At 34.7% G+C, this 72,089-nt stretch overlaps 1 protein-coding gene and 1 pseudogene across 1 annotated transcript; both read left to right on the forward strand.

Moving 5' to 3' along the window:
* The first annotated feature begins 10,347 nt into the window (after window positions 1-10,347).
* Window positions 10,348-44,238, forward strand: LOC112397411 (UDP-glucuronosyltransferase 2C1-like). Its single transcript, XM_024741605.1, has 6 exons — window positions 10,348-11,134; window positions 17,489-17,637; window positions 23,378-23,509; window positions 35,712-35,799; window positions 37,142-37,361; window positions 43,705-44,238. The coding sequence occupies exons 1-6, from the start codon at window positions 10,414-10,416 to the stop codon at window positions 43,982-43,984; spliced, it is 1,590 nt and encodes a 529-aa protein (XP_024597373.1). The 5' UTR covers window positions 10,348-10,413; the 3' UTR covers window positions 43,985-44,238.
* Window positions 44,239-61,767: 17,529 nt separating this feature from the next.
* The window catches only part of LOC112397414 (UDP-glucuronosyltransferase 2C1-like), a 36,641-nt pseudogene continuing 26,319 nt past the window's right edge, over window positions 61,768-72,089 (forward strand).

The following is a 72,089-nucleotide window of genomic DNA, read 5'->3' on the forward strand; positions in this document are numbered from 1 at the left end:
AAGCTCTATAGATAGTGTTCTGTTGTGTGACTACATCATGACATTCTGTGGATGGACAACTATCTATTTACAATTTTTTTTATATAATGCTGCTATTATGAACATTTTTGTATATGTCCTCTGTTGTAATAACAGAGCAATAGTATCAATAGGATGTAAATTGTATATATATATATAATATATTTCCCCTACTAGGTAATTTCAGACTTTTCTCAAAAAATTATACTCCAACCAAGACTATACAAAATTTTACCTTAACCAACACAGCATTTTAGTCCTCACAGTACCACATCCTTACTTAGCATATGATTGAATGACTTTTATTAACAGTCATCAGCAACTGTCTCCATGTTCTAATTTTATAATTCCTCAAAATAATGATTTTCTTTTAAGTTTGGTCAATACGGTAGGTCTGAAATTGCATCTTAGGTTTTATTTAGATTGCTATTACTAAGATTAAGTAACTTTTCATATTTTATAGGCCATTTTTATTTCTTTTTCAGTGAATATCTTTCTCATGTCTTTTGCCCATTTTTTCTAATGGGTTTGCTTGTGCTTTCATTATGGATTCAATAAATTCCTTGTATACTCTATATAAGCCTTTGTTAGTTTCATGTATTGCAAACATCTTCTTGGCAGTTTATAATGTGCTTCTCATTGTCCTAAATATCATATGAAGACCTTCAGGTTTTAAACTTAATGGAGTCAAATTAATTAACCATTTTCTTTATGCACTTGAGGAAATCCTTTCTTACTCTGAAAGCATAAAGATTGCCTTCTGTATTGTCTCAAAGAAGCTATGGTCTTGCTTTTCTTTTGAAGATTTTAATCTACTTACTAATTTATTTTTGTGTATTTTGTAGGTTGGACTCAATTTCTTTTCTTTTCACCTTCCTTCCTTTGCTGTTCCTCCTTCTTCCTTCTTTCATGCCTCCTTCCCTCTCTTCTCTCCTCTCCTTTCTTTCTTCTTTCCCTTGCCCAGGGATAAGGAGTTGTACCATTACTATTTATTCAAGGCTTCTTCTTTTCCCTAGTTAACTACAATATTTGCTTTATCATTCAGAAATTTCACTACTTAAGTGGTTTTTCTTCTATTCATTATCTTTCTTTCTTGTACTTGTTCTTTTTTCTAGCTTTATTAAGACATAATTGACGTATAATATTGTGTAAGTTTAAAGCGCACAACATGATGACTTGATACACACAAAAGTATAGCGAAATGTTTACTACAGTAATGTTAGTTAGCACATCCATCACCCCACCTATTTACTATTTTTGTGGTGAGAACATTTAACGTCTACTCTCTTAGCAGCTTTCAAGTGTATATTACAATATTACAATATTGTTAACCATAGTCATCATACTGAATATTAGATCCCCAGAACTTATGCATCTTATAACTGAAAGTTCGTACCCTTTGACCAACATCTCCCTAAGCCTCCCCCGCCCATCCCTGACAATCACCAATCCACTCCCCATTTCTTTGAATTTGGCCTTTTTTTTTTTAAGATTCCACATTTCAGTGAGATCATATAGTATTTGTTTTTCTCTGTCTGACTTATTTCACTTAGAATGTTTCATTCATTTTGTCACAAGTGTCAAGATTTTCTTCTTTTTCATGGCTGAATAATATTCCATTGTGTGTGTGTGTGTGTGTGTGTGTGTGTGTGTGTGTGTGTGTGTGTATGTGTATACCACATCCTCTACCCACCCATCAAAAATTAGACTTATGGACTGTGGCTGGGAGGAGCTGGAACTAAGTGTATGGCCTTTTCAGTATCTCTGAGAGCACAGACAGGAGTGTCTCCTACTGGGTCCCTGTGTGGCAGATCTGCTAATGGACTGTAGCTGTGATGGAGTTGCAGCTTAGTAGGGAAGTCTTTGGAATCTCTGGGGACACAGCCTTGAGTGTATTTTGCTGGGTCTGTAAGTTAGCAGGATTTTTCACAGACTGTGGCTAGAAGGGGCTAGAGCCAAGTTAGGGCCCTTTCAGAATCTCCAGGTTGTAGGTCAAAGTGTCTCCTTCTGGGACCCTGAACCCTCAGGACAGCAGGCAGACTGTGGCTGTGAGCAGGCTGGAGTTAAGTATAGGAGCCTTTCAGGATCTCCTGGGGTGCAGACAGGAGTGCCTCCTGCCTAGTTGCTGTGCCAGCAAGGCTACTTGAGGACTGTGACTGGGAGGGGCTGCAGCCCAGTTACAGGGTCTTTTCAGAATCTACAGTCTGACCAAGTTTAGCAAACTTGTTTCCAGGGATCCCATAGGTGCTCGAGCCAGTTCATGGGCCACTTCAGGGCCCACAGCTGAGACTGAGGTTTGTGTGTTTATTACTCGACATGCAGGTGGGCATGACTCTTCTTGGGTTCCTTGGCATATGGTGTTAGTGACAGAACCAAAGAGAAACAGGCTGTAGCTGAGTTCTCAGGGGTACAGAGCTTTTTTCCACGTCTGCAACCAGGATCACACTCTATGGGTCAGTCATCTGATTGCAAACTTGCCTTCTCAAAAGGTCTTTTTCTGTCTTGTACTGCACCCGGATTTCACAATCTCCTATCTGTATCCTGAATCTCCAACAAAGGCACATTTGTCTGTGGATAAATGCCAAATCATTGCTGTTGAGGGGTAGGGGGATACATGAGAGACATCTTATTTGGTCGTCCTGCTCAAAATACCTAGAAGGGTAATACCCTCTCCCCTTGTATCTCTTCTAGAGCACCTTGGTTATCCTTAGCTCTTTGCTCTTCTATTGTAGATTTTTAAAATTAAATGTAAAATTCTACAAAAATTATCAAGTTTCATGAACCTTGGGATTTTGAGATTTTAATAAGAATTACAAGGAATCTGTAGATTGTTTTGGAGAGAATGGACATCTTTATGAATTTTGATTTTCCTATCAATGCACATGATAGCTCTATTTATTTTTCTACAATTTTTTTATTGGAGTATAATTGCTTTACAATGGTGTGTTAGTTTCTGCTTTATAACAAAATGAATCAGTTATACATATACATATGTCCCCATATCTCTTCCCTCTTGCGTCTCCCTCCCTCCCACCCTCCCTATCCCACCTCTCCAGGAGGTCACAAAGCACCGAGCTGATCTCCCTGTGCTATGAGGCTGCTTCCCACTAGCTATCTACCTTACGTTTGGTAGTGTATATATGTCCATGCCTCTCTCTCGCTTTGTCACAGCTTACCCTTCCCCCTCCCCATATCCTCAAGTCCATTCTTTAGCAGATCTGTGTCTTTATTCCTGTCTTACCCCTAGGTTCTTCATGACATACAATGGGTTTTAATAAGACTTTACAATTCTAATCAGACATAGTTTACACAACTCTTATACAATTATTCAACAATTAGAAGTTGAAGTATATATTTTACTTATATTTTCTTTTATTCATACACACAAATTTCAGTTGCCATTTCACAATATTTTGTATCCACTGAAATTATCAAACTCTATTCTAATAATGTATCTGTATATTCTTTTGGAATATACAGAGAGTTTCAGCTTATCTGAACACTCAAGAGCAGAGACTCAGGATTGGAAATCACCACAGGAACCAGTCCCTGGGTAGGAACACCTAAACTATAATTGGTGAATTGCTGGAGGTTCAGTGTGGACAAATCTGAGGGTTAAAAAATCCAGTGGGACTCAGTCATAAGGGAGTCCCCACAATATTGTGAGATTTACTTCCAGGAGCTCAACCAATTTTCCATAGTAAATATCAAAGAAATATCCCTTACTTCCAGTTAGGGGAGGGGAAAAGGAATCATTTTGAAAGAAGCTAGAGCACTCTGTTCTTCCTAAAAAGGTCTGTCCTCAGGGTAGACTAGTAAACCAGTACACAATGTGTTGGGGTATTATCAGAGCCTAACTGACCTGCAGAAGAAAAATACCCAACTCCAGGTCCCTCTAGACTACCTCATGGAAAAGGGATATACCCAACTCTAGACCATCCTGCCCCAAGTAAAGTGGGAGAAAAAATTGAGAAAGAGTTGTGACAAGTCCAGAGGCATAGACTCGGTAAAATACTGAGAACAATCTTAGGGCTGTAGACTGCCTCTCTCCCCACAATTCATGACCACATTTAAAAGGCCTATTTACAATAGTTTCTTTTACCCAGTACATTATGACTGGCTATGAAGAAAAAATTACAAGGCATACCAAAAGGCAAAAACACATTTCGAGTAGTCAGAACAATCATCACCAGAGACAAGAATGTTGTAATTTTCAAAACAAGGACCTGAAACAATTCTGATTAATATGCTAAAGGCTCTAAATGGATAAAGTGGACAACATGTAAAAACAGATGAACTGTGTAAGCAGTGAGATGCAAATCCTAAGAAAAACCAAAAAAGGCGAGATAAAAAATTGTAACAAAAATGAATTCAAAGATGAAATTATACTAATTCTTTATAGTCATTTTTAGAGGATAAAAGCTGAGGGAATAAGTTCTAACTCATTTTATGAGGATAGCATTACCTAAATGTCAAAACCAGACAAAGACATTACAAGGGAAGAAAGCCACAGATCAATATTTTTCATAGAGTCAGAAGTCCTCAACAAAATGTTAGAAAATTCTGCTCTGTGAAATACAATGTCAAGAGAATGAAAAGACAAGGCACAGACTGGGAGACAATATTTGCAAAAGACAGGTCTGATAAAGAACTGTTATCCAAAATGTTTTTTAAAAACACTTAAAACTCCACAAGAAGAAATCATGAAACCTGATTAAAAAGTAGACCAAAGACCATAACAGATACTGCACAAAGGAGATATATAGTTGGCAAATAAGCATATAAAAAGATGCTCCATGTCATTTGTTTTGAGGGAAATGCAAATTAAAATAATAATGAGATACCACTTCACATCTATTAAAATGGCCAAAATGCAAAACACTGACAACACCAAAAGCTGGAAAGTTGTGGAACAGGAACTCTCCTTATTGCTAGTGGGAATGTAAAGTGGTACAGCCACTTGGGAAACAGGTGGTTTCTTATAAAAGTAAACATACTCTTACCATGCTACCACACTCCTTGGTATTTAACTAAAGGAGTTAAAAACATGTTTACACGAAAATGTGCACATGGATATTTATAGAAGTTTTATTCATATTTGGCAAAACTTGGAAGCAATCACATTGCCCTTCAGTTGATGAATGGATAAACTTGGAAGCAACCAAGTTGCAGATCCAAACAAAGGAATATTATTCAGCTCTAAAAAATGAATTATTGAGCCACAAAGAGACATGGAACAATGGAAGAACCTTAAGTCCCTATTATTAAGGAAAAAATCCAATATGAAAAGTTTACCTACTGTACGATTCAAACTCTGACATTCTGGGAAAGATAAAACTGTGGAGAGCATAAAAAAAAAAATCAATGGTTGCTAGGGGGTTAGATGGGGATGGGGAATTTATAGGCAGAGCACGAAAGAATTTTGGGGTAGTGAAAATACTCTGTATGATACCATAATGATTGATTATGTCTTTATTATTTGTCCAAAACCACAGAATTTATAATATTAGGAGTTAATTATAATGTAAACAACAGACTTTGGATGATTATAATGTTTCAGTGTGGGTTCATCAATTGCAACAAACGTACGGTTCTCTTGGGGGATGTTGATACTGAAGGAGTCTATGCATGTGTGAAGACAAGGATACATGGGAGATATCTCCACTTTCCCCTCAGTTTTGCTGTGATCCAAAAATTGCTCTAAAAAAGTAAAGTATTAATTTTTTAAAAGTGATACAGAAATTATACATATTAGTTTTCTCACATGCCTTTGAAAGGAATGAACAAGCTAAAGAGCCTAGAAAAGTTATTTCTAGGTTGATATCTGTGGCTTGCCTGACTTACCACCGAGAGATTGGTAACTGTCCTCTGCTCAATTCCCTCCATCCAACTCACCTACATTAAGGCTTTTGCCATACATTCAGGCTACCTCTAAGAAGTCTTTGAAACTGAAAGGCATCTCAGTAAACTCACCATGTAGGATTACAGTAATAGATTCAAACAATAACAATATTTACATGGTAATTCAAATTTAATGGCCATTTATCAATTATTTATATAATTTTCCACTGTGTTCATAACTCATTTTATGGAATATAGTTGATTTACAATGTTGTGTTAGTTGCTGTACAGCAAAGCAAATTGGGAGATTGGGTTTGACATATGAATTCTTTTTATATTTTGGATATTAATATCTTATCAGATATATGATTTGCTAATATCTTCTCCCATTCTGTCTGTTACCTTCTCTTTTGTTGATATTTCCTTTTTCTGTGCAGAACTTATTAGTTTGATAAGGTCCCACTTGTTTATTTCTGCTCTTGTTGCTGTGTTTTTGGTGTCAATCCAAAAAATCATTGCCAAGACCAATGTCAAGGGGCATTTCTCCTGTCTGTTTCTCTAGGAATGTTTTCCGTTTTTGTTATCATATTTAATTCTTTATCCATTTCATGCTAATTTTGTGAGTGGTGTTGTATAAGGGTTCAGTTTCATTCTTCTACCTGTGGTGATCTGGTTTTCCTACCCCATTTACTGAAGAGATTATCCATTCCCCATTTAGAGTTATTGGATTTTGTGTCAAATATTAGTTGACCTTACTTATGACAGCTTTTTTTTGAACTCTCAATTCTGTTCCATTGGTCAATGTGCATATTTTATACCAGTGCCATACCGTTTTGATTATTATTCGTTTGTAATATAATTTGAATCAGGAAGTGTAATGCCTCCAGCTCTGTCCTTCTTTCTTGAGATTGCTTTGGCAATTCAGGGTGTTTTGTGGCTCCATACAAATATTAGGATTGTTTTTTCCTATTTTTGTGAAGATGCGTTGGAATTTTTATATGAACTGCATTAAATAGAGAATGCTTTGGTTATTATGGACATTTTAACAATATTCTACTCATCCATGACTTTGTATATCATTATAACTTTTTGTGTCTTCTTCTATTAATTTCAAAAATGTCATAGTTTCCTGTGTACAGAACTTTCCTTTCACCTCCTAGGTAAATTTATTCCTAAGCATTTTATTATTTGTTATGCCATTTTGAATGGGATTATTATCTTTGTCCCTTTTTTAGGTGTTTTGTTAATAGTGTATAGAAACACAACTTATTTCTTTTATGTTTATTTTTATCCTGAAAATATACTGAATCCACTGATTGTTTCTAACAATTTTTTGGTGGAGTCTTTAGAATTTCCTATATATAAGATCATGTCATCTGCAAAGAAACACAATTTTACTTTTTCCTTTCAAATTTGGATGTCGTTTATTTTATTTATCTATTTATTTATTTATTTTTGGCTGATTGCTCTGGCCATGACTTCTCATACTCTGTTGAATAGAACATATTTGTTATTCCTGGTGGAACTTCAGAGGGAAAGTTTTCAATGTTTTATTATTTGCTATTATGTTATCTGTGGGTTTGTCATGGATTGCCTTTATTATGTTGTCATGTTCTTTTTATACCCCGTTTAAGTGTTTTTATCATGAAAAGATGTTGTTTTTCCAAACTTTTTGCATCTATTGAGATGATCACATAATTTTTATTTTTCATTCTCTTAATGTTGTGTATCACATTATTGATTTACTTATGTTGACTCATCCTTGAAGCCCAGGGATAAATCCCATTTGATCATGGTGTAAGGTCCCTTTTTTTGCACTGTTTAATTTGGTTTGTTAATGTCCTATTGAAAAATTTTACATCTATATTCATCAAAGATATTGGTCTGTAATTTTTTACTCAGATTTTGTTTTTCTGGGAAATTATTTATCTCTATTTTTGAAGGACATCATTTTCAGGTAAAATATTTTGGGTCACATTTTGTCTTTCAGAACTTTGAATATACGAACCAACTCTGTCCTGGACTGTGAAGTTTCTACTGAGAAATCCAATAATATTCCAATGGGGATTTCTTTGTCTGATATGAGGTGTTTTTTAGACTTTCTCAGAACATTTCTATGGATACGTCTGTTCCACATTGCTTCTTCCCTCTTGAGGGGGATTTCTTTCAATTGTATGTCTCCTTTTGATCCCACAGTGCAAGCCACATGTTGAGAATCTTCCATTTATTTTCCCTAGTACTGAGTCCTGAAATGTTAGTTTGTGAGTATTCTTCCAATCCAACAGACATGGGTCTGATTTCTGCACTTGCTAATTCCTGCTGTCCATGGCAGTGCACAGAAGGATACATTTCTGTGGGTCATGGAGGAGGAGCAGAGTGGTGTGGGTGAGGTACACGAAGCACTGGAGAAACCTGTGGTCACTCAGAGGGGTCTGCAGATAAGGTGCCCAAGGAGATGGTGGGAATCCTGATGGAGTCCACAAATGGTTTAGCAGGAAGAATCACAAAGTGGTTAGTAGCAGTGCTTTGATGAGTTTAAGGCCTGGCAATGATCCCAGCCTCTCGTAGCCCCTACGCTTTTCAGATCACCTCAGTAATCTCGGTAAGGTGAGGAAAAAGCGTACATTCCTTATTGCTGGGGAAACCAGGCACTCACTCATACAATTTCACTTTCCCCTGTGGGAGACATTACATTTCACATGTATCTTTCCTGGCACTAAGCCACAATAATGGGGAAAGGAATGACACAGAAAAATGAAACTATTCTTCTTACCTTCTTCAATGCACACATTTTTGGAATTATTTGCTTCAGTGGTGGAACAAAACTTCTTCACTAGACTTTCTGATTCCCAGAAAGTTATGCTCACCCCTGGGGGAATGCCAAAATCACTGTTCTGTGGGGATGACAGTAGAGATATCCTATTCTGCAGTCTTGCTGATGTCACTACAGAAAAGAAATTCTTACCATGAAAACCTCAAAGGAAGCTGATATCAATGGAGGTGGAACAACATAAGATTAGAAAACAAGTCAGGATCTTGTGGATCATTTCAGAGAATATAGATTTTAATGTATAGATGAGAGAAAGTTATTAAAGCATTTTACTCAAGTATGATAATTTCTGAAACAGATTTTTTTTGAAAATCCGAAAAGTTTCTCTATGGAGAGTGAGTATGCAGAAGTTGAAGCAGTGATATCAGAAGGGTACTGCAGTAAGTCAAATTTAGATATAAAAATGACTAGAGTCAGATAGATGCAGTGAAGACTACAAATGAAAATAGGTTGATTTATAATTTGTTTGTGAGTAGAATGTATAGAAATAGTAAGCAATTGAATAATTACACAATTATATTTTTATTAAGGACCAGTTATTCTCATGATAATGTTATTATCATTATATATTCTTATTGATTAATTGCTTGAGGAAAATCAACTTTTTAAGCAAAAGGATTATAGATGAAGTTATTGTCCTAAATATCATTGAATCCATTTCTACATGGTATAGTGTCTTCCAGTTGTGAAGATCCAAGCAAAAAATGGAATTTTACATTATAAAAAGTATCTTAGAACAGGAAGGCAAGGAAAATAGAATTGGATGTGCTGGAAGGAAGGATAAGATTATCAAGTTATGTTCTTCATGACTTCTGCATTCTAAAGATATCTCTTCTCGATATAACATTAATCTGATGAGAACCAGAACTTGAACTCCTATCTTCAATAACAGTAAAAAGATATCTTTTTCTTCTTCTCTTAAAGATAGATGTGATTTAGCAGGAAAGGCACTGAATTTAGCTTCAGAACATTTGGATCTAAATCTCCCTGCCTTAACATCTCAAAGTGTGCATTCTCTCCTTCTGGCAGTAAGTGATGGCCTCATTCTTTTTTTTTTTTTTTTTTTTTTTTTTTTTTTTTTTTTTTGCTTTCCTTGGGTTTTTAGCGGAGCACAGGCTCCAGACGCACAGGCTCAGTAGTTGTGGCTCACGGGCCCAGCTGCTCCGCGGCATGTGGGATCTTCCCAGACCAGGGCTTGAACCCGTGTCCCCTGCATTGGCAGGCAGATTCTCAACCACTGCGCCACCAGGGAAGCCCGATGGCCTCATTCTTATCTGCAATATTTGGCAGAATTTTCAGTATGAGAAACACTACAGAGACCATTCTGTTCAAAAGAACATTCAAATAAAACCAGAGAAAAAGATCCAAACAATCTAGTCTTATTTGAATATGCATCAGATGATGATGGATTTTCTTAATATTATTTAGTAATTATTATGGATTTGTGTTTAACTTCACACACCCTTTTTTTGATATCCTCTAAAAGAAGTTTGGTAACTCTCATTCTGAGGTTTGTTTTTTCCTAACTTATTTTATTGACTTTATTGACATTTTTTTTCCATCAAGGCACTTGCATTTCATTTTACTCCTCAATACAAAGTACACAACTCAAAGTTCAGCCCAACCTACTATAAATTGATTGGGAGGGTCAAGTACAAATCTCTGGATTGTGAGTTTCATGCACTTGGTTTAAGCCCAGATTTAGTCTGAGCAAACTTAATATCATGAAGACTGTGAAAGGCTTCTGTGTCCTTTTCATGCTGCATCTATGGTTCTTTGACTCTGGAAGGACTGGGAAGGTACTTGTATGGCCCATGGATTTTAGTCATTGGATTAATCTAAAAGTTATTCTGGAAGAACTCCACCTTCATGGACATGAGATAACCATCCTGGTACCTTCAACAAGTTCTCTGCTTGATCATACCAAGATTCCCTTTAATGTGGAGATACTTCAACTTTCAATAAGTAAAAAAAGTTTCATGGAAGAGTTCAGTGCTGATCTCTATACACTTTCTTTTGAACTGCCGAAACTTTCATGGTGGGACAGGCAAGTGAAAATGACAAAAGTTATAAAAAATTTTTTAGCATCAGCTAAAAGAGTATGTGACAGTGCTGTCACAAACAAGGATTTACTCAGCAGGCTACAGGCAGCTAAATTTGATATCTGTATTGCTGACCCTTTAAGCTTTTGTGGGGAATTGGTGGCTGAACTCCTCAATATTCCATTTATATACTCTTTTCGGTTTTCCTATGGGAATGTGATTGAGAGATTGTGTGCCAGGCTTCCTATGCTTTCTTCATATGTTCCTGGCATCACATCAAGACTGACAGACAACATGACTTTTATACAGAGGCTGGAGAACTGGTTATTGTATACAATGAGTGATATGATGTCTTCATACTATGCATTTGCAGAATGGGATGAGTATTACAGCAAGATTTTAGGTGAGAGAAATTTGCATGTAATAATGATTCATATGTCATATGTAAAATGTGAATATTTATCCGACTGTAGGAAAACTTACAAAAGACTTTTTTTTTTAAGTGAGGACCCAAGCTCCTGTTGCTTAACTGTTTTGAGTGAAAACAATAAAAACAGCTCTTTTTCTTTCTTTTTTTAAACTTTTTCTTTTTCTTTTTTTTTTTTTTAGATCATTGAGTACTGCAAACATATCAGAGAAGGAATATTCTCTATATTTCTCCATAAATTCTGTTTGATGCTACTAATTTTTTTTCCAGAGTATCTGGAAAACCCAAATCTGACGTGTGCTTAAGTTCCATAACCTTAGACTACTTCTCCCTTGTTTACTTCTCCTTTTATACACTTGTTTCCTTTCTGATTAACCTGCTGTCTCTCAGGCTTTCTGTTTGCATCCTATCAAGGCTTGATTGACTGATTCCTGGGCTTGGAAAGTGGTAAGCATGAAACTGGAAAATAAATAAATATATCTTGATTTCATTTGCTCTTGTCTTCAAAAGGAGAAACAAGGAATATTTTTCTCTAAAGGACCATGTTTCTAGACTTTTAAACTTATCCCATTGTTATCTTGTTATTGTTCTATTCATAATTGCATTAGAGGTCAACTAGAGAGCTTTGACCCTGAGCACAAAGCTTTTCTCAATTTAAGCAAGTCTGTAACCACTTTAATTTTCCTTTTGCATAATTGATTTTTTTATTAAAGAAACTTTTATTTAATTGTGTTAAGGATGATTTTGCATAGTATATTAGTTATCTTAGAGGAAGCAGTATCCTATTTATATTATTTAGATTTTTTGAGATATAATTAATATATAACATTGTATTAGTTTCAGGTGTGGATGAAAAAGTTAATCAATAGTCAATCTAAGAAATGGACAACTTTATTTGAGCCAATGTGGGGATTATAACCCAGGAGACAGTCTTTCAGAAAGCTCTGAGGAATATTTCACCCATTAGAAGTCAAAGCACAGTTATATGTTTTTGAGACAAAGGGTTTTACATCAAAGGGTTATACATCAGAGTAATGTATTGACAGTTTACATAGGCCAACAAAGCGAGTAATGAGTTACTGTGACCCTTTAGGGGATTAAGGAAGGAATGTTATATCCTAAGGAGTTACCTTGTTGGCACCAGGAGGAAACTGGCTTTTTTGTTTGTTTCATTTTTGTTTTGTTTGTGAGCAGGCATTCCTGTGTCTTCTAAGGAGATCTTGTTAATGTACAATGCAGATGCAAAATGGACACTAAAGGGGAGCAGGGTAGTAGCTCAAATGGCAGAGAAAATTTTACATTAAATTTTTCTTGTCCTGCCTTAAAATCATTTTGTTTCATCACAGGTGGACAACATAATGATTTTATATTTGTATATATAGTGAAATGATCACCACTATAACTCTAGTTAACATTCATCACCACACATAGTTAAAAGTCTTTTTTATCTTGAGATGAAAACTTTAGATCTATTCTCTTAGCACATTTTAAATATTCAATACAGTATTATTAGCTATAGTCACCATACTGTACATTACATCCCCAGAACTGAAAGTTTATAACTTTTGTCCACCTTTACCTATCTATTGTGCCCACCCTCCAACCGTAGGATCTTGCAACAACCAATCTATTCTCTGAAACGTTTTTTTCTTTTTTTTTTTTTGAAGTTCCACATCTGAGCGGTATCAAACAGTATTTGTCTTTCTCAGTCTGACTTACTTCATTTACCACAATTTCCTCAAGTTCCATTCTTGTTTATGCAAATGGAAGGTTGTCCCTTTTTCTCATGACTTAATATTACTCCATTGTTTATATAACCATGCTTTCTTTATCCATCACCCATTGGAAAACAGATTGTTTCCATATTATGGCTATTGTAAATAATGATGCAATGGACATGAGAGTATAGTAGGAATTTTATTTTGAGTTTTTTGAGGAACATCCATACTATTTTCCAAAGTACCTGCACCAATTTACATTCCCACCAACAGTGCACAAGTGCTCCCTTTCCTCCACATCCTCACCAGTATTTGTTAACTCTTGTCTTTTCGATGATAGCTATCCTAATAGGTGTGAGGTGATTCCTCATTGTGATTTTGATTTGCCTTTCTCTGATGATTAGTGATGCTGAGCACCTTTTTATGTATTTGTTGGCTATTTGAATATCTTCTTTGGAAAGATGTCTACTCAGGTCCTTTGCTCATTTTTTTAAATGAATTATTTGCATTTTTGTTTGTTTTTTTGCTGTCGAATTCTACGAGTTCCCTAGACATTTTGGGTGGTAATGACAAATCAGATACATGGTTTCCAAATATTTTCTCTCATTTCATAGGTTGCTTTTTCATTTTGTTGATCATTCCTTTTGCTCTTCAGAAGCTTTTTAATTTGAAGTAGTCTTCACTTTTTTATTTTTAATTTTATTGCTTATGCTTTTGGTGTCATATTTTAAATTTATTTATTTATTTTTGGCTGTGCTGGGTCGTCGTTTCTGTGCGAGGGCTTTCTCTAGTTGCGGCGAGCGGGGTCCACTCTTCATCGCGGTGCGCGGTGCGCGGGCCTTTCACTGTCTCGGCCTCTCTTGTTGCGGAGCACAGGCTCCAGACGCGCAGGCTCAGTAGTTGTGGCTCACGGGCCCAGTTGCTCCGCGGCATGTGGGATCCTCCCAGACCAGGGCTCGAACCTGTGTTCCCTGCATTGGCAGGCAGGTTCTCAACCACGAGCGCCACCAGGGAAGCCCCTTGGTGTCATATTTTAAAAATTATTGCTAAGACCCATGTCAAGAAGCTTTTCTCCCATGTTTCCTTCTAGGAATTTTATGGGTTTTCAGGTCTTATATTTATGTTTTTAATCCTTTGCAAGTTAATTTTTGTAGCAGAGTAAAATGTGGGTCTAGTTTCATTCTTTTGCATGTGAATATCCAATTTTTTCAGCGAAAATTATTTAAAAGACTGTCTTCCTCCACTATTTCTGGCTGCCTTGTGAAATATTAGTTGACCTTATATGCATGGGCTTATTTCTGGGCTGATCAATGGGTTTGTTTTCATGCCAGTACCACATTGTTTTGATTAATACAGCTTTAAAATATTGCTTGAAATCAGAAAGTGTGATGCCTCCAGATTTGCTCTTCTTTATCACAAATGCTTTGGCTATTTGGAGTCTTTTGCACTTCCATATGAATTTTAAAAGTGTTTTCTTTGTTACATATTTTAACAGAAGTATCTCTAATACCCTATCATTACTAAAAATTAATTTTATTCCTAAAGAATTAAAATTTACCATTTTGGTTGTGATCTATTATTTTATGTAGCCACTTCCTTTTTTCTTTTTTGGATATCTGTTCAAAATTTCCTCTGAGAAATTATTTCTTCAACAACTCACAAACAATATGAGTGCTTCTAATGAAGTATGCTGCCCAGGAATATGCCATATATTCAAAAAAGGCATATAACTTAATCAAGGTCGACATGTTGCACTGAGGATTTTTCTGGGCACTCTGTGACAGAAACAGGTGCTTATATCTCTAGACTTGACCCTAAAACAAAAAAAAATGTGGACAGAAACTGCTGCACCCATCACTTACCCAAAGTCACAGTCCAAGCTGCAAAAGGCAAAACCGAAAAAAGATAACTTAAAATCTCATCCTAGTGACATTTTCTGAACCATGGATCAAGCAGTGACTGATCTACAGGTGTATTGAAGTTATTTGTTTACCTCTGGTTCCAGCAATTTTGTACTCAGTTTTGGAAGCTCTTTTATAGTGAGACATAAGTTATAGGACACAACTCTGTCTCTGATTCCTTGCTAGCTCTTGGCACCTTAGAACATTCTTTTGGGGAATATATCAATAATCTGAGAAAGAATAATAAAGTCTTGGTAAATAGAAGAAAAAAATTTCTTTTACTCTCATAAATTTTAAAATGCTATTAGACATAGATTATCATTCAGTATCAATTTAGTATCTCCATTATAAAATGTATTCCAAGTATATTTTTCAAATTTTAAAACTGTAACTCATAACTTATACAATTATAAATTGAATCATGTCATAGATATGTTCAAATAATTGAGGAGAAAACAAGTAAGAAGGTATCTGGTTCAAACAATATTTTGAGGAAATATTAATATAACATTTTGGGAGACAAAGGAATGTTAGGATAATACTATTGGGTGAGACACAAAAATGGTCAATGTCTAATAGAGCAATAAAATCATAATTTAGGGGATGATATTTTCTACCAGACAGAAATATGCACACCAACTTTTTAACTTCACAGTGTCTGAACAAAAAAGTCCAAAATAAATCAATAATAAATAACAAAATAAAATGTAGGCACACTTTCCTGAAGATGTAAATAATCCTTTAATCATTCAACAAATGCCCCAGCATTATATCAAATGTGGCATTGCTTTTGGAAATTTGGAAAAGTTTTTCCAAATTTGACATATTTTCTCACAATCTCCTTATTCAGATCAATTATTTTTTTATTTCTCCTACAATATTATCTTCATTTCAATAAGATGCATTAATCACACCAGATTACTAAATCAGTAGTGGAGAATTAACAGGAAAAAGATATCATCTTGATATGAAAGAAAGTGAACCAAACATATGACCCTGCAATTCTACTCCTAGGTTTATAACCAAGAAAAATGAACACATATGTCCACAGAAAACATATACACGAATGCTCAGAGCAGCATTATTCATAGTAGATAAATGTGAAAACAACCCAAAAGTTCACCAACTAATGAATGAATAAACAAAATGGCGTATATCCTTACAAAAATATCATTCAACAGCAAAAAGTAATGAAATACTGATACATACTACCACGTGGATGACCCATGAAAAACATTATGCTAAATGAAAGAAGGCAGCAAAAAAGACCACATAGTGTATGATTTCATTTATATTAAGTTAAATAAGGTTTTTCTGGAATAGGCAAATGAAGCAAAAAGTAGATTAGTGGTTGTCATGGGCTGGGAAGAGGGAGAAATGAAGAATGACTGCCAATGGATACAGGATTTCTTTTGCAAGTAATAAAATTTTTTTTTAATTTAATAATGGTGATGGTTTCACAATGTTATAAATGTACTAAAAACTACTCAATAGTTTATTTAAAAAGAAGAATTTTATGGTATATAAATTATACCTCAATAAAACTGTCATTAAGAAAAGCATGGGAGTAAAGCATCACACAAAGAGAATAAAATTATACCCATGGCTGATACAAATAAGGCTCCAATATGGGGTCTGTACTGGGTCTGAAACTGGATTTTGAATACTTTTGTCATTACCAGAATAAAACACCTAAATTACTGAGATTTGCTTGTGATCTCTTACATAGATAGATTGTCCTGGTAAGATCAAAAGCCTTATATTTTCTGATCAAAACTTTAGCACACTTAGAACATCAAGGAGAATATTCAAAAAGCCATGCAGTGAGAAACCAGATAGCTATGGTTTCCTCCTATCAGTGATATGGAGTACATATTTCAAAAGGACACCAAAACTCTGGGTAAGGTTCCTTATACCACAGTAATTGAATAGAATTCAAAAATGAAGCTCTGGTTCCCAACTAAGTAAAATGATTTAATTCAGAGTCACTAATCTGAGTTCTTATTCTGTTAATGTTCACTTGGTTTCCACTTCAGTTCAAAGGTAACACTTTTGTACTGTTTACCAGCTAAATATGTCAAAATAGCAAATATTTCATCACGAAATTATTATGCAGTGCTCTCTCTTCACCAAAGAGGACAAAGTCTTGTAAAACAGGAGCTATAATTATGTACAGCAAAGGAATAATCACTTTTAAATGTTTATGAAAAGATTTCCATTCCTGATAGGATATAATAAGTATGGAAGCATAGTCCCAAACACCAGAAGAAAAGATGGATACATTTCAAAAGTTGTTTTTAACAGATATCAGAGGTTTTGGAGCAATGAGGATGAGATAAATTGGAAATCCAGAAGAGGAGGAGACTCTACCATAGTAGGCTGGGATCACTGGCTGAATTTCTTGTTCATTGCTAGGAGCACATGCTGATTCTGAGCTTGGAGTGGGACTCAGGCTTAGCTCAAGCAGAAAGAGTCTGTTGGCAGAGAGAAAGTAGCAGGCTTTTGCCTTGTTCCATACTTAAATCTGTGTTTGGTTATTCATAATCTCAGTATTGTGTGCTCTTGGAGGGCAAAGGCCTATTGATTTCTCATGGGTTGCATAGAACTAATATTGCTTCTTTAAAGATTTTTCTTAGCAAATTCTATAGTAAAACATGTCCCACTTAACATATCAGATTGTTTTCCCTCTATCGTCTTTTATTTTTGTTCAGGAAAATGTACCACATTATGTGAAATTATGGGGAAAGCTGAAATGTGGTTGATTCGAACATACTGGGATTTTGAATTTCCATTCCCTTACTTACCTAACATTGAATTTGTTGGAGGACTGCACTGCAAGCCTGCAAAGCCCCTACCTAAGGTAATTAAATGTGCTTCTTTTTGCTTCTCTGAGTATTTACCTCCTGGAATCATTTCTAGTTTATTATTTTTTAGTATTTGACCCTCAGACTGAAAACCTGGACACAGGAATTATCCACCTTAGACTATTACATTACCATTAAGTATTTACTACATTATTGTGGTAATCATTAGTGATGCTTATCAAATATGCCACATATTTGACAACAGTAATGTCCCTAGCCCCTGAGTTTAGTGGAATTGTCCAATACTCTCAGGGCAATGAGAATAAACTGAAGTGACAGGTATCACTTCCAGGTCCAACACAATTATCAGGTGCACTTACTCCAGAGTTCTCTTTTCCTTTGTGATGTCTTTGGGCTGTGTTCCAGAGTAGCTACTCTGCTAATCTGAGTCCTGGTTAAAGAATATATATAACAGTTGCAGCTCAATGATGGACATATGGCATGAGAAAGAAATAATGTAACAGGGAAGAGCCAAATCTTGACTACATGTTGTATCTGTTTCTTTTACTTTAACCTTTGCTTTATGCTGCTTTTGTTCACTAAAAGGATACTGTCTATACATAATGGCTTGCCTTGGGGAACCCTACCCCTCTGCCTGAATGTTAAACCAAAGTGCCTTTGTTCAGGCAAACATCCAGACCCTGTCCACCTGTGGATGGCTACAAGAAAGAAGAAATTAACACATCCCCTCCCCGAGGCTGGCCGTTCCAGGTGATATTTGCAAAACTTATGGCCTTTTTACTTTACTTCCTCATCTCCCCCACACACACTTTGTGCTATAAAAGAAACTGGCATCCAAACCCCGATAAGATGGTTATTTTGAGACTTTAGTCTGCCATCTTCTCAGTTTGCTGACTTTCTGAATAAAGTCATATTCCTTGCCTCAGCACCTCGTCTTCAGTTCATTGGGCAGTCCTGCAGTGAGCATAGCGAGCTTGGACTTGGTAACAATAAGGTGTTGTTTTAGGCAACTGAGATTTTGGAGCTGAAAGTTATTTTGCATAACCTAGTCTAAAAGCTGGACATAGTAGGGAAATTATAATAGTTTGAGAAAAGATCAAATAGAGATGGATGGCCCACCCAAAATCCTGACATAAGTTCAGTAATGGTGACCTGTTTGGTTTGAATAGAGGAGAGAAATTAGCCTGGAGAGATGATCGGAGGATAGGTTATAAATAAACAAATGGGCAATACTAAGTATTCTTTACTTCAAATTTAAGGTCAATGAATGATCAATGTATACTTTTTAAGCAGTAACGTGATACAACTTACCCTTTCATAAATATTATCTATTGAATTGTTTGGAATGGAGCAAGATTTAAAGGAGGGAAATGAGCTGAGATAGAAGTGCAATAGTTCCTGCAAGCCATTGTAGAGATCCAAACTACAATATGATAACAATTTTGAGTATAAATGGAGAGGTTTAGGAAGTATTTACAAAGAAAGTCAATAGGATTTTCTGATAGGCTAGAGATTAAGGGAGAGAGTTCCAGAATTAATCCTTGGCTTTTTGTTTCTTTGTACATGTCATTTCTTTACATTTCTTTATTTATTTTTTGTACTGGCAATTTAGTAGAGAATATTATCATTTATGAGGAGAAGAAGGAAAGGGGAACAGTTGTGAGGGAAAATGATTTGTTCATATTTGCATATGTTGAATGTGGTACAATGCAGTGTATAGCAAGCATCTACCAAATACATTGGTTTAATCTCAGGGAACAGATTTATTTAGTATTTATGGTTTTTTAAATTAATAGACTATTTTTAGAGACACATTCACAGCAAAATGGAGCACAAAGTACAGAGTTCCACCTATCTCTTGCCCCCTCCCATGCACAGCTTCCCCAACCATCAATATCCCACACTCCTGCAGCACATTTGTTACATTTTATGAACCAACATTCACGTTAATTTCAACCAATGTCCACTGCATACAAAAATGTTAACTCTTTGTGTTGTACATTCTATATTTTGATAAATACATAATGACATGTATCTACCCTTATACTGTCATACAGACTCTCCACTGTCCTAAAAATTCCCTGTGCTCCACTTCTTCATCCTTCCCTGCCCCTAAATCTCTGGAAATCACCATTTTTTAAAACTTTCTCCATAGAGTTGCCTTTTCCATAAGCAGTAGTCTCACATTAGTAGTCAAGGAATAAGAACTCATGACTTTTTACTGGCTGCTTTTTGTGAGCATTACATCACCCAGAGTGAAAAACAGAACTTGGGGTGGATCAAAATACTATAAACTAGATGCCTAAGGCTTCTGTGAAGAGGGGTTATTTCTGAAAACCTGACCATTGACATTAGAGAAATAGATGAAAGTATAGAATAAAGACATAAAGACAAGTATACTTTTTTTAAAAATTGAACTTAAAAAAAATATTTTATTATTTTTATTTTTTTTTACTAGGGTATACTTGCTTTACAATGTTGTGTTAGTTTCTACTGTACAGTGAAGTGGAGTTCCCTGTGCTATACAGCAAGTTCTCACTAGTTATCTATTTTTTACATATTAGTGTATATATGTCAATCCCAATCTCCCGATTTATCCCACCCCCCTTTCCTCCCTGGTTGTCCATACATTTGTTCTCTACATCTGTGTTCTATTTCTACCATGCAAACAAGTTCATCTGTACCATTTTTCTAGATTCCACATACATCTGTTAATGTGTGATATTTTTCTCTTTCTGATTTAACTTCACTCTGTATGACAGTCTCTAGGTCCATCCACATTTCTACAAATGACCCAGTTTTGTTCCTTTTTATGGCTGAGTAATATTCCATTGTCTATATGTACCACATCTTCTTTATCTATTCATCTGTTGATGGGCATTTAGGTTGCTTCCATTACCTGGCTATTGTAAATGGTGCCACAAAGAACATTGGGATACATGTGTCTTTTTGAATATTGGTTTTCTCTGGGTTTATGCCCAGTAGTGGGATTGCTGGGTCATATGGTAATTCTATTTTTAGCTTTTTAAGGAACCTCCATAGTGTTCTCCATAGTGGTTGTATCAATTTACATTCTCACCAACAGTGCAATAGGGTTCCCTTTTCTCCACATCCTCTCCAGCATTTATTGTTTGTAGATTTTTTGATGATGGCCATTCTGACTGGTCTGAGGTGATACATCATTGAAATTTTGATTTGTGTTTCTCTAATAATTAGTGATGTTGAGTAGCTTTTCATGTGTTTTTTGGCTATCTGTATATCTTCTTTGGATAAATGTCTATTTAGGTCTTATTTCAATTTAAACAGATAACTGTGTATCCTTAAACTATATGTAGAAATGATTTGAGTTGTTTAATTATATAAATGATGTTATGCTATAATTCACATTTTCTCATTCTTATTAGTATATATAATTTTTTTCATATGTATCCAAGTTTCTATTTGTAAATTCATTTCATTCATTCTGACTGTAGCAGAGAATTTTGGTATCAGGAATGCTTAGGGGGTTACATCTTCCACATTTTATCTAGACCTTGATTATTATTCTATTTTCTAATACGGGTCAGTTTCACAGAGGTAAAGGGGTATCACACTGATGAATTTTATTTGTAATCTCCATTTATAGCAAAGTTGAACATTGTTTCAGAAACATCAATTATCCTTATTTTCCCTTTGTGAAACTCATATATTTAGTATATTTTTGGATAATCTTTTTTTTTTCAAGTAATATCAATTCTTTCCATCATTTAGAATATCTAAGTATAAATCCTTGATCTAGCCATTGCAAACATCTTCTCCCATGACTCCATATATTTGTTAATATTTTCTCTAATTACCTTTTTTAAACATAAAGTACCAAATTTGATGTAATCAAATCCATCTTTTTATACATTATGATTTGTACTTTTAAAAATCTCATTTAAAATATTTTTCTCTTTACTAAGTTTAAAAAGACATTCTCCTATTTTTTATTTTTAAATGTATAATATTATATTTTAACATGATACATTTAATCCATTCAGATTTTTAAAATTAATACATGATAGGAGGTAAATATTCACCTCCATTTTTTGTCTGAATAATGAACATATTATTGTACCACCAGTTAATAAACCATCCACTCAGTGTGATATTTTCTCACTGATTATCCCAATGAATTATATCATCTTATCATACAGGAGGCTTTCACATACTCATGGCTCTCTTTCTGGCCTCACTACTTTATTCTATTGTTGACTTTGTTAGCAGGTCAGTAGATTTCATTTTGTATTGTTTATTATTATCGGATTGAAATAGTCTCCAGTACTCCTTTTTCTTTTTCAAAGTTTATTCATTATTTATGAAAATGTGTTTTTATATACTTTTTAAAATATTTCCTAGTATCTGAAGAATATGACGATATAATTGAAAATAAATTTGAAGTGATTGATAGCTTTACATATTATATCAATCCATCTATAAATACAGTGTAACAGTTAATTTTATACATCAATTTACCTGGGCCAGGTACCCAGATATTTAGCCAAACATCATTCTGGAAGTTTCTGTGAGGATATTTTTGGATGACATAAACATTTAAATATGTGGACCTTGAGTAAACAAATTGCCCTCCATTATGTGGCTGAGGCTCATCCAATTAGTTGAAGACCTGAATAGAACAAAAACTGAACACTCCCAAGCAAAATAAGAATTCTGCCAGTAGACAGCCTTCAGACTTGAACTAGAGCAATGGCTCTTATCTGAGTCTCCAGCCTTATGGCCTATTCTGCAGATTAAACTTTCCAAACTCCATAATCATGTGAGTTAATTCCTTAATATAAATTTCTTCCTTGTCTTTCCACTTTAAGTCTTACACATTTTTATCTTCTCTTATTTGGTTGAATTAGTTTTGTTACTAGTTCAACATAGGATGAAAAGATTTCTTTTTACTTCATTATAATTAGATATGATATTTTTATTTTTAATGGAAAGCCATATATTTCTACTATATTACTGTTAACCTCAGAGTATAGGATGAAAAGATTTCTTTTTACTCCATTATAATTAGATATGATATTTTTATTTTTAATGGAAAACGATATATTTCTACTATATTACTGTTAACCTCAGAGTATTCATTATAGTTCTTTCTGCATGTCTTATACGGTCAGGAATTTATACGTCTACCTCATTTCTAAATGTGTTTGTGGAAGTTTATACGAAGAGAAAATATAACCAAAATAAAAGAAAATTGAAATTTAGAAAACAGAAAAAAGTAAATATACTAAAAGTATGTCATTATACTGACTGCGATTCAGCAGAAAAATGAATGATAATCTTATTAGCATCCAAAACTAAATATAAAGTGAAGCACCAGAACTATTTAACTTAAACTAGAAATTTGGCTCTGCCAGCTACTGCTGCATAGACTTGGACAAATTACTTAACCTTACTGAGATAGCTTTCTCATCTGTAAATGTATACATATCTCTTAAGATTCCCACATATCTAAGTTAAATCATACATGTAAAGAGCTCTGTAATTGGTAGAAGATAACATGTAGTCAATAATTTGTAAACACACACACACACACCTCTCTATCATGCTGAAGGGAACCTCCATTTAAATCATTTTTAATTTGCTTAATAACCAGTGATTTCAGGTTATATTTTGTACACTGAAATGGTTAACATACGAAAAAACAGAAGTGTTCTAAGAATTCAGACATATTGAGAAAAGTGTGTGACATTCTTGTAAATATCAACTTTCATATAACAAAGACTATTTCCCTCACAGGAGTTAGAAGAGTTTGTTCAAAGCTCTGGAAAACATGGAGTTGTGGTGTTTACTCTGGGGTCAATGATCAAAAACCTCACAGAAGAAAAGTCTAATGTGATTGCATCAGCCCTTGCCCAGATTCCTCAGAAGGTCAGATAATCTTACTTTTTCAGTGACAGCTTCTTTAAATTCCATGAAGATATCCTTAAAAGTGTGCTTAAAAACGTAGGAAAAGTTATTGGTATTGTTAGTGTCAATTTAACTGAACTGTAAAGAAAAAATATTAAATGGTAAAACAGGATATTTGATTCTTATCTTGCTTTAAACCTGACATTACTAACAGGAAAACATATTGCACAATTTTCTTTAAATAATGACCTAAAACTTAATCATTCACTACTGTCAAACAATCAGTCAGCTTTGTGTCTAGGTTTTAAGGCTTCCATGTAATCTAACATTGTTTTTTGGTGTTTATTGAGTTTTTTGGTTTGTTTCTTTATTTTTTAATCTGAGACATATACACAAGTTACAACTACCTTGATGGAGAATAAAGGAATAGATATTCAAAAATACAGCCTTAATTCACTGGATGCCTTAGGACTATATTTCCTTATAATTAATGGATTTGTGCCAGGCCATGGTTGAGCCTGGAATTGACAACTTAGATTCCTGGAATACTCCTAAATAGATACTCTTCATTTTAAACAGTTAAAATCTTTAATAATACAGTACAAGATTTATGCAGTTCACTCCTTGAAGTTCCCCAAAATTATAACTTTTTATTTATACCATTCTAGGTTATAACTGAGTGGCATTGTTTTTAACCACCATGAACACTTTTTCCCCCTACATTTAGTTAAAATAGAAAATTGCATGTAAATTTAAGTTACAAATGCTCACAATAATTATTGTATTCATAACCAAATTACTTTCAATAATTGTTTTGTGGAAGCAGCACCCATCTAAATATTTAATCTAAATTCCATCTTCATAAAAATATTAAACTTTCAATTGCACTAAAATACAATGTTTAGGGGTGAAACCAGGGTAGACTAGGAAGCAGTAAGACCTGTCTCTCTACCTAAACAAAATTGTACTAGCAAAAACTGTCTGAAGTAACTATATTGGAACTCTGGACTCTAACTGAGCACTTGCAACTCACAGTGGAAAAACTGAGTGGGAACTATGGTTAATTTTAGTCAATGTCATCCTTTTAGAATAGCAGCATCTTCAAAGTCTTCATCACTCTGTCCCATGGCAGCCAACATGCCTGCATTCCTGGTGTAATTTGGTGGAACCGGTAGACAATAAGACCTTATCCTCCAAATACTGTGGTTCTGCATTCTAATTGCTGATTACTGCCCATGGTCATTGAGGTATATGCACAGAAGCTGGGCACAGTTGTTTCAACATTCATTAGAAGAAGCAACTTCCAGGCATTTTAAAGGATAAGTTTTGTTTTTTTTTTTTACTTTTTTCTCCATTTGGGAGCCAGGCATTAGAGAATTAGACATTTAAAAAAAACAACCTCACAAATAGTGGAATTTACAAAATTATGTGCATGTCCAGAGAAAAACACTGGCTCATAAAATACCTGAGAAGACCTAAAACTTTAACCTCACCCTGGTTTCTAGCAAAGAGAAACACTTCAACAACAGCAACAACAAAACCAAACTCTAACAAGGGGCAAATCTGATTTCTGAAGATAGAACATTATAAAAAGCAAATGTACAATACTCGAAAAATATCACAAGGCATACAAAGATAGATGAAAGTATGGCCCAAACAAAGAAACAAAATAAACTGAGAGAAACCATTCTTGAGGGAGCCTGGATTTTGGAATTACTAGAAAAAGCCTTTAAAACCACATTTTTAAAGATGTACAAAGAACTAAGGGAAGACAATGATAAAGAGAAGAAAATGATGGAGGAACAAAAGGAAATATTGATAATGAGAAAGAAATTATTTTTAAAAAGAATCAAAAAGAAATTCCAGAGGATAAAAATTACAATAACTATAATGAAAAGTTCACCTCAGGGGTTCAAAACCAGACATGAGCAGGCAAAAGCATCAGCAAACTTGAAGGAAGGATATTTGAAATTATCGAGTTCAAGGAAGAAAAATGAATGAAGAAAAATGAGCAAAGCCTAAGGGACTTGTGGGACACCATCCTGTGAATGAGCATACACATTGTGGGAGTCCCAGAAAGACAGAAATGGGCAGAATGGGCAGAAAGAATATTTAAAGAAGTAATGGCTTAACATAGTCCCAATTTAATAAAATACATAAATTTACAAATCCAAGAAGCTTAGTGAACTTCAAGTTGGATAAAGTCAAAGGCACCTACACCAAGACACATTATATTCAAGTTGGTGAAAAACAAAGATAGTGAGTGACTTTTGAAAGAAACAAGAGAAAGAATTCATCACCTAAAAGATATCTTCAATAAAGTGATCAGGCAATTTCTCATCAGAAACACTGGAGGCCAAAAGGCAGTGGATTGATAAATTTAAAGTGCTGAAATACAAACTTGTTAACTGAGAGTTTTATATCAGGCAAAATGTCCTTCAATAATGAAGTAGAGACTTCCCTGGTGGTCCAGTATTTAAGACTCCACACTCCCAATGCAAGGGCCATGGGTTTGATCCGTGGTGGGGAACTAAGATCCCACATGCCACACAGTGTGGCCTTAAAAAAATTTTTTTAAAGAGTAGAAATTAAGACATTCCCAGATAAACAAAAGTTGAGGGACATGATTAACACTAGACTTTCCCTGTAAAAAATGCAAAAGGGAATACTTCTTGTTGAAATGAAAGGTTGCTAAACAGTAACACAAAACCATAAGAAGAAATAAAGATCTGCAGTGAGGTAAAATTGCAGTAAAGGCAATAATAAAAACTAGTATTATTGTTATTTTTGTTGTAACTCCATTTATTAAAATTTTTTCTTGGGCTTCCCTGGTGGCGCAGTGGTTGAGAGTCCGCCTGCCGATGCAGGGGACACGGATTCATGTCCCAGTCTGGGAAGACCCCACATGCTGCAGAGTGGCTGGGCCTGTGAGCCATGGCCGCTGAGCCTGTGCATCCGGAGCCTGTGCTCCGCAACAGGAGAGGCCACAACAGTGGGAGGCCTGTGTACCACAAAAAAAAAAAAAATTTTCAATGATTAAAATAAAAATTTATAAAAACAATTATTGATCTATGTAATTAGGAACAGTATGTATATGTATGTAATTTATGTCATCAATTATAGAAAGAGCTGGATGGATCTATAAAGGAGCACATGTTTTTATGCTATTGCAGTTAACCATCAATAGGTCAAAGAATAAATTACAAAAGTAATATGAAAATGTTTGTTTAAATGAATGAAAACACAAGAGACCAAAGAAAGAGATGCAGAGAAAGCAGAGTTCAGAGAGAAATTTATAGCTGCAAGTACGTACATTGAAAAAGAATAATGATCTAAAATCAATTACCTAATCTTATATTTTAAAGAACTATAAAAAGAGGACAAACTAAACCAAAAGCTAGCAGAAGGAAAGAACTAATAAAGACTAGAGCAGAGATAAACAAAACAAACAAACAAAAAACAGAGAAAATCAATAAAACCAAAGGCTGGTTCTCTGAAAAAGGGAAATTATCAAAACTTTAGCTAGATTAGCAAAGAGGAAAAATCGAGTATATGCAAATAATTAAAATCAGAAATGAACCTAGGGAGATTACTAATGGCTGTACAGAGATTAAAATATTATCAGAGGATATGATGGAGCTGTGTCCAAGATGGAAGAGTAGGAAAACCCCAATCTCACCTCTTCTCACAGGCACACAAAAATAGCTCTGATTTGCAGAGGAACTACTGATGAGAAAAAGAAAATGAGCAGAAAAGATCTTCTACAACTAAAGATATAAAGAAGGAACCACAATGAGCCAGATAGGAGTGATGGAGAAGCAGTATGGTTAAGAGAAAAGAACAAAGAACCAAAATAAGAACAAAATAATGCCATTTGCAGCAACATGGTTGGACCTGGAGATTGGCATACTGAGTGAAGTGAGTCAGAGAAAGACAAATATCATATGATATCGTTTACATGTGGAATCTAAAAAAAGGCTTCAAGTTACCTTATCTATTGGCTTGGCCAAAAAGTTCTTTTGGGATTTTCATACAATGTTATGGAAAAACTCAAAAGAACAGAAAATAAACTTATGGTTACAGGGGGGTAAGAGTGGGGGAGGGATAAATTGGAAGACTGAGACTGACACATATACATTACTATATATAAAATAGATAACTAATAAGGACCTACTGCATAACACATGGAATTCTACTCAATACTCTGTAATGGCCTATATGAAAAAAGAATCTTAAAAAGAATGGATATATGTATATGCATAACAGATTCACTTTGCTGTACACATGAAACTAACACAACATTGTAAGTCAACTATACCCCAATAAAAATTAAAATAAAATAAAACAAAAGTCATCTATAAAAAAAAAGATTCGTATTTCAAAGTGAGCAAATTAGCAGAGGTTGTTTCCAAGGTGTGTACAGTTTGAGCCAAACATTGGGCTCCCCAGCACACATCTCCTGCACCAGGAAGTCAAGCCTTCAGAACACTGGCTTTGAAGGTGAGTGGGGATTACTTTCAGAAGAGCCAAGTGCTCATAGTAGTCAACACACAACACAGAAGATCCCATGAAGCCCAAATTGGAGCTGCCCTACAGCATGTAGCTCTCATTACTAGAGGAGAGTGCAGTGCTTGGACACATAGGATGTCTCCTGCAAAAGGTCACTTCTCCAATGTCAGGCAATGTAACCAACATACCAGATATATATATATTAAAAAAATCAGCAAATTAGATGAAATAAGGTGACAGAGGAATATGTTCCAAATGAAGCAACAATATGAAACCCTAAAAAAGAACTAAGTGAAGTGCACATAACAATCTACTTGATAGAGAGTGTAATGTAATGACTGTAAAGATGTTCAAAGAACTCAGGAGAAGATTAGATGAACAGAGTGAGAAGTTAGAAGTTTTTAACAAAGAGTTAGAAAATATAAAGAAGAATAAAATGGAGATGAATAATACAAAAAATGAAATGAAAAATATACTAGAAGGAATCAATAGCAGATTAGATGATACAGAGAAAGAGAGCAGTGAGCTGAAAGATAAAGTACTGGAAAACACTGAAGCTGAACAGGAAAAAAAAAAAAGATGGAGAGATATACCATGTTCTTGGATTGGAAGAATCAACATTGTGAAAATGACTATACTAGACAAAGCAATCTATAGATTCAATGAAATCCCTATCAAGCTATCAATGGCATTTTTCACAGACCTAGAACAAAAAAATTTCACAATTTGTATGGAAACACAAAAGACCCTGAATAGCGAAAGCAATCTTGAGAAAGAAAAACAGCTAGAGAAGTCAGGCTCCTGGACTTTAGACTATACTACAAAGCTACAGTAATCAAGACAGTATGGTACTGGCACAAAAACAAATATAGATCAATGGAACAGGATAGAAAGCCCAGAGGTAAACCCACGCACATATGGTCACCTTATCTTTTTTTTTTTCCAGTACGCGGGCCTCTCACTGTTGTGGCCTCTCCCATTGTGGAGCACAGGCTCCAGACGCACAGGCCCAGTGGCCATAGCTCACGGGCCCAGCCACTCCACGGCATACGGGATCCTCCAGGACCAGGGCACGAACCCATGTCCCCTGCATAGGCAGGCGGACTCTCAACCACTGCGCCACCAGGGAAGCCCCTCATCACCTTATCTTTGATAAAAGAGGTAAGAACATACAATGGGGGAAACACTCTTCAATAAGTGGTGCTGGGAGAACTGGACAGCTATATGTAAAAGAATGAAATTAGAACACTCCCTAACACCATACACAAAACTAAACTCAAAATGAATTAAAGACCTAAATGTAAGGCCAGACACTATAAAACTCTTAGAGGAAAACATAGGCACAGCACTCTATGACATAAATCACAGCAAGATGGTTTTTGACCCACCTCCTAGAGAAATGGAAATAAAAAATAAACAAATGGGACCTAATGAAACTTAAAATCTTTTGCACAGCAAAGGAAACCATAAACAAGATGAAAAGACAACCTTCAGTCTGGAAGAAAATATTTGTATTTGAAGAAACTGACAAAGGATTAATCTCCAAAATTTACAAGCAGCTCATGCAGCTCAATATCAAAAAAACAAAAAACCCAATCCAAAATGGGCAGAAGACCTAAATAGACATTTCTCCAAAGAAAGATGGCTAACAAACACATGAAAAGATGCTCAACATCACTAATCATTAGAGAAATGCAAATCAAAACTACAATGAGATGTCACCTCACACAGGTCAGAATGACCATCATCAAAAAATCTACAAACAGTAAATGCTGGAGAGGGTGTGGAGAAAAGGGGACCCTCTCGCACTGTTGTTGGGAATGTAAATTGATACAGCCACTATGGAGAACAGTATGGAAGTTCCTTAAAAAACTAAAAATAGAATTACCATATGACCCAGCAATCCCACTACTGGGCATATACCCAAAGGAAACCATAATTCAAAAAGATACATGCACCCCAGTGTTCATTGCAGCACTATTTACAATAGCCAGGTAATGGAAGCAACCTAAATGCCCATCGACAGATTAATGGATAAAGAAGATGTTGTATACATATACAATGGAATATTACTCAACCATAAAGAGTAAAGAAATTGAGTTATTTGTAGTGAGGTGGATGGACCTAGAGACTGTCATACAGAGTGAAGTGAGTCAGAAAGAGAAAAACTAATGTTGTATATTAAAGCATAAATGTGGAACCTAGAAAAATGGTACAGATGAACCAGTTTGCAGGGCAGCAATAGAGACACAGACATAGAGAACAAATGTATGGATACCAAGTGGAGAAAGTGGTGGAGGGGAGTGGTGTGATGAATTGAGATTGACATATATACACTAATATGTATAAAATGGATAACTAATGAGAACCTGATGTATAAAAAAATAAATTAAATTAAATACAAAAATTCAAAAAAAAAAAAGAGTCATGTACCACAATGTTCATTGCAGCTCTGTTTACAATAGCCAGGACATGGAAGCAACCTAAGTGTCCATTGACAGATGAATGGATAAAGAAGATGTGGCACATATATACATAAAAAGAAACGAAATTGAGTTATTTGTAGTGAGGTGGATGGACCTAGAGTCTGTCATATAGAGTGAAGTGAGACAGAAAGAGAAAAACAAATACCATATGCTAACATATATATGGAATCTAAAAAAAGAAAAAATGGTTTTGAAGAACCTAAGGGCAGGACAGGAATAAAGACGCAGATGTAGAGAATGGACTTGAGGACATGGGGAGGAGGAAAGGTAAGCTGGGATGAAGTGAGAGAGTGGCATGGACATATTTACACTACCAAATGTAAAATAGCTAGTGGGAAGCAGCCACATAGCACAGGGAGATCAGCTCAGTGCTTTGTGACCACCTAGAAGGGTGGGATAGGGAGGATGGGAGGGAGATGCAAGAGGGAGGAGATATGGGTATCTATGTGTATGTATAGCTAATTCACTTTGTTATAAAGCAGAAACTAACACACCATTGTAAAGCAATTATACTCCAATAAAGGTTAAAAGAAAAAAAAATCTTTAGCATTACTGTGAACTGGAAAATTAGTCACCCATAGCTTGTAGACCCCAAGTTGAAATTTTGATACAAAGAGAATTGGTGAGAGAGTTATATTAAAACATTAAACCTGTTAATATGTGAACTCTTCAAAAAAAAAAAAAGTAATGAAGCCATAATAGCTGAAAACTTCCCTAACTTGGGAAAGGAAATGGTCATCCAAGCAGAGACAATCCCAAATAGAATGAACCCAAAGACCACACCAAGACATGTTGTAATGAAACAGCAAAAATAAAACATAAAGAGAGAATTTTAAAAGCCTAAGGAAAAAGGAACAAGTTAAGTACAAGGAAACTCCCATAAGGCTAAAAGCTGACTAGTCAGCAGAAACACTGCAGGCCTGAAGGGAGTGGCAGGATATATTTTAAATAATGAAAGGGGAAAACTTACAACCAAGAACACTCTACCCAGTAAGGCTCTCATTCAGATTTGATGGAGAGTTCAAAAGTTTTACAAGCAACCAAAAGCTAAGAGAGTTCAGCACCACCAAACTAGGTTTACAAGAAAAGTTAAGGGGACTTCTCTAAGTGAGAAAGAAAAGCCCACAACTAGAAACATAAAAATTGCAAAAGGAAAAATCTCATTGGTAAAGGCAAATATACTGCAAAGTCAGTAAATCAGCCATGTATTAAGCTAGAAGGAAGGCTAAAAGACAAAATTATACTATCATGTATACTCACAATAACTAGTTAAGGGATACACAAAACAAAAAGATTTAAAATATGATGTCAAAAACAGTAAGTGTGGTGAGGGAAGTAAAAAGGCAAGGTTGTTTAAAATGCATTTAATCTTAAGAGATCAGCAACTTAATCAAGTATTTTACATATATTTGTATTTATTTTGCTAAGTACAGTGTGAGGAACGTGGACAATAACTATGTAATATCTTCACATGTTTTAACTAGACTTATCATGATAATCAGTTTGACACATATAGAAATACCAAATCACTATGTTGTGTAACAGATACTATCATAGTGTTGTAGGTCAGTTTTACTTCAAAAACAAAAAAGAAACAAACAACCTCACAGAAAAACAGATCAGATTTGTGGTTATCGGAGTCAGGGGATTGGGGAAGGGACAATTGGAAGAAGGTGGTTAAAAGGTTCAAACTTCCAGTTATAAGATAAATAAGTACTAGGGATGCAATATACATCATAAATTTAGGTAACACTGCTGTACTTTATATGTGAAAATTGCTAAGAGAGTAAATCCTAAGAGTTTTCATGTCAAGAAACTTTTTTTTAATTTCTTTAATGTTATACCTGCTGTGAGAATCATTTCATAATGTATGTGAGTAGAATCATAATGCTGTACACATTATACTTACACAGTGCTGTATGTCAATTATATCTCATAAAACTGGAAAACAAAAGAGGATATTGTGAAAAGTTGCACAACAAAAATTAGACAATCTAGAAGAAGTGGATAAATGCTTTGAAAAACTCTATTTACTTACACTGACTAAAAATGAAACAGATTACTTCAACAGACCTATATCAAATTAAGATACTGAATTAGTAATCAAAGACCTGCCAAAAAGGAAAAATCAGGGTCAGATAACATCAATGGTAAATTCTACCAAATGTTTAAGGAATTGAATAATTAAGGTAATCCTTTTCAAATATTCAAAAAATGTGGAAAGAAGGAAACAATGAATTACTCTATGAGGCCAGATGTTCCCTGTTACAAAAGCCAGATAAAGACATCACACAAGAATAAAATTATGGGTCATGATCATTTCTAAATATAGATATTAAAATACTCAAGAAAATATTTGAAGATCAGATCCGCTAGAATGTTGAAAAGAGTATTCACCGTAGTAAAATAGTATTTATGCTATTTATGCAAAGTAAATAAATATTACATTCATTGATTTACCAAAAGTAAATCAATGTAATGCATTACATGATTATAATGAAGGGGAAATAAAAACACTATCAAATGATCATTTCAACTTACACAGAAAAGGAAGTTGAGAAAATCCAACATTCTCTGCTGATAAAAACTCTCAAGAAACTAGGAATAGAGGGAAAAGCCCTCAAAATGATACAGGGTATTTCTGAAAAACCCACAGCTAATACCATACTCAATGGTGGAAACTAAGATCAGGAACAATACAAGGATGTATTGTTTCACTGCTGTTATATAACCTTATACTAGAAGTTTTAGCATGGGGATTATAGAAGAAAAAGAAATGAAAGGCATCCAAATTGGAAAGAGAGAGGTAAAACAATGTGTATCTGCAGATGACATGATCTTATGCATAGAAAATCTCAAGAATTCAGAAAAAGCTACTAGAACTAATTACCAAACTTAACAAAAGTGCAGAATACAAGATTAACATACAAAAATCAGTTTTGTTTATATAAATGTCAGTGAACACACTGAACATGAAATTTTTAAAATTCCATTTACAAGAACAACAAAACAAATACTTAAGAATGAACCTAATTAAGGAAGTAAAATATTTGCTGCTGAAAACCACAAAACATTATTGCTGCAAGAAAATAAAGAATACCTAAATACTTGGAAAGTCATCCCATGTTCATAGATAGGAACGCTTAACATGGTTAAGAAGTCAATACTATCCAAAGCAATCTACAGATTAATGCAATGCCTATCAAAACTCTAACAGCCTTTTTTATAGAAATGAGTAATCCAATCCTCAACCTCATATGGAACTACAAGAACTACAATCAGACAAAAAAATCTTGAAAAACAACAAAGTTAAAGGAGCCACATTTATAAACATTGAAATTAGAAATATGCTATAATACCTACAGTAAATTAACACTGTTGTACTGGAAGAAGGACAGGCATATAACCCAATGGAACAGAAGAAAATGCAGAAATTAATCCTCATATATATGGTCAATTGATTTTCAACAAGAGTGCAAGACCATTCAATTGGGGGAAAGGACAGTCTCTTCTCAACAAATAATGCTGATAAAATCTTGATATCCACATGCAAAAGACTGAAGTTGTATCCTTACCCTACACCATATGCAAAAGTTAACTGAAAATGGATCAGAGACAAACTTTAGCAGTAAAACTGTAACACTTTCCCAAGAAAATTCTCAGGGAAAACTTTATCACATTGGATTATGTCATGATTTCATAGATATAACACCAAAGCATAAGCAAAAAAAGTAAAAAAATAAATAAATAAATTGGACTACATCAAATGGGACTACATCAAATGCAGAACTTTTGTGCATCAAAAGATACTATCAAGAAAGTAAAATACAATGTACAGATTGGGAAGAAATCTTTGCAAATCATATCGCTGACAAGGAATTAACATGCACAATACATAAAGAACTCCTACAGCTCAACAACAGCAACAAAAACCCAATTGAAAAAGGGGAAAGTACTTGAATAGACGTTTCTCCAAAGAAGGTATACAAGTGGTCAAAAAGTATATGAAAAGATGCTCAACATCGTTAATCATTAGGGAAATGCAAATCAAAGAACAAAGAGATACCACTTCACATAGGACAGCTATTATTTAAAAAAAAAAAATACAAGTGTTAATGGAGAAATGAGACCTCCTGCATTGCTAGTAGGAGAGCAAAATCATGCATCTTCTCTGGAAAACATTTTTGTGGTTCGTCAGAAAATTAAACACGGAGCTATCATATAACCCAATAATTCTAATCCTGGCTATATAGCCAAAAGAATTGAAATCAGGGGCTCAAACAAATACTTGCACACCAATGTTCACAGCAACATTATTCACAATAGTAAATGAGTGGATAAAGAAAATGTGTTATACACACAAAACAGAATATTATTCAGCCTTAAAAAGAAAGGAAATTCTGGCATGGTACAACATGCATGACCTTGAAGACAATGCTAAGTGAAATAATGTTAAGTGGGAAAAGGGCAAATACTGTATGATTCCACTTATATCACATGTCTAGAGTAGTCAAATTCAAAGAGACATGAAGTAGAATGTACTTTACCAGGGGCTAGGGAGTGGAGGAAATAGGGAGTTAGTTATTGCTTAATGGTACAGAGTCTATGTTAGGGAAGGTGAAAATATCTGGGGTATAGATAGTGCTTATGGTTACAAACATTATAGATGTATTTAATGCCACCAAATTCTATACTTACAATACTTTAAAATGATAAGTATCATTATGTATATTTTACTATAATTAAAAAAGGCAATGCTTGATTCTATATTAATGTGTGTGTGTGTGTATATATATATATATACACACACACACACACACACATACATATATATATATAACAAAGGTCAAAGCACTAACAGTTTCTTAGTGAGGTAAATAACATCTCTCCCCTTTGCCTCTGAAAACTGTTTCAAAAATTCTCTTTACCAGAATGGCTTAGTAACACCACTATGTAATTGTTTCAGGTACAGGTTATCTTTTTTCTTCATCTCCTAAGTAAGAATTAACCTGATGATGATAGCCTATCGATTAGGATTATTGCAAGCATTTGTAAACATGGTTATAGCATCAATGGTTTAAAAACATTCATTACTTAATCACTTCAGGCCTCAGTTTGCTTGTGTATTACCTGGAGGCACCGAACCAGATTAATTCTAAGTCAGTTGCTTCCTTCTGATAGGATGTGATTCTAATAATTTTCTAGAGTAAAGGCATTTATCTTAACAGGTCCTATGGAGATACACAGGAAAGAAACCAGAAACTTTAGGAGCCAATACCCGACTATATGAGTGGATTCCACAGAATGATCTTCTTGGTAAGACCAAAGAGAAGCAAAATTAAATGGAAGTGAATGAGGGATAATCTGAATGATTATTCAATAACAAATAAATCCAACAAATTTCTATTCAAAATAAGGAATAAACAACAACAAAAAAAACCCTTGATGTCTTCTTCACATTTCTTGTGGAGCTTGCTAAAGAAAAAATTATAAATGGCACTTGATAAAGACTGTAAGGCACACATTATTCAAAACCATCATGATACATATAGCTACTACTGCAATAGACTTCTACAGTAAGTCAGAGAGATTGGGCTCAACTCTGAGTGCAAAAAGGAAAAGTGGAAAATTTGTAGGCAAAGTTCAGAGTGGGGGGTGTCACTGGATGGAAGATTACTAAGGAAACCTCAGGGCCAAGTGGGTACCCTGGCAAAACTGCCTGAATCAAATTCTTGCTGAAGGCAAACATCACTTGGAGGATGCTGAAGTACGAAGCAACAGCTACATAGGGTGATCAGATATCAGGTTGGAAGAGTCTCGCTAAGCTGACTTAGTAGGATGCTTTCTAAAATTGGGCAATGCAGAGATAAACAAATAAACCCCCAAATCAGGGCCAGTTGAGAAGAGAGTTCAGAGGAGTTTAACTAGACTTTGGTCAAGGATAGAATCTTTGCTAAGTTCTAACATAAATATGGAATTTATAATTCTCACATTTATGATGCAATCTCTCCCTCCTCAGAATCAGAGTCAAGGAAAGTACCTTTAGATCAGGCTCTCATTAACTTTTGTGTACAATATTTCAGCATCATCCTGACTCTGTATCCATTTTCTCCCACCTCTCTTCTCTTTTTCTCACTATAACTATTTGAAAAAAATCTAATAAACCATTTCACCAACTATAACGTTTTAAATGGTTCCATATTACTCAAAATAAAGGGCAAATTCCATTTTCCTAAACAGAAACCTCATGACCTTGCCCTCATTTATCTTTCTAGCCATTCTCACATTGAAACCCTGCACATATTACCCCCCTTCCCCGACCACAGAAGCATTTTTTTCTTAAATCCCTCAGTCCTGTTTACTAAAGAATTCTCACCCCAAAAACTTGTCCAAAGGCAAGTATTTTTCATCATTTAACTCTGTGCAAACCTTTCAGAGGCTTATGGGATCACTTAATTGCTGGAATCACTAGTTGCTGCTTAGCACGAAATAATCAATTGCTGCTTTCTTTAGAGTTTATAGGCATTTACATATGGCCTCATGGCACAGAATTATATAGAAGATGCTCCATAATTGAATTATTTATACAGGTGTCATGATTTTCTGTTTCTGAAACTCTTACAACATAGAATAATGATATATATTTTTTTCTTTTTAGGTCATCCCAAGACCAGAGCTTTTATTACTCACTGTGGAACCAATGGGATCTATGAAGCTATTTACCATGGGGTCCCTATGGTGGGAATTCCTCTGTTTGGTGATCAGCATGATAATATTGTTCGTATAAAAGCCAAAGGGGCAGCTGTTGAAGTAGACTTGCAAAGAATGACAAGTTCCGATCTGCTTAACACTTTGAAAGCAGTTATTAACAACCCTTCGTGAGTATAGAATATATTCTTTTCTGAGAAGCATCAGTATTTTAAAAGGAGTAAATTGTTTTATTCTACTAAATTGATTACTTTTACATAATCACCAGGGGCTGGCTAACATTAAATATGATTGGCTTATACCTTTCAAATTTTATGAATGCATTTAGATTCACCTGGGCAATAGATTACTGGGCAACAACGTACAATCTCAAAGAAATACTAGATTTATTTAAATAAACTAAGCTATTACTAAATATTATTATTTTTATTAATAGTGTTTGTTGTTTATTTCTTAAAAATTGCAGATATTACCATTATAAAGAATTCAGGCAATATGACAAAAACATAAGGAGATAAAAATGAAAACCCACTTAACTCTCCTCATGTAGCTATAACCAATTACCAGTAGAAATATTACCTCAGCTATTTCCTTGTGCTAATTTATAAATAGAAAAGAAAAATAATCTTATAAAAATGGGATCATGTTACTTTTTAATTAAAAATATTTCAAGAGAAAGTCAATGAAGTAAAATTGAGAGCTCCAAGTGGAGACATAGAAGACACCAGCCTCCCTATCCCCTGACAAAGATCAACAATTAGACACTATCCATGAACAAAAATATCTCTGGGAGAGCTCTAAAGTTCACTTAAGAAATTTTAGCAACAATGTGGAACAAAAAAACTCTAAGAATAATCACACAAGAACAGTGAAGACAGCTTATTTATGCCTGCATCATCCCATCCCCAGGCCAGCATTGCTCAGCACCAACAGAGAAATTCCCAGCTAGAAAGAGTTCCTCACCAGGAAGGGAAGAGTGAACTGAGTGACCAGCTTCTAAAGCCTTTTGGGGCACAGAAGTAGAAAAACCAATTCTAAATTTGTATGAAGCCACAAAATATCTCAAATAGCCAAAGAAGTCCTGAGAAAGAAGAATGAAGCTGAAGGCATCCCACTTCCTACTTCAAACTATACTGCAAAGCTATAGTAAATTTAAAAGTATGGTATTGGCATAAAAATAGACACATAGACCAAAGGACAGGATTGAGAGCACTGAAACAAACCTTCATATACAAAGTTGAATAATATTTGAAAAAAGAGCCAAGAATAATCAATAGGAAAATGGTTGTCTCTTCATTAAATGGTACTGGGGTAAATTGATAATCATATGCAGGAGAATGAAATTTGGAACTCTATTTTCTATCACTTAGAATCATTGACTAGAAATGGATTACATACTAAAGCATAACCTGAAACCATGAAACTCCCAGAAGAAAACAAAGGGGAAAAATTCCTTGACAAGGGTTTTGCCAACAATATTTTAGGTATGACACCAACAACACAATGAACAAATGCAAAAATCAACAAGTGGGACTACAACAAACTTAAAAGCTTCTGCACAGCAAAAGAAATGATCCACAAAATGAAAAGCAACTGGCAAAATGGAAGAAAATACTTGCAAAGTACATATCTGATAAGAGGTTAATATACAAAACATATAAAGAACTCTTATAAAGCAGAGTTACTGAATAGATACTTGTCCAAAGAAGACACACAAATGGCTAACACGTACATGAAAAGCAGTTTGATGTCACTAAGCATCAGGAAATGCAAATCCAAACCTTAATAAGGTATCACCTCACACCTGGTAGAATGGCCACCATCAAAAGACAAGTTATATTGTCTTTTTATCTTGTTTATTGTTTCCTCTGCTGTGCAAAAGCTTTTAAGTTTCATTAAGTCCCATTTGTTTATTTTTGTTTTTATTTTCATTACTCTAGGAGGTGGGTCAAAAAAGATCTTGCTGCAGTTTATGTCAAGGAGTTCCTATGTTTTCCTCTAAGAATTTTATAGTGTCTTGTCTTACATTTGAGTGTCTGGTCTTTAATCCACTTGAAGTTTATTTTTGTGTATGGTGTTAGGTAGTGTTCTAATTTCATTCTTTTACATGTAGCTGTCCAGTTTTCCCAGCACCACTTATTGAAGAGACTGTCTTTTCTCCATTGTATGTTCTTGCCTCCTTTGTCGTAAATTAGGTGACCATATGTGCATGGGTCTATCTCTGGGCTTTCTATCCTGTACCATTGACCTATATTTCTGTTTCTGTGCCAGTACCATACTGTCTTGATTACTGTAGCTTTGTAGTATAGTTGGAAGTCTTGGAGCCTGATTCCTCCAGCTCCGTTTTTCTTTCTGAAAATTGCTTTGGCTATTCGGGGTCTTTTGTGTTTCCATACAAATTGTAAAAATTTTTGTTCTAATTCTGTGAAGAATGCCATTAGTTTGATAAGGATTGCATTGAATCTGTAGATTGCTTTGGGTAGTATAGTCATTTTCACAATATTGATTCTTCCAATCCAAGAACATGGTATATTTCTCCATCTGTTTATGTCATCTTTGATTCCTTTCATCAGAGTTTTATAGTTTTCTGAGTACAAGTCTTTCAGCTCCTTAGGTAGGTTTATTCCTAGGTATTTTATTCTTTTTGTTGCAATGGTAAATGGGATTGTTTCCTTAATTTCTCTTTCTGATTTTTTGTTGTTAGAATATAGGAATGCCAGAGGTTTCTGTGCATTAATTTTGTATCCTGCAACCTTACCAAATTCATTGATTAGTTCTAGTAGTTTTCTGGTGGCATCTATAGGATTTTCTATATATAGCATCATGTCATATGCAAACAGTGACAGTTTTACTTCTTCTTTTCCAATTTGTATTCCTCTTATGTCTTTTTCTTCTGATTTCTGTGGCTAGGACCTCCAAAACTATGCTGAATAAGAGTGGCGAGAGTGGACATCCTTGTCTTGTTCCTGATCTTAGAGGAAACGCTTTCAGTTTTTCAGCATTGAGTGTGATGTTTGCTGTGGGTTTGTCATATATGGCCTTTATTATGTTGAGTAGGTTCCCTCTATGCCCATTTTCTGGAGAGTTTTTATCATAAATGGGTATTGAACAAAAGCTTTTTCTGCATCTATGGAGATGATCATATGGTTTTTATTCCTTAATTTGTTAATATGGTGTATCACATTGATTGATGTGCATATACTGAAGAATCCTTGCATCCCTGGGATAAATCCCACTTGATCATGGTGTATGATCATAAGGACAACCTTCAGAATGTGAGAAAATATTTGCAAATAAAGCAATGGGCAAAGGATTAATCTCCAAAATGTACAAACAGCTCATGGAGCTCAATATCAGAAAAAAAAAAAAAAAAGAATCCAATTAAAAAATGGGCAGAAGACCTAAATAGACATTTCACCAAAGAAGACATACAGATTGCCAACAAACACATGAAAAGATGCTCGACATCACTAATTATTAGAGATAAAATCAAAACTACAATGAGGTATCACCTCACACTGGTCATAATGGCCATTATCAGAAAATCTAGAAACAATGAACGCTGGAAAGAGCGTGGTGAAAAGGGAACCCTCTTGCACTGTTGATGGGAATGTAAATTGATACAACCACTATGGAGAATAGTATGGAGATGCCTTTAAAAACTAAAAATAGAACTACTATATGACCCAGCAATGCCACTCCTGAGCGTATACCCTGAGAAAACCATAATTCAAAAAGAGATATGTACCACAATATTCATTGCAGCACTATTTACAATAGCCAGGACATGGAAGCAACCTAAATGCCCATTGACAGATGAATGGATAAAGAAGATGTGGCACATATATACAATGGAATATTACTCAGCCATAAAAAAAATTGAGTTATATGTAATGAGGTGGATGGACCTAGAATCTGTCACACAGAGTGAAGTAAGTCAGAAAGAGAAAAACAAATACCGTATGCTAACGCATATATATGGAATTTTAAAAAATGGTACTGATGAACCTAGTGGCAGGGCAGGAATAAAGATGTAGACATAGAGAATGAACTTGAGGACACGGCGGGGAAGGGGGAAGCTGGGGTGAAGTTAGAGTAGCAGCGACATATATACACTACGAAATGTAAAATAATTAGCTAGTAGGAAGCAGCAGCATAGCACAGGGAGATCAGCTTGGTGCTTTGCGATGACCTAGAGGGGTGGGATAGGGAGGGTGGGAGGGAGGCTCAAGAGGGAGGAGATATGGGGATATATGTATGCATTTGGCTGATTCACTTTGTTGTACAAAAGAAAGTAACATAGATTGTGAAGCAATTATACTCCAGTAAAGGTCTATTTAAAAAAAAAAAATAAAGACAAGTTATAACAAGTGTTGGTGAGGATATGAAGAATGGGGAACTCTAGTGCACTCTTGGTGGGAATGCAAATGGTGCAGTGACTATAAAAAAGAAGTATGGAGGCTCCTCAAAAGATTAAAAATAGAACTACTACACTCTCCAGTAATCCTACTTCTGGGTATGTATCTAAAGGGAATAAAAACAGAATATGGAAGAGATATCTTCACTCCCATGTTCATTGCAGCCTTGTTCACAATAGCCAAATATGAAAACAACCTAAGTTTCTGTCAGTGGATGAAAGGATAAGGAATATGTGGTATATGTATATAAAGGAATATTATTCAGCAAAGAGAAAATAGGAAATCTTTGCATTTGTGATAATATGGCATCATGCTAAATGAAATAAGTCAGAGAAGGAAAAATACTGTATGATAGCACTTATATTTGTATATAAAAAGTGAAACACACAGAAACAGATACTAGAGTGGTGGTTACCAGGAGCTAGGAGTTGGAGGAATGAAGAGATGTTATACAAAATTACAAACTTTCAGTAAATTGAAACTTACTTCAGTGAATAAATTGTGGGGAACTTTGTACAACATGAAGATTAGCTGTAATCATAGATAAATAAATTCCTTATGATGAATGATTATATTTATTATGTTATTCTTTCTCATAAAAATCAAATAAATATACTCTGTGAGGAAAAAACATTAAAATTAAAAGTATTGCCAGGCTTTGGATAAATATTTCTTTAATATCAGATAAATTCTTACTAAAAATTTAATATAAATCTATGAACAAATTTTGACAGTAGAGATTAGAATAATTATTTTGTGAATATTTCCAATTTTGGTCAGTATAGAATGACTTTTACTTGAAGTCAATTCTCAACTTCCAGTCCATGTCTCTTAAACATCACATGTTAATTTCTGTTAGCTGCATTATCATTACAACATTATCAAAGCTTACAACATACACATCTTGTCCATGACCACATTTCCAACATTGTTTAGCATTAGTTTGGTGTTTATATGGACTTGATGTAATTCATGTTTTATTACAGTATTTCTATTCCTGAACGATTTTATTATTTTTTTATCTGACAAATATTTTGTTTCTGTGTCTTGGAGCTTTTGTTGTTGTTGTTTCCTTGTTTTCCTGAGATATATCCAGAGGTATTTACTCCTTAAATTCTTGTGTATTAAGAAATGCCTGTAGTATTTTTTTTTTTAACCAAAGAGCAACAGGACTTTGTATAATTTTTTTTTTTTTAGCCACAATTATCTTCCTCAGAACTTTCTACATGCTGTTCCACTATTTTCTATAATTTAATGTTCTGTATTCTCCATCAATGGTGACTGCACTTCAGTATGGGAGAATAACCTCCCTTCTTCATGTCCTTCACAAACCCAAGGAAATCCTTTTTCTAAGTCAGCCATTCAAAAACTTAAACCAAAACCAGGGACTGGTCTTCTGTTCCTTGACTAAAATTAGAAGGGTTAGTGTTCTAGTTATTGCCATTTTTCCCTCTAACCACTACACTTGCATCCCTCTGTTGCTTGAAGCAAAGTTTCCAGCATCTACTCAATCTCAGGCCCTACTTCTTGCCCATAGGGTCATATTAAGCTTTTTGTTTTCAATTGAAATATCAGGGCCGTGAAGATCACAGACTGAAATCTTTCTTGCTACTGTTGAAGACTAGCTTCTTGTTAACACTAACACTCCAGACAGAACCTGGAGAAGGTTGAGGGGGAAGGGGAAGGGGTTCCTTTCTCATAGACCTACCCCTCAATGCTGCTCCCTGTCACTATCATGTTCCCAATACCATACTCAGCAAATGAGATCAAATTCTGTATTCTCAACTTACATATTCTACATTCCTATTTCTGAACTTTTAAAATTCTACTTCCAATTAGAAATTATTTTTCCCCTACCTCCAATCATTACTAAGACTATGAAACATCCAATGAATTCCAGCTGATAGACCACCTTATCTAGAAATATCTCGAGGAAACAAACTTTCAAGTGCATTCTGTGCCCTTAGTGATATATTTATGAAATAATGTATTAATAATTATGTAATATACCTTTGATAATATATAAAAATTTTAGGTATTTCATGTCCTTAACAAATTTTTCAAGTGAGTATCTACATATTTATTCAATCCTTAGCTATAAAGAGAATGCTATGAAGTTATCAAGAATTCACCATGATCAGCCTATGAAGCCCCTGGACCGAGCAGTCTTCTGGATTGAGTTTATCATGCGCCACAAAGGAGCCAAACACCTTCGGCCAGCCATCCACAACCTCACCTGGTACCAGTACAATTCTTTGGATGTGATTGGGTTCCTGCTAGCATGCATGGCAACTTTTATATTCCTGGTCACTAAATGTTGCCTGTTTTGTTACTGGAAGTTTGGTAAAACTGCAAAGAAGAAAAAGAAAGAGTAGTGGGGTTTTTTTTTGTTTTTTTAACAGTTGGGCTGGAAACCTTGATAAGCTCCATCTGAATTAATCCAGCCACTGATTTGAACAGATTCCTCTCCTACTCTCCTGGGTTCTTATCCATTCCTCAGCTTATCAAGTCAAAGATCAAAGACTCACCCCCAAAATGTGCCACATGATTTAGAATTAAGGTTTAAAATAATCTATTCTTTAAAAAGAGATGATAAACAAATAAACATATGGAAGTTGCTACCATTAAAGACTTAGTGTTTTACTTCATTCATTGCTTTCAGCTCAACAAATTGAGATGCTGCTTGAGGGCTTAGGAACATAATGATTAACAATTTTCAGTACTGATCATATTGAATATTTCCTAAATATCTAACATCATTTTGGGTCCAGCATGTAAGAATTATTACATATTATCTAAAGGAACTATACAAGAAGTAGTGTAGAGCATACTCTCTCTAGTCAGAGTTTCCCTTCCAATCAGGAAGGTCAGGAGACTGTTAGGGTTTCTACTCTGCTATTAAGCACGTTTTACACCATCACTTTCCTTTCATATGACACACTGGACTTTGTCTCTCTTAGAATACAAAACACTATTTTTTGTCTTTGATTTGAAGATTGTCTTTCATTTGGATATTAATAATGATAGTACTTCATTTGTATTGTAACACTTTGTGGCTTCAGAAAACTAGCTAATTATCATATGTTAACATGGTTAATAGTATGATGGAGCAAAAGTAAATGATTGGAATTTAATACCCACTTTTTAAAAGTAACTTAATTTTTAAAAAAATTCTTTCCTACATTAATTTTACTTACAATAAACACATTTGGAAATAAGCAAACTTCTTAGACTACACTGCAGATTCTTTGAGGGAAAAATGCATTTCTCTGAAATACTATCTGCTGTGAGGATGATTTCTACATATAATCAGAAACTCGATGAGTTTTCTCATTTCTTCCTTTTCTTTTACTCCATAACTTCCCCTGGTCTTCTCACAAACTGTATTGTGATCACTACACCAAGCACAAGTACTTAGGCTTCTTATTAACTAGTGTCAGCCTGAAATCTGCAGTAAACATGAAGACAACATGTTGAATTTTAATAGAAAGGTCTCAAAAAAAAGTATTCCCTCTCCTTCTTCTCTAACCATACAGGGTCAATTTTGGGGAGTTCTGACAGTGATTTTATTTTGAAATTCTGCCAAATTCTCCATTTAAAAAAAAGTCTCTTTCTTTCATTTACAAAAAGTCTATCTTCAGTATGCTTGCCAATAATTTACCCATGAGGTCAAAAAATTATTCAATATAATACATATCAACCAAGTTCAGTAATAATTTACTATGGACTTTGATATTTATAACCCAAGCAAAATAGACTGAAAGTTACTATCATAGAACAAACATAAGTCTATCAAATATAAAATTATTTTAGAAAATAATATAAAATTATCTTAGGACAAATGAAAATTATTTGGGCATTTATCTGTTTTTTAAACAGGAATAGTGGCACAAATAAGTACAATGTAAATACAAATTTATTCTTAAATGGCAAATTAACTATAAAGAAATATAGCAGAAAAAATGTATTTTCTTAATTTTTTGAGATTTGAAATAATTAAATAATTATTATACTTTAAAGTATAAAGTTTGAAAAATGTAAGCACTAATGCTGTTTGTTTTAAGATCTAATTCATGTAATCAAAACAATAACTTACCATACTTCTAAATCATTTATTCTGGCAATAAGGTAATGTCCTTTCCTATAATAATCTTTAAAATCATAGTTTAATCTTAATGTCAAGATATCTCTTTACTTTTTCATTCTTATAAAATGATTTAATATAAAGGAGTTTAAACTCAAGATTTGGATACGTTGTTAGCAATTTCTGTTTATTAAAAAAAACTACTCCTAAAAATAAATGAATATATTCTATTTATAGAGACCAAAGCTTTTCTTAAACACAAATATTTACCTATTTATATTATCTATGCATCATTATATTAACTAAATTAACAATCTGGTAATAATTTTAGGTATGCAGAGGTTAAACCTTTCTAATATGCTATATTTTTCCAGTTTAAGTTTCAATAAGAAGATGTTTTCTGGAGTTTGATGACCTCTGGCTTTCCTAGTCAGTTAAAACAATATGATTTAAAATACTCTATTTGTAAACTACACATAATCTATATTTTATAATCTATATAATCTGTATGTTAGGAAATCCTGCTCAAATATCTTCTGTGTCATGACTTATTTGAAAATGATAATAGGTGTATGCAAGTATTTTGTACATGTGCACATGCATATATGTGTGAACACAAAGTGAAGCTCTATCTGTTATAAATAAAAAGTGATTCATATGGTTGTATGTCTTGATCGTCAAACTTGCTTCCCTTTTCTGATGAGGGAAGTGTTTGTTACTGTAATGTTCTACATATTTTACCAAAAATAATGATTAACCTACAGCCTCAGATCTACCATACTCTCCAAATTTATGGGAATATCAACGGTGATATTTCAAACGGCAATACAGTTGGGACTTTTGGGTCTGCTGCCTATGGAACAAGGAACTATCAGTTCCGCAATGCACATTGAATCACTACCTACCCTTGGCTTCTCAATTTCATTTTCTCTGCAGGTTCTTTGCTTATGAATCCCACTCCAATTCTACCATGGTTCTAGATTCTGGCTCTAATGTCTCACTCTCAATTCCTCCATTAATTTCCCACAGAGATGACCTTTTCATATCTTCAGATGTAAACCACTCTTGTATGATATCAGAAGTCAACATGACACCATGAAATGCAGACACCTGTTTTTCACCTTTGTCAGGTGGTAAAATCATGATTCTTCTGCAGAGGGAAAGCTCCCCATATCTTGGATCATTTGCCCTGGTTAACATGCTTCATTTTAGATCCTGTCTCCTTTCCAGGACTCCTAGACATAAAATCTCATCATGCAGTTAGCAATAGTGATGATCCTAAAACTCATGGAGAGTTTGGAACAAATTAGACCTTTCTTCCTTTATTGATATAAAACTGCTATTTCATCGTGCTCACTGAGAATGAAAAAATGCCCCAAGGTCGATATAAATGGTTAAATGAGAAATTGATTTCTAAAGATTATAATTTCTTCCATGCTAAGTATGGAAGTGCAGCATAAAGAATTTGCATCACTCACATGTGTCTCAATTTGGTCTCCAGTTGCACCTAGTCAGCCACCAGAGAATAAACAGGTTACACATGGGAAGGTGAATTTCCTTTTGGGGTGTAAAGAAAGGCAAGCAGAGAAACCCCAGTGGCTTAAGAGCCCTCCCTAATGATGCAGATCTCACCAGGAATCAACAAGTCTTCCCTTCCATAGCGAAAAGATTCATCCTCCTATGTATATTTTATAGAATAAAGGTTATTGCAGGACCAAATTCCTGGTTAATCCATGATCAGTAAGGTGAGTGATGAATGAGATGCACTAAGTGAAATGATGTCTTTCACCTCCATCTCCATGTCGTTTATATATTTCTTCCTAGGTAAGCTGGAACTTCCTGAAATGTATTGATTATTGCAATTTAATATAAATAAAAGGTTGCTTGATAACTGCCTGGAAAGAACAAGTCCATGAAGAAGTAGAGCATGATTTAATCTATCAAATGTTTTCCCATATCTAAATTTGTGTCTCTGGTTTCAAGAAAAAATATAAGTATTGGAAAAACTGAAAAATATTACTAAGCAAGGAGGAATGGGTAAAAGGGAGATTCAACAGCAAAAAGCTAAAATATAGCACTTTTATATATTATAGCTTGGTCAAATATCTCCTTTGTCAGCTTCTATCTATAGACTAAATCAACAATGCTGTGATGGGTGCCTGTTCAAGGAATGACATAAAAAATCTGGAAAGTTAGGCTGGAGAACTGACTTGGTTGTAAAAGTCTATTGGCAGTAATAGTAGAATCAGAAAATAGATACTTGATAATAATAATTCTAATGTTAATCCCCAAAGTTTTAGTTTTCCTTAGCAAATGAATTTTAATCCATTGAGAAGGAAGGAGTAATAACAATGCCCAGAGACAACTCATCCATAACTAAGCAATTTTCCTTCCTAATAGAGAAATAACACAGATACAATAATAGAAAAATTTGATCTGGAGAAGAGATATCAGAGATATCATTCTGAAAGCTGCAGGAACATCAGGTGTGAGCCCTTAGAAATGTTTGATTTGTAAGGCAAACAAACATAAAGTTTACATAAAGTAGTCATACTTTCTTATGTTTAAAGTAGACTTTTTACTAAAACCATGTTTGAAAGATGTAGTTCCTCATGAGTTTATTTATATTTAATGAAGTTTCTTACTGCAGTATAATATAAATGGTTACGTTTTCTTTGTAACTCCTCCCATCAAGAGGTGAAGCTACTCCTCCAGCCTTGAATTTGGTCTTGCCTCATGACCCGTTTTAAAACCCAATAGAAGGTAGCAGTGTTTTTGATATATCATGTATTTGATAAATATGGAAAAAGCAGAAATTATGAGGAAAATGAAGGTACATGTTTTTTTCTGCAGAATTAGTGCTTTGGAAAATATGATAGAATGAGAACTTTAGACCATCGTATTAAGACTAAGTGAGAAAGCCAGAGGAGCCTCCTTGTCAGAATATAAAGAAATTCTCATCTCTTGCAAAAGGCAAAAAAAAAAGAAAAATCAGTTTTATTTTAAAATAAAACATTTCCAGTTCTACTTAAATTCCCAACGTAGTTTTAACTTTTTTGAAGAGCAGGACCCTGGCTGAGAAAGAAAAGAATGCCAAGACATCAGAGAAATAGTTAATGTATGTGAAAATCTTGAATTCCTAGATTCCCCTGAGCCCACTCCTCTCTGTGAAGGGGTAGCACTTCTCCATTGTTTGAGGATGATATAGGGCCCTCTACCCTATACAACATCTTATGTCCCTCTCAGTATCTGCTCTTATCTCCCCTCTTGGCCACAGGCCAATGACTCGGGTTAAGTCACACTGTATAAAGCCAGGTATAAGAAGGATCAACCAAGGGAGGAAACATAGTATAGCTCAAAAGAACTGGAGGACCTATCCAATATTTACCAGCAGGAACTGAGAGATTATATATGGAACTGTATGCTGAAGAATAGGATTAAGGAAAGTAAAACATAAAGTTGTATAAGGAAGCATCATTTAAAATTTTGGAGCACTCTCAGGACATAGGATTTAATACCTGGGTTCAGACTCCAGGAGATGGTGGTAACAGAGTACTAAGATGCCTGTAGAAACTTGGAAAAAGTGATGGCCCATAGGAAGTAAAATTGATATGCTGGAAGTGCCATGATAAACAGTGAAAGAAGGAATCCAAAGGCTTAGAATAGTGGATATATTAAGATTTATATGCTTGTAAGTCTGGAAAATCTACCACATGATTGTTTACTGAAGTTATAAAATGTTCATTGTGGCCATACTGTGAGGGCCAGGCTGTTGGCAGTAACAAAACTGAGCTCAATAATGTTAATTGTAATCAAATCCAAAAATAAGAGAGACTAGGTGATGGTACTCAATCATCAGAAGTCAGACAGTCACAATGATCACAGTGAACAATGAGGTTAGAGTGGCAGCCAAGCAATCTTAACCCATGAAAAGCTATCAATATGGTGATAGAGATAAACAGGCCACCAAAAAGGGCATTGTCCTGTCTGTACTACCAGAAGAGTTTGAGGATCAGTATCAGAAGGATGAGGACCATCGCTTCACTCAAATCATAATCACTTGCCAAGTTTTAGACCTGAGAGTTTTTAGACCTGATCCTTTGACTAATGAAGAGACTAAGTCCTTTAGAGGAAGAACGCTGTAGCATCACAGTAAGTGTGCATGCTAATAATTTCCTCAATTCTTTCCCAAGAGGATGAAAGCATCCTGGGGCAACTGATGATTTTTTCAGTCCCTCAAATATATAATTGGATAGAAATACTTTGTCAGTGGCACAAATCCAAACTGTATCCTTGACATGTGGGATAAAAGTTGTAATAGTGGGAAAGGTTGGGTAGAAGCAGTCTGTATTAGAGTCCTAGGGCTGCTATAACAAATTACCACAAACTTGGTAGTCTATAACAACTGAAATTTATTCTTTCGCAGTTCTGGAAGCCAGAAGATTGAAATCAAAGTGTGTCAAGGTCCATTTCCTTTTGAGATTTTTTGAAAAAATCCATTCCATGATTCTCCTAGATTCTGTTGGCTACTGACAATGCATGCTGCTCCTTGGCTGTGGTTTCTCTCCAATTGCTGTCTCTCTCTTCACATCACCTTTTCCTTTGTGTGTCTATAAACCCTTTCCATCCTTCTTGTCATAAGAATATCTGTCATTGGATTTAGAGCCCATCCTAAATCCAGTATGAACTTATCTCCATATCTTTAACTTAATTACAGGCATACATCAGAGGTATAGCAGGTTGGATTCCAGACCACCACAGCAAAGCAAAGGTCACAGTGAAGTGAGTCACAAATTTATTTGTTTCTCAGTAGATGTAAAAGTTATGTTTGCACTGTAATGTAATCTATTAAGTGTGTAAAAAAATGTACCTTCCTTAATTAAAAAAGATTTTATTGCTAATCAATGTTAATCATCATCTGAACCTTCAATGTGTCATAATCTTTTTGCTGGTGGAGGTCTTACCTTTTTGATGACTGTTAATGAATCAGGCTGGTGGTTGCTTAAGACAAGGGTGGCTGTGGCAATTTCTTAAAATAAGATAACAGTGAAGTCTGCACATCAATTGGCTCTTTTGTTTCTCTGTAACATACAATGCTATTTGAAAACATTTTGTGCTCAGTAGAACTTCATTCGAAATTGGAGTCAATCCTCTCAAACCTTGCTGCCCCTTTATCAACTAAGTTTATGCAATATTCTAAATCATTTGTTTTCATTTCAACAATCTTCATAGCATCTACACCAGCACTACTTTCCATCTCAAGAAGTCACTTTCTTTACTAATCCATAAGAAGCAACTCCTCACCCATTAGTTCTATCATGAGATTGCAGCAATTCAGTCACATCTTTAGGCTCCACTTCTTTTTTTTTTTGGCTGCTTCGGATCTTAGTTGTAGCACATGGGCTTCTCTCTAGTTATGGAGGGTGGGTTTTCTTTTCTCTAGTTGTGGTGTGGGCTCCAGAGTGCGTGGGCTCTGTAGTTTGCGGCACACAGATTCTCTCATTGAGGTGCACAAGCTCAGTAGTTGTGGCGCGCAGACTTAATTGCTCCGTGGCATGTGGGATCTTCGTTCCCTGACCAGGAATTGAACCCATGTCCCCTGCATTGGAAGGCAGATTCTTTACCACTGGACCACCAGGGAAGTCCCTAGGCTCCACTTCTTTCTTTTTTTTTTAAACATTAAAATAAATTATTTTATTTATTTATTATTTATTTCTAAATCTTAAGTTCTATTACTTTTTATTTATTTATTTTCACACACACACACACACACACACACAACAACACATACAACCTGTATTTTATTTTTACAAAAGATAGACTGACACCAAGCACTGTAAATGGATGACCACAACAAAAACAACAATGATTGCAATTACCAAACACGAAACATACTCATACTATGTCATAATATTGATATTCAGTCCAGTAATCCTCCACTGTAACAGTTCCTTTACTTTGCAGTGAAAATTGATTTGTATATTTTTTGCCTAGGCTCCACTTCTGAGTCCTCTTGCTATTTTCACACGTGCAGTTCTTTCCTCCACTGAAGTCTTGAACTCCTTAAAAATCATCCATTAGAGCTGGAATCAATTTCTTTGAAACTTCTGTTAATGTTGATATTTTGACCTTTTCCCATAAATCACAAATGTTCTTAATGGTATCTAAAATGGTGAGTTTTTTTCAGAAGGTTTTCAATTCACTTTGACCAGATCCATCAGAGAAATCACTATCCATGACAGCTATAGCCTAACAAATTGTATTTCTTAAATAATAAGACTTGAAAGTTTTAGTTAGTCCTTGATCCATGCGATGCATGATGGACATTGTGTTAGGAGGTATGAAAACAATATTAGTCTCATTGTACATCTCCATGAGAGCTCTTGGATGATCAAGTGCCTTGTCAGTGAGCAGTAACATTTTGAAAGGTTCTTTTCTCTGACAGTAGGTCTCAGAGGTGGGCTGAAAATATTTAGCTGTAAATATATGTTGTAAAGAGATATGCTGTCATCGAGGCCTTGTTGTTCAATTTATAGAGCACAGGCAGAGTAGATTTAGCATAATTCTTAAGGGCCTAGAATTTTCAAAATGGCAAATGAACTTTGGCTTCCACTTCAAATCACCAGCTGCTTGGCCCATAACAAGAGAGTCAGCCTGTTCTCTGAAAATTTGAAGCCAGATATTGATTTCTCCTCATTAGCTATGAATGTCCTAAATGGCATTTTCTTTCAATATAAGGCTGTTTCATCCACATTGAAAATCTGCTGCCTGTAGCCACCTTCATGAATTATCTTAGCTAGATCTTCTGGATAACTTACTACAGCTTCTACATCAGCACTTGTTGCTTTACCTTGCACTTTTATGTTTTGAAGAGGGCTTCTTTCCTTAAACCTTATGATCCAAACTCTGCTAGTTCCAATTTTTCTTAGGCAGCTTCCTCACCTCTTGCAGCCTTCTTAGAATTGAAAAGAGTTAGGACCTTGCTCTGGTTTAGGCTTTGGTTTAAGGGAATGTTGTGGCTGGTTTAATCTTCTAACTAGACCATGAAATCTTTCTCCATTTCAGCAATAAGGCTGTTTCACTTTATCGTTTGCGTGTTCACTGGAGTAGCATTTTTAATTTCCTTCAGGAACATTTCCTTTGCAAAAAAAAAAAAAATCTTTGGTGCAAGAAGCCTAAATTTTGGTCTATCTTAGCTTTCAGTATGCCTTTCTCCTTAAGCTTTATTATTTTTACCTTTGATTTAAAGGAGGGATATTCAACTCTTTCAGTTGAAAACACAGAGACCATTGCAGGGTTTTTAATGGCCTAATTTCAATACTGTTGTGTCTAAGGGAATAGGGAGATCTGAAGAGCAGGAGAGTGACAGGTGAATAGCCTGTTGATGGAGCAGTTAGAACACATGTATTTATTGATTAAGTTCATCATTTTGTATGGGTGAGGTTCGGTGGCACCCCCTAAAATTACAATAGTAATATCAAAGATCACTGATCACAGATTACCACAACAAATATAATAATAATGAAAAAGTTTGAAATATTACAGGAATTACCCAGATGTGACACAGAGGTATGTAGTGAGCAAATGCTGTTGAAAATATGGCATTGATTGACTTGATTGACTCATGGTTGCCACAAACATTCAATTGTTAAAAAGCTGATATTTGTGAAACACAATAAAGCAAAGCACAATAAAATGAGGTATGCCTGTATATTTCAAAGACTGCTTTCTCCATATAAGGTCAATTTTATAGATCCTGGGAGTTACAACTTGGACATACTTTGGGGTGTCCACTAGTCAACCCACTACAGACTTGAAACAACTTATTCTCACCATCACTTGACCCCAAAAACACAAACAGAAGACAGGATCACACTTCTGTGTATGGTGAAAATTAAAAATCTTAAAGAGTCAAAGAATGCAGGATGATGAGCTCCATCCTATCTGGGCCCCTCAAAACCAAAAGATCCTGGAAAATGGTAGTGGATCCTGCAAACTCATACAAGAATTCATTCTACTCTCATACTCTGTGTCTCATGTGATATCTCTGCTAAAGCATATTAACACATCTTCAGGTACATGGGATGAGGTCATTGCTCTGGTAGCTGTTCTCTGCCATCCCTATCTGAAAGAAGATCAGATACAGTTCTCATTCACTTGGAAAAGACAATAGTATACATGTATATACAATTTTGCCTGAAGACTATATAAAATAAACTTTCTTCTCTTCCCTCATAATATAGGCCAATGAGATATGAATTATCTGGATATCCTTCAGAAAATTGTACTAACCAGCTATGTTGACAACACTATGCAAATCAGAAAGATGAGCAAAAAGTGGTTAGTATGTTGGGCAACTGTGTAAGACACATGAGCTTTAGAAAGTGGGAGAAAAACCCTATGAATATTCAAGTGTGATCTTCCACATCAGAAAAATTAATTGAGATCCAGTGATCAGGGATATTTAAGGTTATCATTTCCAAAAGAGGATAGATTTTGCATTTTGCCTTTTTTCTGCAAAGAAAAATAATAGATAGTGTATGCCTTTTCAGGAATTAGGGGAAGCATATTTTTCCATTCTGTGACTCATAGGCCAGATAACTCAAAAGACTATCAGTTCTGAATGGACCCAGAGCAGGAAAGAATTCTGCAGTAGGTCCAGCCTGTAATAGTCTGTAATATTAGGTAGACTTTATAGTATTAAATACATCAGCAGTGAGAGAAGACACTGTATGGAATCTCTGCCAAGCTTAACAGAAGAATCACAACACAGCAATATAAAGTCATCTGAACTGAAGAATTATGTGTTTTTGGAAAAACAACTCCTGACATGTTATGGGACCCTGTTAAACATGGAACACTCAACCATGGGACATCATGGTATTTCTCACCAGAGACCAACCATCATAGAATTGGCATTAAGCAATTAAGTAGGCAAAATTACCCAGCCAGGTCACATCAGACTGCTTTTATCATCATCCACCCCAGTTCTGACTCCTAGAACAAATTAACAAAGTGACTATGGTGACAGAGAGTAAAGCTATGCATGGGCCCCAGTGTATGGGATCCTATTTACTGAGGCTCATGTAACTACTCCCTGAGTGTCAAAAGGATCATATCTGCTTGGAAGAGAATTAAACATTGAGTTCCTGATAGGGCATCATTGCTAGAGTAGACCAACTGGACACTGAGGCCAATTTCCTAAATTGGATCCCTTTCACACTGGCTATTTACCCTGACAGAAATAGTTAGATAATACTGGAAATGATTTTATCTTATTATCTACATGGACTCTGCAAAAAGGTCACATTTCATTGACCCAGAATTTTAGCAATTTTATTGGTTCCTAAGACTGAGAGGTATAAAAGTGGTTTAAAAAATCAAGATATTTTAAGGTCACGGGTGAAAATTGACTTCAGCATCAACACAAACTGAGTACCTTAGTTTTTCAGTAGAAAACAGTGTAGAGCATTTTGAATTTCCAATTTATGGCAGTTCCTTTCCCAGATGTCAATTCTCCTCAAGTTCTCATTTCTTTTTCTTCACTCATTGATACCCCCAGTTTCTGCTATTGATTCTGTTTTTGGCAATGTAATCTCAAAAGTGGCTATAGTCAGAAAGCTATAGTGATCTTAGGGTTCACCTCATTAGCTTCCCTTCTCTTAGTTGTCATGTTTCTGTGATGCCTGATATTCATAACTGAAAATAGTGTTACGTATAATTTGTCCAGTTTTCTATTTGCTCATGGCAGAGGGTTAGTCTGGTTCCAGTTATACCATCATGGACAAAAATGGAGTCAATACCTTAACTGACTTAATTACTAAGAAATTTAAATGACTTGGAAAAATCTTTGAATAAACAAATTGAAGCAGAACCGGAGGAAGCTTTCCAACAAGAATGGAATTTTTGTAATGTAAAAATTTAGTGACTCACTGAACTCAAATCCAAGAGAAAGCCCACTCTCTTATTTTTCCAGACTTCCTAAGACTAAGAGAACAAAATAAACACTTTTAGTTTTTTCCTACTAAAGTACAAATGGTTAACATCCAAGCCAGGAAACATCTAATAACATTGAGAGAGTAATACTGATAATGGATGAATTCATTGGCTGTGGGTCAAAGTTATTTATCCCTTTTGTGGTTCATAACAAATATAATTCAGCAGAATCATTAATACAAGAAATTTTTAATGATATCCAAACATTTATTGAGATATAATCAACATACAACATAGTATAAATTTGAGGTGACTTGAAATGCTTTTATATTAGAAATAATTACTGCCTTAGCATTAAATAACATATTTGAGACACCACATAATTACCATTCTTTGCTTTTGTGGTGAAAATATTGAAAATGTTTTCACTTAGCAACTTTCAAGTGTAATACAGTATTATTAACAATAATCACCATGGAGTACATTAGGTCCCCAGAACTCATTCGTCTTATAATTGTATGTTTGTGCACTTTTACCATCATCTCTCCCTTCACTTTAACCCCTACCTTATAGAAACCACAATTCTATTCTCTGTTTCTATAAGTTTGGTTTCTTTAGATTCCACATATAAGTGATATCATACAGTATGTCTTTCTCTGTCAAACTTATTTCACTTAGCATTATGCCCACAATGTCCATCTATGCTGTGGCAGATGGAAAGATTTCCTTCTTTCTCATAGCTAACTAATCTTCTATTGTATACATATATCACATCAGTTTGCCCATTCATCTATTGATGGACACTTAGATTATTTCTATATCTTGGCTGTAGTTATTAATGCTAAAATGAACATAAGTGCAGATATCGCTGTAAGATCCTGTTTCCATTTCCATTGGATATGTACCCAGAAGGGGAATTGCTAAATATGTGTAGCTCTATTTTTTTTTTTTTCACAAAACCTCCATACTGTTTTCCATAGTAGCTGTACTAATTTACATTCCCCCAAATAGTACACTAGAGTTCTCTTTTGTCCATATGGTCACAAATACTTCTTGTGTCTTGTACTTGATAATAGCTATTCTAACAGATGTGAGGTGATAGATCATTGTGGCTTTGGTTTGCATTTCTGTGATGGTTAAAAATGTTGAGCACATCTTCACATACCTCTTGGTGATTTATAATATGTATTCTTTGGGAAAATTATTCAATGTGTCTACCCATTTTAAAACAGATTTTTAAAACTATTAAGTATAGAGTTCTTTATGTAGTTTGGATATTAATGCCTTATCAGATATATGATTTGCAAATATTTTCTCCCATTCTGTAGGTTGCCTTTTATTTTGTTTATTTTTATTCTTCCTGTGTAGAACTTATTAGTTTGATATAGTCCCACTTGTTTATTTTTGCTGTGGTTGCTGTGCTTCTGGTGTCAATCAAAAAAAATCAATGCCAAGACCAAAGTCAAAGAGCATTTCTCCTATCTATTCTTCTATGAATGCTTTCAGTTTTTGTTATGTTTAATTCTCTATCAATTGCATGCTAAATTTTGTGAGTGATGTAGGATAGGGGTCCAGTTTAATTATTTGGCATGTGGTTATCCAGTTTTCTAACCCCATTTATAAAAGAAACTATCATTTCCCCATTTAGTGTTATTGGATCCCATATAAAATATGAGTTAACCTTATAGTCAATGCTTTTTTTGTTTTAAACTCTCAATTCTGTTCCATTGGTCTACATGCATATTTTATGTCAGTGTCATACTGTTTTGATTACTATAGCTTTGTAACATAATTTGAAGTCAGGAAGTGTGAGCCTTCTAGCTTTGTCCTTCTTTCTCAGGATTACTTTGGCAATTATTTTGTGGCTCCATATAAATATTAGGATTGTTTTTCTTATTTTTGTGAAGATGCCTTGGAATTTTTACATTAATTGCATTGAATACAGAAGGCTTTGGATAGTATGGATATTTTAACAATATTAATTCTACTAATCCATGAATATGGGAATCATTCCAACTTTCTGTGTCTTCTGTTTATTTCAAATAAGTCTTATAAATTTTGGTGTACAGAACTTTCACATCCTAGGTAAATTTACTCCTAAACATTTATTCTTTTTGATGCTATTTTGGATAGAGTTGTTTTCTTTGTTCTTTTTTGAGATGTTCTGTTGTTAGTGTATAGAAATACAACCCATTTCTGTACATTGACTTGTACTCTGCAAATACACTGAATTCACTGGTCACTTCTAAAACTTTTTGGTAGTCTTTATAATTTCCTATATAAAAGATAATATCATCTGCAAAGAAATGCAATTTTACTTCTTTCTTTCCAATTTGGGTGCCTTTTATTTCCTTGTCTTGACTGATTGCTCTAGCCAGGACTTCTAGTACAGTATTGAATAGAGCACATGTGTTATTCCTGATGAAATCCCAGAGGGAAAGCTATCACTTTCACTGTTATGTATGATGTTAGTTGTGGGTTTGCATAGATTGCCTTTATCATGTTGAGTCATGTTCTTCTTATTCCTAACTTGTTAAGCATTTTTATCATGAAAAGATGTTATATTTTTTTCAAAATTTTTGTGTCTATAATATGCTCATATGAGTTTTATTTTTCATTCTGTCAATATTGTGTATCATAATACTGATTTATGTATGTTGACCCATGTTTGAATCCCAGAGATAAATCTTATTTGATCACAGTGTATGGTCCCTTTTTTGTGCTGTTGAATTTGGTTTGCTAATGTCTTGTTGAAAAAAATTGACATCTATATTCATCAGAGATATTGGTCTGAGTTTTCTACCATTTCAGCTTTTGTTTGTATGGGAAAGTATCATTCCTTTATTTCTGAAGGACATCATTTTCACATAAAATATTTCAGGATCATAGGTTTTTTTTCTTTTGGAACTTTTAATATACCAACCAAATCTGTCCTGGTCTTCAAAGTTTCTGCTGAGAAATTTAATAATATCCCTATGGGGAGTTCCCTTGTATGAAGTGAGTTGTTTTTTTCTCTCTTGCTGGTTTGGTATTTTTCTCCCTTTGCTCTTTGTTCTTAACTATTGAGAATTTGATTATCATATGTCTTGGTTAAGTCTTCTCTTTGGTGATTCTGTGTGGGAACCTCTGAGGTTTCATGTACCTGGAAGTCCACATTCCTCCCCCAGCTTGAGAAGTTTTAGCTATTATTTCTTAAATTAAGCTTTCTGCACCTTGTTCTCTCTCTTCTCCTGCTGAGAATCCAATAATGCAAGTATTGTTTAACTTTAAGGTGTCCCGTTCTTCACATAAGCCTCCAGCACTCTTTTTTAGTCTTTTTCCCTTTCTGTCTTCTGACTAGATACTTTCCAATGACTTGTCTTTGAGCTCACAGATTCTTTTTTCTGCTTCACTGAGTCTGCTCTTGAGGCTCTGTATTCATTTTTCATTCCATTTATTGCATTCTTTAGCTCCAGGATTTCTGGGGTATGTTGTTTGTTTCTTTTCATTGTTGTGTTATTTTTAGAAAAATATGGTCTATAATTTTTACTGTTTCATTTTTGTTTCTTTTTATGATTTCTGTCTGTGTTGAATGTTTTATTTTGTTCATGTATTGTATTCTTGATTTCGCTGAGCTGTATTTCATTGTCTGTGTTCTCTCACAGCTCTCTTAGCTTCCTTTAAAAATTATTTAAAGTTCTTCTCAGGGAATTCATAGATCTGTATTTCTTTGTAATTTGTTGCTGGAAAGTTATTGTGTTCCTTTGGTGATGTCATGTTTCCTTAATTTTTTATGTTTCTTAAAGGCTTGTGTTGGTGTTTGCACATAAAGCATCAGTTACCTCACACAATCGTTACTGACTGGCTTTGGGACAGAAATGCTTTCTCCTCTCAGTCTGACTAGAAAATCTGAGACTTTCTCAGACCTTTCTTATGGATATGTCTGTTCCACATTGCTTTTTCCCTCTTTAGGGGGATTTCTTCAGGTTGTATGCCTTCTTTTGATTCCACAATGGAAGCTGTGTGTTGAGGGTCTCCAATTTGTTTTCCCTAGTGTAGAGTCCTGAAATGTTCAAGTTTGTGAGTCTTATCCCAGTCCCACAGATATGGGTCAGGTTTCTGCACTTGCTTACTCTTATTCTCCATGGCAGTGTACAGCTGGAGACAGCTCTGTGGGTCAGGGAGAAGGAGCAGCAGGGTTTAGTAAAGGAGCACAAAGCATTGGGGGAGTCTATGGCCTCACAGAGCAGTCTTCTGATGAGTTGTCCTAAGAAGATGGTGGGCAGGCTTCCTAATGGAGTCCAGAAATTGTTTAGAAGGAAGAACCACAGAGTGGTTACTAGCCTTGCTTTGATAAGTTCTAAGGCCTGGTGATGATCCCAGCCTCTCCTATCTCCTTAGCTTTGCAGATCACCTCAGTAATCTGGGAAAGGTGAGAAAGAAGTGGACATCCCTTATGGCTGGGGAAACCAAGTACTCATAAGATTTCACTTTCCACATAGGAGAAATTACAGTTCTCCTAAAGAAGAAGTTCTTACAAGGAACTTTCCTGGAACTGGTCCATAATGCCCTGTGGAAGGAATGACACAGGCAAAGTGAAATTGTTTTCTTACCCTCTTCAATGAATCTGTTCTTGGAATGATTTGCTCCAATTGTGGGATAAAACTTCTCCACCGGACTCCCAGAAACTTACGTTCATCCCTGGATGACTGCCAATATCAATATTCTGTGTGGATGACAGTAGAGATCTCCTTCTACAGTGTTGATGCTGTCACTACAGGAAAGAAATTCTTATCATGGAAAGTTTAAAGGAAGCTGATATCAATGAAGGGGGAAAGTGAAACAACATAAAATTAGAAAACTAGGGTCTTGTGGGCCATTTCAAAGAGTATAGATTTTAATGTACATATAAGAGAAAGTTATTAAACCATTTTGCTCAAGTATGATGTTTTCTGAAATAGAATCTTTTTGAAAATCAGAAAAGTTTCTCTATGGAGAGTAAGTTGCAGGTGTGCAGAAGTTGAAGAAGTGATATTGGAAGGGTACTTCAGTAAGTCCAGATTAGATATGAAACTGAATAGGGTTAGATTGATGATAGTGAAGACTGCAAATGAAAATAGATTGGCTTACCATTTGGAGGTAGAATTTAATATAGTAGGAAATTGAATAATTATGCAATTATATTTTTATTGTTAGTCAATTATTCTTATGATAATGTTATTATCATCCTATATTCCTATTGATTAATAACTTGAGGAAAATCAACGTTTTAAGCAAAAGGACTATAGATGAAGTTATGATCCTAAATATAATTGTTTCCATTTCTACATGGAGTAGTGGCTTCCAGTTGTGAAGATTCAAGCCAAAAAAAAAAGGGAATTTTACACTATAAGAAGAATCTTAGAACAAGAAAGCAAAGAAAAGAGAAGTGGATACACTAGAAGGAAGCGTAAGATAATCAAGATGTCTTATTCATGATTTACCTTCTCCATTCTAAGTTATCTCTTCACAACATAACATTAATCTCACCTAGAATCAGAACTTGACTCATATCCACAGTAATAGTAAAAAGATATTTTTCTTAAAGATAGTTGTGATATAGCCAAACTGGCACTTTATTTAACATCAGAATATTTATATTAAATTCTCCTTGCCTTAACAGCTCTTAAACTCGACATATTTTATTTTTCTGGCAGTAAGTGTTTGTCTCTTTCCTATGTAGAATATCTAGCATAATTATCAGTAAGAGAAATACTAGAGAGACCACTCTTTTCAAATGGACATTCAAAGAAAACCAGAGAAAAATTCCAAAAAATCTAGTTTTAATTGAGTATGCATCACATGATGATGGATTTTTTTAACATTACCAAGAAATTATTATGGATTTGTCTTTAACTTTAAGCCTTTTTATTTTGATATCATCCAAAAGAAGTTTGGAAATTCTCACTTGTTTTTTTTTTCCTTAATATATTATTGACTTCATTGACTTTTTTTTCCGTCACAGCAGTTGCATTGCATTTTAATCATTTTCTTTTAAATTAATTAATTTATTTTTTAATTGACATATGGTTGATTTACAAGTACACAATTCAAAGTTCAACCCAGCCTACTATAAAATAAAATAAAATGGATAAGATTTAGTTTGAGCAAGAGTTAACCATGAAGACTGTGAAAGGCTTCTGTGTCCTTTTCAGGCTGCATCTATGTCTCTTTGACTCTGGAAGGACTGGGAAAGTACTTGTATGGCCTGAGGATTTTAGTTACTGGATTAATTTAAAAGTTATTCTGGAAGAACTCCTCCTTCACACACATGAGATAACCATCCTGGTACCTTCACCAAGCCTTCTGCTGGATAATACCAAGATTCCCTTCAATGTGGAGATCATCCAACTTCCAGTAACTAAAGAAGCTTTCATGGAAGAATTTGATACTGGTCTCTATACAATTTCTTTTGAAGTGCCGAAACTTTCATGGTGGGACTTGCAAGAAAAACTAACAAAAATGATCAGCAGTTTATTAACATCAGACAAATGAGTATGTGACAGTGCTATCACAAACAAGGAGTTACTCAACAGGCTACAGGCAGCTAAGTTTGATATCTGTATTGCTGACCCTTTAAGCTTTTGTGGGGAATCAGTGGCTGAACTCCTCAATATCCCATTTATATATTCTTTTTGGTTTTCTTATGGGAATGCCATTGAGAGATTGTGTGCTGAGCATCTTATACCTTCTTCATATGTTCCTGGCATCACATCAGTACTGACAGACAACGTGACTTTTATACAGAGGCTGAAGAATTGGTTTTTCTATGCAATGAGTGAAATGTTATATTCATATGATATATTTCTGGAATGGGATAAGTATTACAGCAAGGTTTTAGGTAAGAGAAATGTGCATGTAATGATTCTTATTTCATATGTAAAATGTAAATATTTATCTGACTGTATAAAAACTTACAAAAAAGTGTTTTTAAGAGAGAACCCAAGCTCCTCTTGCTTAACTGTATTGAATGAAAAAATAATAATTTTTTTCTTTCTTTTCTCTTTTTTTTCTCTTTTTTTCCTTTTTTTCTCTTTTTTGTTTTGTTTTATATGATTGAGTACTGACAATATATCAAAGAAGGAGTATTCTATATATCTATGCATAAATCCTGACCGATGACCGTAGGTTTTTTTGAAGTAACTGGAAAACCCAAATCTGACACTGTGCTTAATTTCCATAACCTTGGACTACTCTCTTGTTTACTTCTGGTACACAGCCTGTTTTCTTTCTGATTAACAGCTGCTTCTCAGGCTTTCTGTTTGCATTCTATCAGGGATTGGTTAGTTGGTTGCAGAGCTTGGCATGTGGTGAGCATGAAACTAGAAAATAAATAAATAAATGTAGCTTCGTTTCATCTGCTCTTGTTTTCCAAAGGAGAAAAAAGGAATATTTTTCCCTAAAGGACCATGTTTCTAAACTTTTAACCTATTATTTTATTGTTGCTGTTGTTCTATTTTAAATTTCATTAGAGGTCAACTAGTGAGCTTTTACTCTGAGCACAAAGTTTTTCTCTGTTTAAGCAAGTCTGTTTACCCCCTCTGTTTTTCCTTTTGATTTTTTTTATTTGAAAAGCATTCATTTAATTGTGTCATGGATGATTTTTGCATAAGACATTATTTATCTTTGAGGAAGCCCTACCCTACTTACATTATTTAGATTTTTTGAGATATAATTAACATGTAACATTGCATTCATTTCAGGGATCTACAAAAATTAATCAATAGTCAGTCTACAAAAAACTGGAAAATTGTATTCGAGCCAACGTGAGGATTATAATCCAGGAGACAGTTTTTCATAAAGCTCTGAGGAATGTTCTCCCCATTAGAAGTCAAAGCACAGTTGTACAGGTTTTTGAGACAAAGTGTTATACATCAAAGTAATATACTGACAGTTTACATAGGTCAAGAAGGCGAGTTGTGGGTCACTGTAATCCCTTAAGGGATTAAGGAAGGAATTTTATCTCCTAAGGAGCTACCTTGCTGGCACCAGGAGGAAATTGGTTTTTTTGTTGTTGTGGTGGTGGTGGTTGAGTAGGCACTCTTGTGTCTTCTAAGGGGACCTAGTTAATGTAGAATGCAGATACACTAAAGGGGGCGGGTGGGGTAGTGGCTCAAATGGAAGAGAAAATTTTATGTTAAATTTTTCTTGTCCTGCCTTAAAATCATTTCCTTTTATCACAGGTATACAACATAATGGTTTTATATTTGTACATATTGAACACCACAAGAACTTGTTAACACTCATCACTGAATGTAGTTTTTTTTTATTTTGAGATGAGAACTTTAAGATCTACTCTCTTAGCACATTTCATATATACAATACAGTATTATTAACTATAGTCACCGTGCTGTACATCACAGCCACAGGACTGACTTATTTTATAACTGCAATTTCGTACCCTTTCACCACCTTCACCTACCTATTGTGCCCATCTTCCAGCCCCAGCATCTGGCAACCACCAATCTGTTCTCTGGTTCTATGAGTTCATTTTCTTTTTTGTTTTGTTTTCTTTTTAGATTCCACATTTAAGTGATATCAAATAGGATTTTTCTTTCTCTGTCTGACCTAATTCACTTACCATGATTTCCTCAATTTCCATCTGTCGAGGCAAATGACAGGTTGTCCTTTTTTCTCATGACTTAATACTATTCCATGGTATATATAATCATATTTTCTTTATCCATTCACCCATTGAAAAACATGCAGATTTCTTCCATAGTTTGGCTACTGTATAATGTTCCAAACTTGCAGTGAACATGGAGTGCCATAGTAGTTTTATTTTTAAATTTTTGAGGAATCTCCAAACTGTTTTCCATAGTTTTACACAAATTACATTCCCACCAACAGTGCACAAAGGCTCCCCTTTCTCCAGATCCTCCCCAGCATTTGTTATCTCTTGTCTTTTCATGATAGCCACGCTAATAGGTGTGAGGTGATATCTCCCCGTGGTTTTAATTTGCATTTCCCTGATGATTAGCAGTGGTGAGCACATTTTTATATATTTGCTACCTATTTGAATAGCTTCTTTGGAAAAATGTCTATTCAGGTCCTTTGCTCAATTTTTAATTGAATTATTATTTTTTTTGTACTGAATTGTATGAATTCCTTAGAGATTTTGGATGGCAACCCTGTATCCAATATATGGTTTGAGAATAATGTCTCTTATTTCATAGGTCGCATTCTCATTTTGTTGATCATTTCTTTTGCTGTGCATAGTCATTTTAGTTTGAAGTAGTCCCACTTATTTATTTTTAATTTTGTTTTTTATGCTTTTGTGTCATATTTTAAAAGTCATTGTCAAGACCTCTGTCAAGAAAATTTTCTGTCATGTTTTCTTCTAGAAATTTTTTGGTTTCAGGTCTTACATTGACATCTTTAATCTATTTCCAGCTAATTTTTGTGCAGTAAGATTGGAGTCTAGTTTCATTCCTTTGCACATGAATATCCATTTTTTTCAGCAAGAATTGTTTAAAACTGTCATTTTCCATTGATTGTTTTGGTTCCTTTGTGAAATATTAGTTGATCAAATATGCATGGCTTTATTTCTGGGCTCTTGATTCTGTTCCATTGGTCCATGCGTCTGTTTTTATGCCTGTACCAAATTGTTTTGACTACTATTGCTTTATAATCTTGCTTGAAATCAGAAACTGTGATGCCTGCAGATTGGTCTTTTTTCTCAGGATTTCTTTGGTTATTTGGGGTCTTTTTCAGTTTCATGTGAATTTTAAAACTGTTTTCTTTGTTACTATTTTTGACAGAAATATCTCTAATAAGGCATCATTACTAAAAAATTAGTTTATTCCTGAAAAATTAAAATTTTCCTTTATAGTTGTGATCTCTTGTTTTATAACTGCTTCCCTTTTCCTTTTATCGAGTATCTGTTCTAAATGGATACAGGATTTCTTTGGGGATTAATGATTTTCTAAAATTTAATAGTGGTGATTGTTTCACAACATTATAAATATACCAAAAACTACACTGTCATTTATTTAAAAGGAAGACTTGATTGTATTTAAAATATATCTCAATGAAACTTTTACGAAAGGGTATGAGAGTGAAACATTTCACAAAGAGAATAATATTATACTCATGGCTGACACCAATAAGGCAGTGAAATGGGATACACACTGAGTATGAAACTGGATTTTGAATACCTTTGGCATTACCAGAATCAAAACCTAAATTAATGAGATTTTCTTGTGATCTCATGCAGATAGATCTTCCTGGCAGTTCAAAATCGCTTACATTTTCTAATCAAACTTTAACACACTTAGAACATCAAGGAGATTATTCAAAAAGCCATGTGGAGAGAAACCAGATAGCAATGGTTTCCTCCTATTAGTGATATAGAGTACATATTTTGAAAGGACACCAAAATGCTGGGTAAGGTCCCTTACACCACAGTAATTGAATAGAATTCAGAAAGGAGGCTCTGGTTCAAAATTAAGAAAAATAATTTAATCAGAGTCACTAATTTTATTTCTTATTCTGTTAATATTCACTTGGTCGCCACTTCAGTTGAAAGGTACCCCTTTTGTAGTGTTTGTCAGCTAAATATGTCAAAATAACAACTAATACATCACCAGATTATTATGAAGTGCTATATCTTCACCAAAGAGGACAAGATCTTGTGAAACAGGAACTATAATTATGGATAGCAAAGGAGATAATCACTTTTAAATATTTATTAAAAGATTTCAGTCCTGATAGGGTATAGTTAGTTGTGGCGGCAAACTCCCAAACACCAGGGAAAAAAAAGATGGATCAATTACAAAAGCTGATTTTTAAAGATATCAAATTCTTTTGGAGCAATGAGGATGAGATAAATTGGAATTCCAGAAGAGGAGGAGACTCTACCATAGTAGGCTGGGATCACTGGCTGAATTTCTTGCTCATTGCTCAGAGCACGTGCTGATTCTGAGCATGGAGTAGGGCTCAGACTTAGCTCAAGCTGAAAGAGTCTGTTGACAGAGAAAGCAGCAGGCTTTTGACTTTGTTCCATACTTAAATCTGTGTCTGATTCTTCATAATCTCACTATTGTGTACTCTTGCAGGGAAAAGGCAATAGTTACATGGGACCAATACTGGTTCTTTAAAGATTTTTCTTAGAAAATTTGATGGTAAAACATTTCCCATCTCATATATCATTTTTTTCCCCTCTATCATTCTTTATTTTTATTCAGGAAAACCTACCACATTATGTGAGATTATGGGGAAAGCTGAAATGTGGTTGATTCGAACTTACCGAGATTTTGAATTTCTTCACCCTTACTACCTAATTTTGAATTTGTTGGAGGACTGCACTGCAAGCCTGCAAAGCCCCTGCTAAAGGTAATTAAATGTACTTATTATTGCCTCTTTGAGTGTTTACCTCTTGGAATGATTTCTAGTTTATTATTTTTAGTATTTGATCTTCAATCTGAAAACTTGGACATAGGAATTAATGGGAATTATCCACTTGGAGTATTATAATACCATAGTATTAATAACATTATCATGGTAATCATTAATGATGTTCATCAAATATGCCAGATATTTGACAACAATAAAATCCCTAGCCCCTGAGTTTGGTGCAAATTGTTCAATACTCTCCAGGCAATGAGTATGAGCTGAAGTGTCATGTATCACTTCCAGGTCCAACATTTAACTGTCAGGTGCACTTACTCCAGAGTTCTCTTTTCTGTAATATCAATGGGGTGTGTTCCAGAGTGGCTACTCTGTCAAACTGAGTCCTAGTTAAAGAATATATGTAACAGTTGCGGCTCACTAGATGGACATATGGCATGGGAAAGAAATAAGCTGTTGTTTTAAGCCACTGAGATTTTGGAATTGCATGTTAGTTAGCATAGTCTTGTCTAAGACATGGACAATAGTGGGGAAATTATAATACTTTGATAAAAGATCTAATAGAAATGAGATGGCCCAGTAAAATTTTGGCAGAAATTCAGTAATGATGACCTGTTTGATTTGAAAAGAGGAGAGATATTAGACTGGAGACATGATCGGAGGATAGATTATGAAAAAACAAAGGGACAATGCTAAGTATTCTTCACTTCAAATTTAAGGTTGATGAGAATCAACATATAATTTGTAAGCAGTAATGTGATATAGCGTCCTCTTTCATAAATTTTGACTATTGAATTGTTTGGAATGGAGCAAGATTTAAAGCAGGGAAATGGACTGAGATACAGTTGCAATAGTTCCTGAAAGTCATTATAAAGATCCAAACTTCAATATGATAGCAATTTTGAATATAAATGGAGAGATTTAGGAAGTATTTACAAAGAAAATCAATAGGATTTTCTGATAGGCTGAGGGTGGAGATTAAAAGAGAGAGTGCCAGAATTAATCCTTGGCTTTTGTTTCTTTGTATATGTCAGCCCTTTACTTATTTATTATTATTATTTTTTATATGGGCAATTTAGTAGTGAATATTGTCATTTACAAAGGTGAAGTAAATGGGAGCAGTTGTGAGGGAAAATGATCGTTTCATATATGGGTATGCTGAATAAGATACAATGCAGTGTCTAGCAAGTAGCTATAAAATACATTGTTTCAATCTCAGAGGACAGGTCTATGCAGTATTTGTGGGGTTTATTTTTAAACTAATTGACTATTTTTAGAGGCATTTATATTCACAGCAAAGCTGAGCACAAAATACAGAGGGTCCCCACCTATTTCTAGCCCCCTCCCATACACAGCTTCCCTCACCATCAATATCCCACATACCTGCAGCACATTTGTTACACTTTATGAACCAACATCCACATGAATATCAACAAATGTCCATGGTTTACAGTAAGGTTTACTCTGTGTGTTGTACATTCCATCTTTTGATAAACGTATAATGACATGTTATCTACCCTTATACTCTCATACAGCCTCTCCACTCTCCTAAAAATCCTCTGTGCTCCATTTCTTCATCCTTCCCTGCCCCTAAATCTTTAGAAATCACTATTTTTACTTCCTCCATAGTTTTGCCTTTTCCATAAGAAGTGGTTTTAAATTAGGGATGTCAAGGAATAAGAAGACATGACTTTGTATTGGCTGTTTATTGTAAACATTACACCACCCAGAGTTAAAAAACAGAAATTGGGGTGGAACAGGAGACTATAATCCAAATGTCTAAGGCTTGTGTGAACAGGTGTTGCACCTGTCAGCCTGACAGTTGGCATTAGAGAACATGAGTAGTTGACAGTACAGAGTAAAGACATAAAGATAAGGATAATTTTTAAAAGCAGAGAAAATGAAACAGTTGGAAATGTCAGTCAAAAGAAAGCAGGACACATATTAAGACTCTGTCTGGACCCTGTTTGATGTAGGTAGGGTAGAATGATTGAGCATACTTAAAGGATTATAGGGCAAGACCTGAGTTTCAGGTAAGGTCAGGAAATATATGGAATACTCATTGAAGAGGTTGAGAATTTGGGGGAATTTTTAAATCATGTAACAGAAATTTTTACTTTATCCTGTTATATGAATATGTACATTAATATTTTGACAAGTTAAATGATATTGGATTTCCATTCTACTTTGTTCTAAGCCATTGTTTCTGCTCAGAAAGTAATCACTTAAATATTCTGAGCCTTTTTTATTTTATTTCATAATTTTTGATAAAAGGTCTATGCCCTGTTGGGATAGTGTGAGACTTACTTATAAGTATATTTGCTATATTTAATAATTCAAAAATATTCAGAATTCTCCTATTGCCTTATTATTGACCCAGTAACACACATACATGTATATATAATGTGTGTTTGTGTGAATTTGTGCATTTATTTATTTTACCAACTATATGTCACCAAGGATCTAACTGATTTCTTTTGTATGAACTTTAAGGATGTCCAGAAAGTGTAAGAGCTTTGAAGTATTTCCAATGGATCTTATTTCCCCTGTCTCCACCCATCAGAGAACACTAAGGCCCTGGGGACACTACAAAAGCACAATCACATCTCTGCAGTTCAATAATGACATGCTCTCACACTCATGAAAAAAAATGATTCCTAAGTTTATGACAACTGTAAGGGGGTTCTTTAATATAGCAAGCATTTTCATAACATGTAATTGTTTGAATAATTCACATGATTAATTTTGGTATTAGAATATTTCCAGAAGATTTTCAATGGTATCCCTAACTATAAAAAGCAGATACTGGGGACCTCCCTTGTGGTCCAGTGGTAAAGAATCCGCCTTAATGGTGCAGGGGACGCGGGTTTGATCCTGGTCAGGGAACTAAGATCCCACATGTCGCAGGGCAACTAAACCTGCGCACAACTACTGACCTGCACACCTAAACTAGAGAGCCTGCCGTGCCGCAAACTACAGAGCCCATGCACTCTGGAGCCCACGTGCCACAACTAGAGAGAGAAAACCCGCACACCATAACTAGAGAGAAGCCCGCATGCCCCAACGAAGAGCCCGCGCACTGCAAGGAAAGATCCTGCATGCCTCAATGAAGATCCCACGTGCTGCCACTAAGACCTAATGTAGCCAAAAATAAAATTAAATAAATAAATCTTTAAAAAAAAAAGATACTAAAGTACACTGTATCTACGTTTACATACAAATACGAGTCCATGTGAATGTGCAAATTAACACATAAAGAGAGTGACAAGTAAAGTAATCGTGAGGTTTGAGGCTCTGATAGAAAGGAATATGATGGGAGAAAGTGTAAAACTTGAACATTTCCACAAACAATAACCACATTTGTGTTCTGTTTCTGAGTTAGAGTATGTACAATGACATGATATATAAGTGCGAGCCCTTTGTTAACTACATTTGTGCCTTAATCCCTATGCAGAGCTCTCTGGTAAATTAGCCTGGATCATTTGGTTAAACTCAAAGTGTACACAGCTGCTTCTACCCTTGAGCCAAAATCATATCAATGTCAGGCAGCTATGTCAAATTAATCAGATCAATGTAAACATTAAAAGGAAAAAGCAGTATTGAAGACCCATCTTTGGAACAGGGTCTTTTCTTCTTAAACTTTTAGCCCCATCTACTGAAGAAGTAGAGGGAGAGTCACAGTTAATCATGTATGTGTGTTCTTATAGCACTCAGCACAACAATCCTCTAAGGAATGTGACCCAACTAGGGATCTGCAGTAAGACTCAGACTTTCATCTTTTCCCTGTAAGGAAGATGTAGGAAAAGGTTGGAGAGAGGAGTGAAAATTTTCGCTCCAAATAAAAGTAATAAACTTATTTACCTCCTTCACACTAGTCACACTATTCATATTAACAATTCCAATTATAATAACATTTACAATTATAAACTCAAGTATTTACAAAAGTAATATATATCCATCCTGTGTAAAACAACAATCTCATATGCTTTTATCACCAGCCTAATTCCAACAATAATACTTATCCACACAGGACAAGAACTACTTATCTCAAACTGACATTGAATCACAATCTAAACCTTAAAATTATCACTTCAAAATAGATTATTACTCAATAATGTTTGTGTCAGTAGCACTATTTGTCACATGATCTATTATAGAATTTTCAATATGATACATGTATTCAGATTCCATTACAACATGAAAAAGATGTCAATTTGATTTTGAATGCCAAAATGTAAGTTTGTGGAATTGTGGAATTTGGGGTTTTCTTTTTTTAATTTCAGAGCCTCAGAATGTATTAATCATTCTCACAATTCATTCCATATGATAATCAGCCCATAGCTGACATCTCTTTTGATTTATTTTCTAGCATTTTTTTTCTTTATCTTCTTTTTTTTCATTACCCCACAACCAGTAGGCACCCAGTCAAATGCTTTTAATATTTATCATCTCACTTCAATTTACACAGATACTGTGGATCTTCAAACTATATATAGTATTGATTTGAGTTTTATAATTACATAAATTATTTTATACTATAATTCACATTTTCTTTTTCTTATTACTCTATGATTTTTTTCAAGTATATCCAAGTTTCTATTTGTAAATCCATTTAATTCATTGTGAGAGTTGCAGAGTTTTGGTTTATGTATTTATCACATTTTATTTATTCCTCACAAAGGATAATTAGGTGTCCCCATCTCCATCCTACAACGGAGAATATTAGGAGGAAAATTTGCAAAGCTAGGCATATATTTGAGATCTATATCCAATAGTGGGATTAAATTATAGTATCATGGGTTATTGGCATATTTAATTGTGTTGTACATTTAATTTCACTGAATATCTCTACAAATGTGTTGTTTCATCAGGAGTGCATAGGTGGTCACATCTTCCACATTTTATCTACACCTTGATACTATTCTATTTGTCAGTTTCAAAGAGGTAAAGTGATATTACATTGCTGAATTTTATTTGTATTCTCTGTAATAGCAAAGCTGAACATCTTTTCAGAAACTTATTATTCTTATTTTCCCTCTTTGAAACTCATATACTTAGTACATTATTTTGGATATTCTAACATTTTTGCAAGA

The sequence above is a fragment of the Neophocaena asiaeorientalis genome, unplaced genomic scaffold (assembly GCF_003031525.2).
Source record: "Neophocaena asiaeorientalis asiaeorientalis breed wild unplaced genomic scaffold, Neophocaena_asiaeorientalis_V1.1 scaffold445, whole genome shotgun sequence".
Lineage (NCBI taxonomy): Eukaryota > Metazoa > Chordata > Mammalia > Artiodactyla > Phocoenidae > Neophocaena > Neophocaena asiaeorientalis.

What these genes read in the sequence shown, in the direction of transcription:
- LOC112397411 (XM_024741605.1), top strand. Translation starts at nt 10,414, where the DNA reads ATGAAGACTGTGAAAGGCTTCTGTGTCCTTTTCATGCTGCATCTATGG. An exon ending in GTATTACAGCAAGATTTTAG is followed by an intron (nt 11,135 to 17,488) that starts GTGAGAGAAATT and finishes ATTTTTGTTCAG; the next exon opens with GAAAATGTACCACATTATGT. An exon ending in TCCACAGAATGATCTTCTTG is followed by an intron (nt 35,800 to 37,141) that starts GTAAGACCAAAG and finishes TTTTCTTTTTAG; the next exon opens with GTCATCCCAAGACCAGAGCT.